We start from the raw sequence: 72,089 nt of genomic DNA on the forward strand, positions 1-72,089 counted from the left end.
ACCCTAGCGTGTGCCGATACACATGCTATGTCCAAGTCAAGTGTTTAGGAGGATGTCAGTGATCCCACCATTGTCGATCTGTCTGAGACGTTTATGGGTCATTCTGATTTCTGTAAACATCCTGAGTTGACCTTTGAAAACCTCAACGATGAGCTAGAAGGAAGAGAGGGTCCCTACAGTTGACACTTCGATGTCTAGGAAGCAGAGGATTGCTGAAAAGAGTAAAGATGTTTTCATTTCCCATCTGAGTCCAGAGGAGGAGTTTGATGAAGTTTGTGTGGATTACTTTGAGAGAAATTATGTTCTGATGAGGAAATGGCGTTCTCACACTACTTCTGGACAAGATGATTGGCCCAGGGTACCTCAAATTGTCTGTTGTGTTTTTGACATGCGCTGTCAACTGGGGGACCTTATATAGACAGGTGTTTGCCTTTCCAAATCATGTCCAATCAATTGAATTTACCACAGGTGGACTCCAATCAAGTTGTAGAAACATTTCAAGGATGCTCAATGGAAACAGGATGCACCTGTTTAGAGTCTCATAGCAAAGGGTCTGAATACTTATGTAAATAAGGTATTTATGTTTTTATTTAGAATAATTTTAGAACAATTCTAAAAACTTGTTTTTGCTTTGTCATTATGGGGTATTGTGATGTCATTATGGGGTATTGTGATGTCATTATGGTGTATTGTGTGTAGATTGATGAGATTTTTTAAAATATATTCCATTTTAGAATAAGGCTGTAACGTAACATAATGTGGAAAATGGTAAGGGGTCTGAATATTTTCCGAATGTACTGTATACCAAGCCTTTTTTTATGTACTCAGAGGACCCTTATTAGCATGTTTTAACCACTCCTATGAAAAACATTCAACAAGAAGGATTTTATTTGTGTTTTACTGAAACATAACCCAGGAGGTATATATTAAGATCCAGTCCATTTAAAACAACTGGAGGCCTGTTACACAGTATTGTGAGGCAAAACATTTTAGCAAAATGCATTGCACATAGAATTAAAAAGGTATTGTGGGATATCATTCATCCTAGTTGGACAGGTTTTTTACATGGACGATACATTGGAGATAAAATAAGTACTTGAAACAATAGAAAAACTATGAAACATCTGGGAAACCAGGCCTGGTATTCATAGCTAACTGCATTTTGATTTTAATAAAAATTTTTCACAGTTTAAATCCTTTAAATATATGTTTTTCTGAACGTTAACGATCCCAAACTCGTTTAAATGCCACACCCCTAGTCGGGATGACTGAATGGTAAATGATATAAAGTTTACAAATTGTTTGTTCTTTTTTTGATCAACGCTTTTCACTGACTCCATAGTCACGATTCGTTTTTCAGACAGACTTTTTAAATTTAAGTCCTTTGTTTGATCTGCTGGGGACAATGAATTCTGCAGCAGGATTAATACGCGCTCTTCTGCTGACTCTGGAGACCTGCTCCGACCAACAACTGTCTGGCAAATATTTGTCTAATACAACTGGTGTAGATTTTACTGTGACAATCTTGCTTAGGAGCACTTCTCAATGATGCAGAGTTTAAAAATATACTTAGTAACTTGAATAATACAATTAAATACACAGGACTAAAGCTATGAAGTGAGAACCAGTAGCAGATCAACGTGGAGCTATATACATGGAGTACCAGATTAATGTGGAGCTATATACAGGAAGTACCAGTACCAGATTAATGTGCAGCTATATACAGGAAGTACCAGTATCAGATTAATGTGGAGCTATTCACAGGAAGTACCAGTACCAGATTAATGTGCAGCTATATACAGGGAGTACCAGTACCAGATTAATGTGGAGCAATATACAGGGAGTATCAGTACCAGATCAATGTGGAGCTATATACAGGGATTATCAGTACCAGATCAATGTGGATTTATATACAGGAAGTACCAGTACCAGATCAATGTGGAGCTATACACATTGAATGATGTTAGGATGGACACAGCTTTGTAGAACCAAAACATACACCCTCTGCTCAACAAACTCGAACTCGAGAACAAATCGTTTGGGGTGTCATGCTGCAGTTAGCGAACAATATTAAGTTCAGAAGTTTTGACAGCAGTCAAGCAAATGGACTCCGCCAAGAGTCATACACAATCTAGTCCAGTTGCGGCCACAACTAGACCTAGTTTCCAATGTACCAATAAAGAATCTTATTTGCATGACCTAGCAATCAACAAATGTACGTCTTCCCAGTTCCAACAAGCCCCTCATGTGAACGAATCACTACTATATATACAGGGTTTTCAGTTCATCGTTCATTAGTAGTGGGTTCAGCGTGCTGTGGGTATTACTGACTCAAACGAACGAAATGAGCCGTAATCAAATCAAATTGTATTTGTCACATACACATGGTTAGCAGATGTTAATGCGAGTGTAGCGAAATGCTTGTGTAAGAAATAACATGTAAAAGTTGAAAGATTTGTTAGTTTTACTGAACAAGTCAGTAAAAAAAAGAGTTGATCATATCCGAGTCAGTAATTTAGACCACTACTCGCTACTACTTCACTACTGAGTAGTCTAAATGAAACCTCCAAACCTCTCCCCTTTCTCCTCTCAACTCAACAGCTATACAGTATGATAGGGACAAGGCTGTGTGAAAAATGGACCCCCCCTCACCAACATCCTCTTCTTCACATTCACTGTCATAGATTTTTCTATTGTGTTATTGACTGTACGTTTGTTTATGTGTAACTCTGTTGTTGTTGTTGTTTGTGTCACACTGCTTTGATTTATCTTGGCAAGGTCGCAATTGTAAATGAGAACTTGTTCTCAACTAACCGACCTGGTTAAATAAAGGTGAAATAAAAATAAAAACTCCCCATCCCTACCACTAACGCTCTTCAAGCTCCCACCCCTCATATCCTCTAGTGTACGGGAGAAGATCGATGGAGATAATTGTGCTCCGTTATTGCTGCCTAAAAGGCTTTAGATGCAGCTAATGCTGAGTGCTAAGCTAATCAGATTGTTCCGCAGCGTAATGCATTTAGTGAGGATAGCTGGGGTTAGTTGGGGGACAACGCACTTACATTATGCTATCCCACAATAGGCTATCACACAGCAGGTTATCACACAGTAGGCTATCCCAGTAGGCTATCCCACAGTAGGCTATCCCACAGTAGGCTATCCCACAGTAGACTATCCCAGTAGGCTATCACACAGTAGACTATCACACAGTAGGCTATCCCACAGTAGGCTATCCCACAATAGGCTAGCACACAGCAGGTTATCACACAGCAGGCTATCCCAGTAGGCTATCCCAGTAGGCTATCCCACAGTAGGCTATCCCACAGTAGGCTATCCCACAGTAGACTATCCCAGTAGGCTATCACACAGTAGGCTATCACACAGTAGGCTATCCCACAGTAGGCTATCCCACTGAAAGAAGAGGGGATCCCTCCTATATAAACCTACACTTGTGGGCAGTCAACAGTTCCTGTACTGGCCTAACAATTGCAGTAATTCATGTGCAACACGGCACACTATTGTCTCCCAACACGGCACACTATTGTCTCCCAACACGGCACACTATTGTCTCCCATCACGGCACACTATTGTCTCCCATCACGGCACACTATTGTCTCCCATCACGGCACACTATTGTCTCCCATCACGGCACACTATTGTCTCCCAACACGGCACACTATTGTCTCCCAACACGGCACACTATTGTCTCCCAACACGGCACACTATTGTCTCCCAACACGGCACACTATTGTCTCCCATCACGGCACACTATTGTCTCCCAACACGGCACACTATTGTCTCCCATCACGGCACACTATTGTCTCCCAACACGGCACACTATTGTCTCCCATCACGGCACACTATTGTCTCCCATCACGGCACACTATTGTCTCCCATCACGGCACACTATTGTCTCCCAACACGGCACACTATTGTCTCCCATCACAGCACACTATTGTCTCCCATCACGGCACACTATTGTCTCCCAACACGGCACACTATTGTCTCCCATCACGGCACACTATTGTCTCCCATCACGGCACACTATTGTCTCCCAACACGGCACACTATTGTCTCCCATCACGGCACACTATTGTCTCCCAACACGGCACACTATTGTCTCCCAACACGGCACACTATTGTCTCCCATCACGGCACACTATTGTCTCCCCAACACGGCACACTATTGTCTCCCATCACGGCACACTATTGTCTCCCATCACGGCACACTATTGTCTCCCAACACGGCATACTATTGTCTCCCATCACGGCACACTATTGTCTCCCATCACGGCACACTATTGTCTCCCATCACGGCACACTATTGTCTCCCAACACGGCATACTATTGTCTCCCATCACGACACACTATTGTCTCCCATCACGGCACACTATTGTCTCCCATCACGGCACACTATTGTCTCCCAACACGGCACACTATTGTCTCCCATCACGGCACACTATTGTCTCCCAACACGGCACACTATTGTCTCCCATCACAGCATACTATTGTCTCCCAACACGGCACACTATTGTCTCCCATCACGGCACACTATTGTCTCCCATCACGGCACACTATTGTCTCCCATCACGGCACACTATTGTCTCCCAACACGGTCTCCCAACACGGCATACTATTGTCTCCCATCACGGCACACTATTGTCTCCCAACACGGCACACTATTGTCTCCCATCACGGCATACTATTGTCTCCCAACACGGCACACTATTGTCTCCCATCACAGCACACTATTGTCTCCCAACACGGCACACTATTGTCTCCCATCACGGCACACTATTGTCTCCCAACACGTCACACTATTGTCTCCCATCACGGCACACTATTGTCTCCCATCACGGCACACTATTGTCTCCCAACACGGCACACTATTGTCTCCCATCACGGCATACTATAGTCTCCCAACACGGCACACTATTGTCTCCCAACACGGCACACTATTGTCTCCCATCACGGCACACTATTGTCTCCCAACACGGCACACTATTGTCTCCCATCACAGCATACTATTGTCTCCCAACACGGCATACTATTGTCTCCCATCACAGCATACTATTGTCTCCCAACACGGCACACTATTGTCTCCCATCACGGCACACTATTGTCTCCCAACACGGCATACTATTGTCTCCCAACACGGGATACTATTGTCTCCCATCACACGCACACCATTGTCTCCCAACACGGCACACTATTGTCTCCCATCACAGCATACTATTGTCTCCCAACACGGCACACTATTGTCTCCCATCACGGCACACTATTGTCTCCCATTACGGCACACTATTGTCTCCCATCACGGCACACTATTGTCTCCCAACACGGCACACTATTGTCTCCCAACACAGCACACTATTGTCTCCCATCACGGCACACTATTGTCTCCCATCACGGCACACTATTGTCTCCCAACACGGCACACTATTGTCTCCCATCACGGCACACTATTGTCTCCCAACACGGCATACTATTGTCTCCCATCACGGCATACTATTGTCTCCCATCACGGCACACTATTGTCTCCCAACACAGCATACTATTGTCTCCCAACACGGCACACTATTGTCTCCCATCACGGCACACTATTGTGTCCCATCACGGCACACTATTGTCTCCCATCACGGCACACTATTGTCTCCCAACACGGCACACTATTGTCTCCCATCACAGCATACTATTGTCTCCCAACACGGCACACTATTGTCTCCCATCACGGCACACTATTGTCTCCCATCACGGCACACTATTGTCTCCCATCACGGCACACTATTGTCTCCCAACACGGCACACTATTGTCTCCCATCACAGCATACTATTGTCTCCCAACACGGCATACTATTGTCTCCCATCACAGCATACTATTGTCTCCCAACACGGCACACTATTGTCTCCCATCACGGCACACTATTGTCTCCCAACACGGCACACTATTGTCTCCCATCGCGGCACACTATTGTCTCCCAGCACAGCACACTATTGTCTCCCAACACGGCACACTATTGTCTCCCATCACGGCACACTATTGTCACCCAACACGGCACACTATTGTCTCCCATCACGGCACACTATTGTCTCCCATCACGGCACACTATTGTCTCCCAACACGGCATACTATTGTCTCCCATCACGGCACACTATTGTCTCCCATCACGGCACACTATTGTCTCCCATCACGGCACACTATTGTCTCCCATCACAGCATACTATTGTCTCCCAACACGGCACACTATTGTCTCCCATCACGGCACACTATTGTCTCCCATCACGGCACACTATTGTCTCCCATCACGGCACACTATTGTCTCCCAACGCGGCACACTATTGTCTCCCATCACGGCACACTATTGTCTCCCAACACGGCACACTATTGTCTCCCATCACGGCATACTATTGTCTCCCAACACGGCACACTATTGTCTCCCATCACGGCACACTATTGTCTCCCATCACGGCACACTATTGTCTCCCATCACGGCACACTATTGTCTCCCAACACGGCATACTATTGTCTCCCATCACGGCACACTATTGTCTCCGAACACGGCACACTATTGTCTCCCATCACGGCATACTATTGTCTCCCAACACGGCATACTATTGTCTCCCATCACAGCATACTATTGTCTCCCAACACGGCACACTATTGTCTCCCATCACGGCACACTATTGTCTCCCAACACGGCATACTATTGTCTCCCATCACGGCACACTATTGTCTCCCATCACGGCACACTATTGTCTTCCATCACGGCACACTATTGTCTCCCAACACGGCACACTATTGTCTCCCATCACGGCACACTATTGTCTCCCAGCACAGCACACTATTATCTCCCAACACGGCACACTATTGTCTCCCATCACGGCACACTATTGTCTCCCAACACGGCACACTATTGTCTCCCATCACGGCACACTATTGTCTCCCAACACGGCACACTATTGTCTCCCAACACGGCACACTATTGTCTCCCATCACGGCACACTATTGTCTCCCATCACGGCACACTATTGTCTCCCATCACGGCATACTATTGTCTCCCAACACGGCACACTATTGTCTCCCAACACAGCACACTATTGTCTCCAAGAGATAACGACACAAAAACCTGTCCAGGAAAGTACCCGTCTTGCCTACTGGCCTACTGGCCTCTAGTGCCTATAGCCTTACCGTCTTCAGTACTCTGTTCTCAACATCAAACACATCAAGAAACGCCTTTCATCGGTGTCACCACACTTCACTTGACCTTTAGAGCAGGGTTTCCATTAATAAAATGTCTGGACATTTGACCTGAAACATTTTAATTTACCGGACATTTGAGAAATGTACCAGACCCATTGTGTGCTTAACCTGATTAGGGCGTCTACCTAATGGTCCTCAGACAAATCACATTTAGAATATGGTGATTCATATTAACAGAACATGCACTTTTTTTGGTATTTTATTTAACTAGGCAAGTCAGATAAGAACAAATTCTTATTTATAACGACAGCCTACCAAAAGGCAAAAGGCCTCCTGCGGGGACGGGGACTGGGATTAAAAATAAACACACACATCACAACAAGAGAGACACCACAACATTACGTAAATGTATTCGAAACTGAACACTAAATAGAAAAATAACAAAAGGAATAACCGAAACAGTTCTGACAGGCGATAAAAACACAAAACAACTACCCACAAAAACCAGGTGGGAAAAGGCTACCTAAGTATGGTTCTCAATCAGAGACAACGATAGACAGCTGCCTCTGAAATCCAATACATAGAAAATGAACATAGAATGCCCACCCTAGTCACACCTTGGCCTAACCAAAATAGAGAATAAACGCCTCTCTATGGCCAGGGCGTGACATTGTAGGAAAGTTGTGGGACGATAGATCCCAAATTCATACATCCAGTAGGTCTAGACCACATAAAATATTTAGCTTAAAATATTGATCAACTCTTATTTCTTCAGATTATATGCGCACATGGCAGTAGGCTACATTTTAGGTTCTCTCAACTTTCTGCTCTCCTTACACAATCCCATTTCTTTGAAACCTCTGGAAGTAATTATGGTCCGTCACATGACAAATTGCTGCATCCCAAATGTTACCCTATTATATATGTTGTGTGCTACCTTTGACCAGAGCAGTAGTGAACAGGGTTCCATTTGACCAGAGCAGTAGTGAACAGGGTTCCATTTGACCAGAGCAGTAGTGAACAGGGTTCCATTTGACCAGAGCAGTAATGAACAGGGTTCCATTTGACCAGAGCAGTAATGAACAGGGTTCCATTTGACCAGGGCAGTAGTGAACATTTGATACACAGACCTTGTTATTCCTGACTGCGATGACAAGCCCTCTTCTCTTCTCTACTATCAGTTACAAAGACATCAGAGAGGATTTGAATGACACTGACTGTAACTCCAATCCAACGGCATCGTCACTGATCATCTGAAATTAGCCCTCTTATCGGTCTTCATTTCACAGTCGCATCAACCATCACCCCACTGTAATAATCCTGCTCTTCTCCCTGTCACCAACCCTCTCTAATGGCAAAGTGTGTGTCTCTCTCTCTCTCTCTCTCTAATGGCTATGAGCCTGTTGCCCTATCATCAGTAGAGGCTCAGTAATGTTTTGATGGGAGGTCACCACAGATGCTAATCTGACACAGTAATCTGACACAGTCTGACACAGTATTTAATGGTATTATTATCTGGGCGACCTGGGTCTGACACTGTTATTAATGGTATTATTATCTGGGCGACCTGGGTCTGACACCGTTATTTATGGTATTATTATCTGGGTGACCTGGGTCTGACTCTGTTATTAATGGTATTAGTTGTGATGTGTTTGATTGAGCCTGGTGCAAAGCAATCCGTGAAGGCTAGAGCAAGCTCAAAAGTATTTAAAAAAAAGTCAAATACTATTTGAACCCACGTCTATTCGCTGGTACAGTATCGGTGTGTAATAGAGAATTCAAAAATTAGATGACCTTCACTCCTCGCAGCAGCAGAAGATAATTGGATTAGTTGACATTCATATTGATGTGACCATTGGTTATGTGTTACCACTCAGTAATACATAGATAGCAGTTACCTCTCTCTCTCTCTCTCTCTCTCTCTCGCTCTCGCTCTCGCTCTCGCTCTCGCTCTCGCTCTCTCTCTCTCTCTCTCTCTCTCTCTCTCTGGAAGGAAGGCCTAAGAGCATTTTCACCTGTCATGAAATACTGCCATTCATAGAAGCTGCACGGAACGCGATAGAAGTCCAGCCAGTCAGGCTGTTGAACGGTGGGACACAGGACATAACGTGGGCTACTGTACACGGCCAATCAGTAGACCACAAGGGCAAGGAAAATATGGGCAGCATATGTTGTGCTATAGCATTATGTTGTGTTATTGCATTATGTAATAACAGGAGGCTGAAGAAATGTGGGTTGTCACCTAAAACCCTCACAAACTTTTACAGATGCACAATTGAGAGCATCCTGTCGGGCTGTATCACCACCTGTTACGGATACTGCACAGCCCACAACCGCAAGGCTTTCCAGAGAGTGGTGCGGTCTGCACAGCGCATCACCGGGGGCAAACTACCTGCCCTCCAGGACACCTACAACACCCAATGTCACAGGAAGTCACATCAACCACCTGAGCCATTGCCTGTTCACCCCGGGACCATCCGAAGGGTAGCAAGTTTTAAGTTCCTCGGCAACTCAACAGACAGCATTAGGAAGGCGCAGCAGCGCCTGTGAAAAATACCAAAAGCACTATCACTAGCCACTTTAAACAATGCTCAACCGTTTCCAGAGGTAGTGAGGTCTGCATCACCGGGGCAAAACTGGCGAGGTCAGTACAGGTACATCAAAACTGGGACCGAGAGACTGAAAAACTGTGTCTATCACTGACACAGAGATTTGATGCTGCCTACATACAGACTTTAAATCATTGGCCACTTTAATAAATGGATCACCATTAAGGACTGTTCAATGTTGATCTGAGAAATCGGAATCTATGCCTCAAGGTTTGTTTTGATCACGCGTACTGGAAAATGTTTTTGGGTTTCTTCTGAGATCAACGTAGACACTGACTCCAGTGGCGGTCGGTGCCGCTCAAGAAGAGGGAGGGCGATTTTTTTTTTTTTTATGATCATGGCCTTATTTCTATTACAGCATATTGGATGACTGTCATTCATATTCCATTCTCCCATTTGACGGATCCCTCCGGGCCCCTATTCCCACTAATTGTATTTGTATATATGTGCCCTTTGGTTTCCATTGTGCCAGCGATTATTGTTACAATGTCTACCTGTGCTGTGTGTTTTGGGCTTTCGTGCCATTGTGGATTGGGAATTTATTCGAGGTACTCCTCGCACTTTTGTTTGGGTTTCAACCCTGTGTTTTTGTTACGTGTTTCTTTGGTCTTCGTCCCCTTGTCTTTACATGGCACGCCGTAATTTGGGTGAAATAAAAACCCATATTACGCATTGCTGTGCCTGTCTCCCGATCCTTCATACCAACATGACAACCCAGTTAAATGTAACATCGATAGGTTTTGGCTTCTACATGACACACATATTTTCCCTATACCCATCATGAGGTTGCTACAACCTAGCCTATGAATGACAGTTTACAACGCACACAATTCAAGAGAAACATTAGAGGTGACAGACAGTGACAGAAAGCCGACCCCCTACTTTTTCGAACATTCTGTTAAAAATCGCGCAACATTTTGGCGTCCTGCTACTCATGCCAGGAATATAGTATATGCATATGATTAGTATGTGTGTATAGAAAACACTCTAACGTTTCTAAAACTGGTTAAATCACGGCTGTGACTATAACAGAACGTCTGTTTCATCGAAAAGCGCAGGAAAATCTGATCACTGGAGATGGAAAAAAATATCCATGCGCCACTTCAACCCATTGTTAAAGGTGAACCGTATTAAATGAGGCCGAGGTTGCAGTACCTACAGCTTCCACAGGATGTATAGAGTCTTCTCATTTGATTCTGATTTGATTCTTGGTAGATCCGACCAAAGGGAACCGATTCCCTCCGACCAACAAACTTGATGCATTGTCTCGGTGTTTTTCCGGACATTTTTTCCAGACGACCAGCTATCGAATTTACATCGCCTCCTGATGATTTTTATAGCTTATTAACGTGTAGTAATACCTAAAGTTGCATTAGAAAGGTATTTCGAAGTGTTTTGTGAAAGTTTATCGTCGACTTTTTAACTTTTAAAAAATGACGTTACGTTATGAAACGCTATTTTTTTCCGTTTATCACACAGTTTTCATAGATCGATATCTAGGCTATATATGGACCGATTTAATCGAAAAAAGACCCAGTATTGATTATGGGACATCAAGGAGTGCCAACAAAGAAGATGGTCAAAGGTAATGAATGTTTTATATTTTATTGTGCGGTTTGTGTAGCGCCGACTATGCTAATTCTTTTGTTTACATCCCCTACGGGTCTTTTGGGGTGTTACATGCTATCAGATAATAGCTTCTCATGCTTTCGCCAAAAAGCATTTTAAAAATCTGACTTGGTGCCTGGATTCACAACGAGTGTAGCTTTAATTCAATACCAAGCATGTGTATTTTAATGAACGTTTGCGTTTTAACTAATACTATTAGCGTTTAGCGTAGCGCATTTGCATTTCCAGAGCTCTAGTTGGGACGTCTGCGTCTCAAGTAGGATGAAGAGGTTAAATACCGCCTTGCACAATCTTGCTTGCGTGTAGCTGATCTAGGGTGTAATCATTAGCAAACGAGAGTCTATATTGGATAAGTTCAGGTATGTTTATGCCCATTTTGTTATTTTTGTTTTCAGTTAACTTCTTTTGGATAGGTGGGACGGTAGCGTCCCACCTCGACAACAGCCAGTGAAATTGCAGAGTGCCAAATTCAAAAACTGAAATACTCATAATAAAAATTATTAAAACATACAAGTGTTATACATCAGCTTAAAGAAAACTTCTTGTTAATCTAACCGCTGTCAGATTTCAAAAAGGCTTTACAGCGAATGAAAACGATTATCTGAGAACAGCGCCCAGCAGACGAATCATTACAAACAGTAACCAGCCAAGCAGAAGAGTAACGAAAGTCAGAAATAGTGATAGAATTTATCACTTACCTTTGATGATCTTCATATGGTTGCACTCACAAGACTCCCATGTTACACAATACATTTTTGTTTGTTTCAATAAAGTCCCTGTTTAGGTCCAAAAACTTCAGTTTTGTTGGTGCGTTTCGTTCAGTAATCCATTGGCACAAAGCACGGTCACAGCAGGCAGACGAAAAATCCCAAAAGTACCATAAAGGTTTGTAGAACCATGTCAAACGATGTTTATAATCAATCCTCAGGTTGTTTTTGTCATAAATAATCAATCATATTTCAGCCGGACAATAGCTTCCTCAATAGAAAAGGAAAAACAAGACAGGCACTCTCTCGGGATCGCGCAGGACACATCTCTGGAAATTTCCACTGGCCCCTCATTGAAAGTGGTGTTTCTCTCTCTCATTTTCAGAGTAAAAGCCTGAAACAATGCCTAAAGACTGGCCACATGTAGTTGAAGCCATAGGGATTGTGAAGTCATAAGTCTTTGTGCGTCATAAGTCTGTGTAAGGTGGATAGGCTTTCAATGGAAAAACAGGCATTTCAAAATAATAGCACTTCCTGGATGGATTTTCCTCAGGTTTTCGCCTGCCATATCAGTTATGTTATACTCAGACATTATCTTAACAGTTCTGGAAACTTTAGAGTGTTCTCTATCCAAATCTACCAATTATATGCATATCCTAGCTTCTAGGCCTGAGTAGCAGGCAGTTTACCTCGGGCACCTCAGTCATCAAAACTTACGAATACTGCCACCTTAAGAAACGTTTTTCAACAGAATCGGCAGAATGAATACACTCCTGATCACACACAAACACAGTTCACTTTCATAGCAGCCACATACAAACAGCATGATCATTGTATAATTCCTTCTCTCATCTACGCGCTCTCCTCCTTCCTCTCACCATTTCCCTTTCCTTGTGGATTTCAGTGCAGAGCACACCAGCGGTCTGTGACCAGGCGTAAAAATCTTTCCAAGCAAAACCTTCATATCTTAAATAGCTTGGAAAATTCCAGAAAATGATGTCATGGCTTTAGAAGCTTCTGATAGGCTAAGTGACATAATTTGAGTCAATTAGATGTGTACCTGTGGATGTTTTTCAGGGCCTACCTTCAAACTCAGTGCCTCTTTGCTTGACATCATGGGAAAATCAAAAGACATCAACCAAGACCTCAGAAAAATAATTGTAGGTCTCCACAAGTCTGGTTCATCCTTGGGAGCAATTTCCAATCGCCTGAATGTACCATGTTCATCTGTACAAACAATACTAAGCAAGTATAAACACCATGGGACCATGCAGCCGTCATACCGCTCAGGAAGGAGACGGGTTCTGAGATGAACGTACTTTGGTGCGAAAAGTGCAAATCAATCCCAGAACAACAGCAAAGGACCTTGTGAAGATGCTGGAGGAAACAGGTACAAAAGTATCTATATCCACAGTAAAACAAGTCCTATTTTGACATAACCTGAAAGGCTGCTCAGCAAGGAAAAAGCCACTGCTCCAAAACTGCCATAAAAAAGCCGGACTACGGTTTGCAACTGCACATGGGGACAAAGATCGTACTTTTTGGAGAAATGTCCTCTGGTCTGATGAACCAAAAATAGAACTGTTTGGCCATAATGACCATCATTATGTTTAGAGGAAAAAGGGGGAGGCTTGCAAGCTGAAAAACACCATCCCAACCGTAAAGCGCAGGGGTGGCATCATAATGTTGTGGGGGTGCTTTGCTGCAGGAGGGACTGGTGCACTTCACAAAATAGATGGCTTCATGAGGAGGGAAAATGATGTGAATATATTGAAGCAAAATCTCAAGACATCAGTCAGGAAGTTAAAGCTTGGTCGCGAATGGGTCTTCCAAATGGACAATGACCCCAAGCATACTTCCACAGTTGAGGCAAAATGGCTTAAGGACAACAAAGTCAAGTTATTGGAGTGGCCATCACAAAGCCCTGACCTCAACACTATAGAAAAGTTGTGGTCAGAACTGAAAAACTGAAAAAGCGTGTGTAGGCAAGGAGGCCTGTAAACCTGACTCAGTTACACCAGCTCTGTAAGGAGGAATGGGACAGAACTCACCCAATTTATTGTGGGAAGCTTGTGGAAGGCTATCTGAAACATTTGACCCAAGTTAAACAATTTAAAGGCAACTCTACTAAACACTAATTGAGTGTATGTAAACTTCTGACCCACTGGAATGTGATGTAAAAAATAAAAGCTGAAATAAATCATTCTCTCTACTATTATTCTGACATTTCACATTCTTAAAAAATAGTGGTGATCCTAACTGACCTAAGACAGGGAAATCTTACTAGGGTTAAATGTCAGGAATTGTGAAAAAAACTGACTTTAAATGTATTTGGCTGAGGTGTATGTAAACTTCTGACTTCAACTGTATGTGGCTCCAGACACTCACGGACAATAAAGGCAAAACCAGCCAAGACTCCTTGCTCATAGATAAACTAAAAACCTTCTTTGCCCTCTTCGAGGAAAACAACATTGAGTCACCGACACGGGCCCCCTCCACTCATGAGAACTGTGTGCTCTCGTTCTCCGTGACCAATGTGATTAAGTCATTTAAGCGTGTTAACCCTTGCAAGGCTGCCGGTCCAGACGGCATCCTAAAATGCGTCCTCAGAGCATGTCCAGACCAGCTGGCTGGAGTATTTATGGACATATTAAATCTCTTAATATCCAAGTATGCTGTCCCCACATCCTACAAGATGTCCACCATTGTTCGTGTACCCAAGAAAGTGAAGGTAACTGAACTAAATGACTATTGGCCCGTAGCACTAACTTCTGTCATCATGAAGTGCTTTGAGAGGCTTTAAGGACCATATCACCTCCACCCAGCAACCTAGACCCACTACGATTCGCAAACCGCCCCAACATGTCCACAGTTGAGGCAATCACCATTTCACTGCACACTGCACTTCATGGACTAAAGCTCAGCCTTCAACACCATAGTGCACTTCCAGCTTTTCACTAAGCTCAGCACCCTGGGTCTGAACTCCTCCCTGTGCAACCATCTTGGTCTCATACGTAACATCTGGAACACTCAAATTAGTATGATACTCTACTTCTACAATATCGGTGGGTCTCCTGTGGGACGGTTGAGCTAACATAGGCTAATGTGATAAGCCTGAGGTTGTAAGTAACAAGAACATTTCCCAGGACATAGACATATCTGATATTGGCAGAATTCTTAAATTCTTGTTAATCTAACTGCACTGTCCAATTTACAGTTGCTATTAGAGTGAAAGGATACCATGCTATTGTTTGAGGAGAGTGCACAGTTATTAACTTGAACATTTGATTAATAAACCAACAAGGCCCATTTGGGCAGTGTTGCATGTTTTTTTTGTATTATCTTTTATCAGATCTATTGTCTTATATTCTCCTACATTAATTTCACAATTCCGTAAACTTCAAAGTGTTTCCTTTCAAATGGTATCAAGAATATGCATATCCTTGCTTCAGGTCCTGAGCTACAGGCAGTTAGATTTGAGTATGTAATTTTAAGTGCAAATTGAAAAAAGGGGCGTATCCTTTTCTACGTTTTGCATGGTTACATAACACAGAAGTTTACTTAAAGGAACACTCCACCCAAATGTCTGAATGTCTAAGAATGGAATTTTATATACAACAGACTATGGCTGAGTTACAGTAACATGATGCAGCCCAGACTCCCAGTGGAGAGTTAACATGATGCAGCCCAGACTCCCAGTGGAGGCTAAGTGGAGACTCCCAGTGGAGAGGATCAGGCCTGTACTAATCAACAACACCACTGAGAGAGAACGTGAAGGAACGCATTCTAACACCAACGTCATCCTTGACTCGACTTACTTACAGCGGCACCTGTGTTGTCGCGAATGATTGAATTACAATCTTCTCAGTAATAGAACATGCTGGGTGATACATTTTTCATTTGTTATTGGCTTTGGTAAGTTAGAATGACACTGACTACTGAGATCGGCAGTCAGGATACGCAGCACATACAAACCTAGGAAACTACACTCTGGCAATGGAGTCCTTATACTACTTCTACTTCCCCAGAGAAAGATGATCTTATGTTTCTGCGTTTAATTTGAAGGAAGTTGCTAACTAATGTTAATTAGTGTTAGCAACTAGCGTTAGCGCAATGACTGGAAGTGTATGGTAACTGCTAGCACAAGTCTGTGTCACAAATGGCACCCAGTTCTCTAAATTGTGCACTACTTTAGACCAGAACCTTATGGGTAGTGCACTACTTTAGACCAGAACCTTATGGGTAGTGCACTACTTTAGACCAGAGCCTTATGGGTAGTGCACAACTTTAGACCAGAGCCCTATGAGTAGTGCACTACTTTAGACCAGAGCCCTATGGGTAGTGCACAACTTTAGACCAGAGCCCTATGAGTAGTGCACTACTTTAGACCAGAGCCCTATGGGTAGTGCACAACTTTAGACCAGAGCCCTATGAGTCATGCACTACTTTAGACCAGAGCCCTATGAGTAGTGCACTACTTTAGACCAGAGCCCTATGGGTAGTGCACTACTTTAGACCAGAGCCCTATGAGTAGTGCACTACTTCAGACCAGAGCCCTATGAGTAGTGCACTACTTTTGACCAGAGCCCTATGAGTAGTCCACTACTTTAGACCAGAGCCCTATGGGTAGTGCACTACTTTAGACCAGAGCCCTATGAGTAGTGCACTACTTTAGGCCAGAGCCCTATGGGTAGTGCACTACTTTAGACCAGAGCCCTATGGGAAGTGCACAACTTTAGACCAGAGCCCTATGAGTAGTGCACTACTTTAGACCAGAGCCCTATGGGTAGTGCACTACTTTAGACCAGAGCCCTATGGGTAGTGCACTACTTTAGACCAGAGCCCTATGAGTAGTGCACTACTTTAGACCAGAGCCCTATGGGTAGTGCACAACTTTAGACCAGAGCCCTACGGGTAGTGCACTACTTTAGACCAGAGCCCTTGTTTAAAAAAAAATATTTAAAAAATGTGAAAACAGGAAAGTGGTGTGTGCATATTTTTTCACCCCCATTGCTATGAAGCCCCTATATAAGATCTGGTGCAACCAATGACCTTCAGAAGTCACATAATTAGTTAAGTAAAGTCCACCTGTGTACAACCTAAATGTCACATGATCTCAGTATACACACACACACACAAAAAACACACACACACAAAACACTCACCTTAGTTTATATTGTTGTTTTTCTCCATGTGCCTATCTATAAATCTTCTTTTGCTCAGTTGTCTGAGAAGAATATGATGAGTTGACAGCTTCAGCAGGTAGACACAAGGACATGATAGTGAGAGTATAGTCAGTCAGTCATTCTTCTCAGTGGACAGGTTTTGCCTACTGAAAAGAAGAACTCTGTCCCCTACTTTTTTGATACATTTTTATTGGGGCTAGAAATACCTGCAATGTGTTGTGTTTCGATCCCTCAAATTCAAATCTGGACCTAGAAGCCAGTTCCACTGCTTTTTTCCCCCCATTCTTCCCCTCTAATCAGGGATGGATTTAGAACTAGGACACCAGGTGGGTGCCATTCATTATCAGATGGTGGTTCAGAGAAGATAGAGAGAGAGACAGATAGACAGACAGAGAGAGAGTGATCGGGTTCAGAAAAGAGAGAGAGAGAGAGATGGGTGTGGATTTTTTTAAGGGTTATTACACCCACACAAAGGTGATGCCACTCGGAAATTCGAGGCATTATGAAGTGCTTGTCAAATTGTGAATGAGAGACTGATGAAGTGTGTACAGTCTGCGCAAAAAAAGAAACACAGCAGAGCTCATGCCATTATACATACAACTTTTTTCAAATCATCATTAGTCTCATCATACAGCCTTACAATTTATTACAAATCAAAACATACAGCCCAATGTTTGCATCACAACTGAAGTTGCATAAATAACTCTAAATGAAGCATTCTTTGTTAACTGCTCAACACAGAATAGGCACGTGCGCAATAGTTTGGAGAAAATGTCCTTTCTATTTTATTCAGTTGTGTTCAATTGTATTCTTCATACTATAAAATAATATACAATTATGCCATGGAATTCTAAGCTAATCTTGTCTGCTAAATGAACTAGCCCACAGCCACATGGTATAGCCAGAACAGGGCCTAACATAAGAACAACTCAGATTATGCTCTTCTGTTCTTCTGAAATAGACCCGTCTAAAATAAACAATGGATTTATTGTAATGGTGTATATTACATGTATTTATGTAGACGTTCCAAAGGTCTGCATCAGTGGCTTGTAGGCTGTGTGGAGAAGGCAGGAGATGCTAAATGTGTTTATGTAAATTAAGGGTCAAGTACAGAGTTATTTGCTTTTGAAGTCACCGTCTGACAAACTTTCATGACCGCCACAACCCCAGTTGTGATAGTAAATCGTATGTTTTCTACCACTTAATGCAAAGAGCACATGATCATCATTCATAGTCAGAAAAAGAGGAATATGTAGATGTTAAATATATTTTATTTATCTGATATATATTCAAGCAATTTCTCCATTTCATCCCATTTATTTATTGCCCATCCCCTGCTCACCCAACCCCATCTTGTCCCAATCTACAGAATCTACAAATATTCTACACTAAAAAATCTGCAAATAATCTACACTAAATTATCTGCAAATAATCTACACTAAATAATCTACACTAAATAATCTACAAATAATTTACACTAAATAATATACAATTCATCTACACTAAATTATCTGCACTAAATGATCTGCAAATAATCTACACTAATAATCTGCAAATAATCTACACTAAATAATCTACAATGAATCTACACTAAATAATCTACAATGAATCTACACTAAATAATCTACAAAAAAGCTGCACTAAATAATCTACAAATAATCTGCACTAAATAATCTACAAATAATCTGCACTAAATAATCTACAAACAATCTGCACTAAATAATCTACAAATAATCTACACTAAATAATCTACAATTAATCTACACTAATAATCTGCAAATAATCTACACTAAATAATCTACAAATAATCTACACTAAATAATCTACAATTAATCTACACTAAATAATCTAAAAACAATCTGCACTAAATAATCTACAAATAATCTACACTAAATAATCTACAATCTGCACTAAATAATCTACAAATAATCTGCACTAAATAATCTGCAAACAATCTACACTAAATAATCTACAAATAATTTTCAGTAAATAATCTACAAATAATTCTGCACTACTATAGGTCAGTCATTCTATATTGTGTTACTCTAGACTACTTTCACTATCTACATATTAATGTTTCAAATGATATTGTCCTCTTCATCACCGTGCTATAGCCTAACAATACTGATATATTTGGCCTCGTGGCTCTGTTAAAAGCATTACAATTCACAGTGATTGAGTGAGATGTGCATAGGAAGTTAGTTGGCTCTTATTTGTGGTGTACGGAGAAACCGCTCTGTGCCTATACAGGAGACAGTGGTCTTTGTTGAAGCTGGTTATAGAAGACTATTCAGTCCTACTTTAGACTAAAGACTTTAGTCTTCTCTCTTTTTTCAGGAAATTGGTTGTTGTTGTTGTGGTTTTTGTGACATCATCTGGAGTCTGCCTCTGTCGGTTGCCCTGCCTTCTGATGTTACCGTGGTGATGGAAGATTGTTCCATGCTCCCAGACGAGGAGTTTGATCGGTGATAGTAAAGGTAGATTCACACATCTGTAGAAAGGGAGGGAGAGAGAGGGGGAGGGAGAGAGAGAGAGGGAGAGGGAGAGAGAGAGGGAGAGAGAGGGAGAGAGAGAGAGAGGAGAGAGAGATGGGGGGGTGCAGAGAAGATAGAGAGCGAGAGAGGGGGATGGTGCAGAGAAGAGACAGTGCGAAACAGAGACAGAGAGGAGAGAGATGTCATACTTGGGTGAGAAATGACTGAGACTCTTTGGTACATTTGAACTATATCAGCAGACAGTTTTGCAAAGATATTATGTTTTTGGCTTAGCAGACACTTGTCAGTAAAGGGTCCCACATGGCTCCCGTTTCCCTATTAGCCCTGGTCTAAAGTAGTGAACTATATAGGGGATAGGGTCCCATAGGGCTCTGTTCTAAAGTAGTGCACTATATAGGGAATAGGGTGCCATTTGGGTGGGATGCAGAGGGTGTTTGGAAAGCTAGTGCTCCTTCAAACCATTCTGCCCACATTGGTTTAACTTTTATTTAACTAGGCAAGTCAGTTCAGAACAAATTCTTATTTACAATGAAGGCCTAACCAAAGAGACCAAAGATAACTCTGAAGGAGCTGCAAAATCAGAGAAATGCCAAAGGGGGTGAATACTTTCGCAAGCAACTGTAAATGTGGAGAAATATTTCTCTTCTGCTCACATTGTGATAGGCCTTTGCCTGGATATTTAATTAGTGGAGTTGCCTGACGACTCACTACGAATTACGTTTCGAAACTGTTTTAATTCGGCTTCAAACTGATTATCCTACATGTCGTTTGTGCTGATGTCAAAATGAGGGGCGTCGTTCAAAGAAACTCTTGGATCGACTCTAACCAATCAGACTTTCAAAAACCAATGACGTGATTGATGATTTGTGTAGGAGGATGTGGGAGTCGGGTTACAAGAGAAGAGCACAGTGCAGGCAGACTGTCCATTAGACCAACACAAACCACCGTTCCTACTGGTAATTCTTGATGGCTATGGTTTTGCCACGGTTTTGATATTTTATTTGTTTAAACATCTAAATGTATTTATCACAGGATACAGGAGCTGTAAAAATGGAACAGTTAAATGCTCTCAACAATTGCAGTACATCAATGATGTGACGGAGAAAAAGAGAGGATTTGTTTTTTCTTTTTTCTGAAAGCATCTCTTCGTGATGAGCGTCTAACTGCTAAATTGAATATAAATATATTCTAATTTGCATCAGGATGAGTATTGTAGACCTGAATCATAATCCACTCAAAAGTATGGGTCTATTGCGCAGTGGCACACGTATGCTGGTACATACTAGTCCCAGAAACCTGTTAGCGGTTTCTAGGTGAATTGACAGGCAAGTCGTGTTACTGTTGGCGTCACGATGGGGGAATTGAACAAATCCGTCTTTTAGATGTTACTTGTTGCTCTGGACGTTCTGCTAACAGACCCCGTGTGTACCCAATGATGGCAAAAGGAAGTAATCCGTTTGTTGGACGTATGAGTTTGAATGGTTAGCATTCTCTAGGTGTACACGATGTATCTTGTTTATAGGATTTAGAGGACAATCTATCGCAGACCGACAGATGTGTCTTGTTTTGATAACGGTCAGAATGAAGAAGATAATAATCAGTCTGTTGGATCATGGATGTATGAATGTAGAGTACATGCTGTTTGTATGATCTGAACATCATGTTTCTAGCCCCCCAGATGCCAGGTTTCAGGTGCCAGGTAAGAGGTGCTAGGTGCTAGGTGCCATGTAACAGGTGCCAGGCAGTGTTTGTTGTTTGGGATTCCCGTGGGGAGAGAACACACAAAGTGTAATTATAGCCCAGGCCAGCTACAGGGACGTCTCCTCTGCCACGTCGTCGTTATTAAGTCAACAGGCAAAGGTGTCATGGGTCCTCTTTGTGTTCTCTAACTCTGTAACAGATTGGATGTTGGTGTGTGTGCTTCCTCAGCGGCCTGCTACATGGAAATCAGACCTTCTGACTCTTAGACACACCCCGTCTAGCTACCCAGCAACGTGCCAGCCACATAGAAATAGTGACAAAAAGCACAAATTTAATGCTAAACCTTTTTTGCTTTTATTTCCTGCTTGTATCCATGGTTACACTCAATACGGCAGTCGGTAACTTTGACTTGAGTAAGAACGTCCGTTCTAGTCATTCTACTTCTATGTACAGCCACAATCAGCCGGTTCCCCCTCACAGGCTTACTGGCTGGCTGGATCTATGTCCAGCCACTATCAGCCGGTTCCCCCTCACAGGCTTACTGACTGGCTGGCTCTATGTCCAGCCACTATCAGCCGGTTCCCCCTCACAGGCTTACTGACTGGCTGGCTCTATGTCCAGCCACTATCAGCCGGTTCCCCCTCACAGGCTTACTGACTGGCTGGCTCTATGTCCAGCCACTATCAGCCGGTTCCCCCTCACAGGCTTACTGGCTGGCTGGATCTATGTCCTGCCACTATCAGCCGGTTCCCCCTCACAGGCTTACTGACCGGCTGGCTCTATGTCCAGCCACTATCAGCCGGTTCCCCCTCACAGGCTTACTGGCTGGCTGGCTCTATGTCCAGCCACTATCAGCCGGTTCCCCCTCACAGGCTTACTGACTGGCTGGCTCTATGTCCAGCCACTGTCAGCCGGTTCCCTCTCACAGGCTTACTGGCTGGCTGGCTCTATGTCAAGCCACAATCAGCCGGTTCCCCCTCACAGGCTTACTGGCTGGCTGGTTGACTGGCTGACTGAATGCCTATCTGACTGCCTGGATGACTACCTGGCTGAATCTCTGGGTACCTGACAAAATGACTGTCTGACTGGCTGGCTTGCTGAATGAGGTTCCAGGTGCCAGGTAAGGCTTACAGACTGAGTTACTTAATGCCTGGCTGACACTCTGGGTACCTGACTGAATGACTTGCTGAGTGACCGGTTGATTAACTGACTGGCTGGCCTATGTTTCATGTTTAGCCTATTTCACTGACTGACTGACTGACTGGGTACCTGGAATTGGTTTAGTATTTATGTTCCAGGCAGACTGGCGTAGTGTGCTGTTTCTTTGACATTGGTTTAGTGTCCCAGGCAGGCTGGGGTAGTGTGCTGTGTCTTTGACATTGGTTTAGTGTCCCAGGCAGGCTGGCGTAGCGTGAAGTGTCTTTGACATTGGTTTAGTGTTTATGTCCCAGGCAGGCTGGGGTAGTGTGTTGTGCCTTTGACATTGGTTTAGTGTTTATGTCCCAGGCAGGCTGTGGTAGTGTGTTGTGCCTTTGACATTGGTTTTGTGTTTATGTCCCAGGCAGGCTGGGGGCTAGTGTGTTGTGCCTTTGACATTGGTTTTGTGTTTATGTCCCAGGCAGGCTGGCGTAGTGTGCTGTCTTTGACATTGGTTTTGTGTTTATGTCCCAGGCAGGCTGGCGTAGTGTGCTGTGTCTTTGACATTGGTTTTGTGTTTATGTCCCAGGCAGACTAGCGTAGTGTGCTGTCTTTGACATTGGTTTTGTGTTTATGTCCCAGGCAGGCTGGGGTAGTGTGCTGTCTTTGACATTGGTTTTGTGTTTATGTCCCAGGCAGGCTGGCGTAGTGTGCTGTCTTTGACATTGGTTTTGTGTTTATGTCCCAGGCAGGCTGGGGTAGTGTGTTGTGCCTTTGACATTGGTTTTGTGTTTATGTCCCAGGCAGGCTGGCGTAGTGTGCTGTCTTTGACTTTGATCTATCTGTTCTAGTTGCGTAAGAAGAAGAAGCTTTTATTTACTGTAGTCTTTCATGAATCTTTAATGGAAAACACTTTAGATGGCAGAGAGAGGAGAGAACATCTTCCTTTTGGATGGAGTTACATTAGTGTTAGTATTGGGGTGGAGAAGAGGAGCTAACTGTGCCTGTGATCTAACATGACTGTCTGCAGTAGAGGTCTACCGATTATGATTTTTCAATACCGATACCGATTATTGGAGGACCAAAAAAGCTGGTACCGATTAATCAGACGATTTTTATTTATTTATTTGTAATAATGACAATTACAACAATACTGAATTAACACTTATTTTAACTTAATATAAAACATCAATCAAATCAATTTAGCCTCAAGTAAATAATGAAACATGTTCAATTTGGTTTAAATAATGCAGCCTCATCTCGGGAGTTGATAGGCTTGAAGTCATAAACAGCGCAATGCTTGACGCACAATGAAGAGCTCCTGGCAAAACGCACAAAAGTGCTGTTTGAATGAATGTTTACGCGCCTGCTTCTGCCTACCACCGCTCAGTCAGATATTTATATGCTTGTATGCTCAGTCAGATTAAATGCAACGCAGGACACGCTAGATAATATCTAGTAATATCATCAACCATGTGTAGTTAACTAGTGATTATGATTGATTGTTTTTTATAAGATAAAAATGACCCCAGTATATAATCTCAATGAGGATGATGACCCCAGTACATAATCTCAATGAGAATGATGACCCAAGTACATAATCTCAAGCCAGTATACCTTGGCTTACTGCATTCGCATAACAGGCAGTCTCCTTGTGGAGTGCAACGAGAGAGAGGCAGGTCGTTATTGCGTTGGACTAGTTAACTGTAAGGTTGCAAGATTGGATCCCCGAGCTGACAAGGTGAAAATCTGTCATTCTGCCCCTGAACGAGGCAGTTAACCCACCGTTCCTATGCCGTCATTGTAAATAAAAATGTGTTTTTAACTAACTTGCCTAGTTAAATAAAGGTATAAAAAAATATATTAAAAAAAATGGCAAATCGCCGCACAAAAAATACAGATTTCCGATTGTTAAGAAAAATTGAAATCGGCCCAAATTAATCAGCCATTCCGACGAATCGGTCGACCTCTAGTCTGCAGATCGATTAAAATAACACAATGCTACACAACACAGACAGACAGGCAGACAGACAGACAGGATAACACAATACTACACAATATAGACAGACAGAAAAACACACTAATACACATACAGACAGAATAACACAATAGTACACAGACAGACAGAATAACACACTACAGACAGACAGAATAACGCACTACAGACAGACAGAATAACGCACTACAGACAGACAGAATAACACTACAGACAGACAGAATAACACTACAGACAGACAGACAGAATAACACAATACAGACAGACAGACATAATGTGACTGTTGTTTTCAGAGTAGTAGGTTAATACTGTTTTCCAAACCTCACTGTGAGACAGACAACCTTCCTATGTAGGATGAGGATGATGACCCCAGTATATAATCTCAATGAGGATGATGACCCCAGTATATAATCTCAATGAGGATGATGACCCCAGTATATAATCTCAATGAGGATGATGACACCAGTACATCATCTCAATGAGGATGATGACACCAGTATATAATTTCAATGAGGATGATGACCCCAGTATATAATCTCAATGAGGATGATGACACCAGTATATAATTTCAATGAGGATGATGACCCCAGTATATAATCTCAATGAGGATGATGACCCCAGTATATAATCTCAATGAGGATGATGACCCCAGTATATAATCTCAATGAGGATGATGACCCCAGTATATAATCTCAATGAGGATGATGACCCCAGTATATAATCTCAATGAGGATGATGACCCCAGTACATAATCTCAATGAGAATGATGACCCAAGTACATAATCTCAATGAGGATGATGACCCCAGTACATAATCTCAATGAGGATGATGACCCCAGTATATAATCTCAATGAGGATGATGACACCAGTACATAATCTCAATGAGGATGATGACACCAGTATATAATCTCAATGAGGATGAAGACCCCAGTATATAATCTCAATGAGGATGATGACACCAGTATATAATCTCAATGAGGATGATGACCCCAGTATATAACCTCAATGAGGATGATGACACCAGTACATAATCTCAATGAGAATGATGACCCCAGTATATAGTATATAATCTCAATGAGGATGATGACCCCAGTATATAATCTCAATGAGGATGATGACCCCAGTATATAATCTCAATGAGAATGATGACCCCAGTATATAACCTCAATGAGGATGATGACCCCAGTATATAACCTCAATGAGGATGATGACACCAGTACATAATCTCAATGAGAATGATGACCCCAGTACATAATCTCAATGAGGATGATGACACCAGTATATAATCTCAATGAGGATGAAGACCCCAGTATATAATCTCAATGAGGATGATGACACCAGTATATAATCTCAATGAGGATGATGACCCCAGTATATAACCTCAATGAGGATGATGACACCAGTACATAATCTCAATGAGAATGATGACCCCAGTATATAGTATATAATCTCAATGAGGATGATGACCCCAGTATATAATCTCAATGAGGATGATGACCCCAGTATATAATCTCAATGAGAATGATGACCCCAGTATATAACCTCAATGAGGATGATCACCCCAGTATATAACCTCAATGAGGATGATGACACCAGTACATAATCTCAATGAGAATGATGACCCCAGTATATAATCTCGATGAGGATGGTCCTCGTGCATAATCTCACAGCTAGGACGATGAAGATGATGACCTTCGTATGTGGTTACAAAGGTAATAAGAAGCTCTGAGGATGGCTATTAGGGTCATAGAATGTGGTAAAGGCCCTGATTTATTTCCTCTTTGCCTAGTGCCTTCCTCTCTCCTACTTCTCTTCAGAGAGTTTTGAACCACACGTTCCTTTGTTCAATGCTGGCTGAAGACCTAACTAGCCAGTAACTAGCTAACACCAGACACAGATGAAAACCTAGCTAGCCAGTAACTAGCTAACACCAGACACAGATGAAGACATAGCAAGCCAGTAACTAGCTAACACCAGACCTCTGGATAACAGCGTCTACTAAATTACTAAAATGTGAAAATGTTTGTGCATGTTTTAAACTGTTTGATCAAAGCTCCATGAGACAACTACTTTCCAGCTTCTGTATATGGCATTGGTCAAAACACACACACACACACACACACACACACACACACACACACACACACACACACACACACACACACACACACACACACACACACACACGCACAGGGAGTTAGTGGTGACAGGCCACTGTAATCAGTCCACTGAGTAGGCAACCAATTAAGTTGACGGAGAATCTAAAGGCTATTTCCTTATTAGTACCGCAATAAAATATACCCCCATAAATCTAGCTGTGTTAAAACACTGTTAGAGCTGGTTAGGCCTAAACACTAAACACACGGGCAGTGCAAAGTGGCAGCGGAGTGTGTATGTGTGTGTATAGACAAATGAGAGCAATGGTCTGGCTTTGATCAAACATTTTAGCAAGCACTTCGACATTTTAGTGTCTGTGTTTGTGTGTGTGTGTGTGTGTGTGTGTGTGTGTGTACCATAAATAGCGGTAATAGTGTTCCACTTCGTGATCTAGTAAAATACCGTTCAGCTATTACTCGGTGACAGTGGGACCATTCAGCCATCACTCTGTGACAGTGGGACCATTCAGCCATCACTCGGTGACAGTGGGACCATTCAGCCATCACTCAGTGACAGTGGAACCATTCAGCCATCACTCTGTGACAGTGGGACCATTCAGCCATCACTCAGTGACAGTGGGACCATTCAGCCATCACTCGGTGACAGTGGGACCATTCAGCCATCACTCTGCGGCAGTGGGACCATTCAGCCATCACTCGGTGACAGTGGGACCATTCAGCCATCACTCAGTGACAGTGGAACCATTCAGCCATCACTCTGTGACAGTGGGACTATTCAGCCATCACTCTGTGACAGTGGGACCATTCAGCCATCACTCAGTGACAGTGGAACCATTCAGCCATCACTCTGTGACATTGGGACTATTCAGCCATCACTCTGTGACAGTGGGACCATTCAGCCATCACTCGGTGACAGTGGGACCATTCAGCCATCACTCTGTGACAGTGGGACCATTCAGCCATCACTCTGTGACAGTGGGACCATTCAGCCATCACTCGGTGACAGTGGGACCATTCAGACATCACTATGTGACAGTGGGACCATTCAGCCATCACTCTGTGACAGTGGGACCATTCAGCCATCACTCGGCGATGGTGGGACCATTCAGCCATCACTCTGTGACAGTGGGACCATTCAGCCATCACTCTGTGACAGTGGGACCATTCAGCCATCACTCGGTGACAGTGGGACCATTCAGCCATCACTCGGTGACAGTGGGACCATTCAGCCATCACTCTGTGAGAGTGGGACCTTTCAGCCATCACTCTGTGACAGTGGGACTCAACGCAAAAGAGGACATAGAAAGGTATACAGGTAGAAAGTGGAAAACTCTATAAAGTGATTGATATTTTTATGAACAATAGTGCTTATCCCAGTCCCTCGCCCAGTACTAGTAATGATGCTAAGGTACATGACAAATGTCCCCGTCTGATAGTGTATCGCTGACCACAGCCCCTTAGTGTAAAATTATTAACACGGTACAACCAGACTATTTCCCAGACACATTACATTTCACCCTTGAAGAGGTAGATCATGTTTTGACTTCCCCAACAAAACAAAAAAAGGCAATTGTTACAGATGGTGTCTTCTACGAGACACTAAAGTGCAGTGTTCTATGAAAGACACAGTGGAGGTAAACGCAGGTACAAGTCTAAAATGAATAAACCCCCAGCAGTTACACTAATGAACAAACCAATCTGAGATTACTGTCATCACGAAACATTGCATTGTCATGCTGGAGGGTCAAGTCAGGATGAGCCTGCAGGAAGGGTACCACATGAGGGAGGAGGATGTCTTCCCTGTAAAGCACAGCGTTGAGATTGCCTGCAATGACAACAAGCTCAGTCCGATGATGCTGTGACACACCGCCCCAGACCATGAAGAACCCTCCACCTCCAAATCGATCCCGCTCTAGAGTACAGGCCTCGGTGTAACGCTCATTCCTTCGACAATAAATGCGAATCCGACCATCACCCATGGTGAGACAAAACTGTGACTCGTCAAGGAAGAGCACTTTTTGCCAGTCCTGTCTGGTCCAGCGATGGTGGGTTTGTGCCCATAGGCAACTTTGCTGGCGGTGATGTCTGGTGAGGACCTGCCTTACAACAGGCCTACAATCCTTCAGTAAAGCCTCTCTCAGCTTATTACGGACAGTCTGGGCACTGATGGAGGGATTGTGCATTCCTGGTGTAACTCGGGCAGTTGTTGTTACCATCCTGTACCTGTCCCGCAGGTGTGATATTCGGATGTACCGATCCTGTGCAGGTATTGTTACATGTGGTCTGCCACTGCGAGGACGATCAGCTGTCCGTCCTGTCTCCCTGTAGCGCTGTCTCACAGTAAGGACATTGCAATTTAATGCCCTGGCCACATCTTCAGTCCTCATGCCTCCCTGCAGCATGCCAAAGGCACGTTCACGCAGATGAGTAGGGACCCTGGGCATCTTTCTTTTGGTGTTTTCAGAGTAAGTATAAAGTGTCTTTAGTGTCCTAAGTTTTCATAACTGTGACCTTAATTGCCTACCGTCTGTAAACTGTTAGTGTTTCAACGAACTTTCCACAGGTGCATGTTCATTAATTGTTTATGGTTCATTGAACAAGCATGGGAAACAGTGTTTAAACCCTTTACAATGAAGATCTGTGAAGTTATTTGGATTTGTACAAATTATCTTTGAAAGACTGGGTCCTGAAAAAAGGGACATTTCTTTTTTTGCTGAGTTTACATTTAATGTTGCTGGCGAGTGTGGGGGGGGGCAAGTTAATTAGGTTCTCTGTGAGTATTCAACGATGCTTGATATGATTAACATTTCCCCTCTGCATGTCATAATGAAGCTAGAAGCTGTGAGAGAGGTGGCCCTAGAAAAGATTCAGCATCTTCTTGCAAATATGACAGAAAGTTCTAACAAAAGTCCATTTAAGTGGTGAAAAAGTGGCTATGCTTAAAGCACTCACACCACACAGGATGTTGTTCTTACTGAGTCAAAGAGATGCTTGTTTAGGTGTCCCGAATATTAAGTAGATGTAACCTGCTACAGAACATGCTCAACAGTGATGTGACAGTTAGGGAACTAACCAGAGCCTCCCTCCTTCTGGACCTACAAGGGAAGGAAAGTTCCACTGGCCAGAATAACTTCAAGAGGAAGGCCAATGGAAAATTGGACAGTCTTGCTGTGGGCTTTGGAGTCCGGTCAGACTGGCTGGACCTCAATGACCTGTGCAACAGGACTGGAGCTCAGGTGGACACGGACTGATATGCAAACTGAGCCAGTGACCTTTCTCTGATGCAGTTGTGGCAGATCGCAGTGTGGTTGTGGAGGCATTATGGAACACCTCATCTTACATCCAGGAAAACACTCTTTGGTATTAGACAGATACAGCTACTATAACACTGGACTGGCCTGAGGCTGCAGGGGAAACTCACTGCTCTGGACTGTATTGATGACTCTGTCTCCCATTCCATGTACCGGAATGCTGCCATTGGTGAGGACGTTCTCACCTTTACCGTTAAAGCGAGGTTGCAAGTTCTACTAACAAAATATAATCAGGTACTCTGGTACCCTTCAAACCGTGAACCATTTTGTATTCTACATCAGTCAAATCTAATGGAGGTCATTGCCCATGTTGTGAATGGCTGCTGTTCATACAAGGATTTGTACATTACTAGACATGTTGACCTGAAAGCCAGCAAGGTGAGACAAGTGGTCTCACCAACAGCACACATGCAGAAACAGTGTTGTGTAAACAGGAATATTATGTGTTTTCCTGTTTGCCAAATAAGCCAAATATTGTTGTTGTGGGAGGGGGCCAGTGGGAGGTGCTCATGTTGTTGTGGGGATTGGCCAGCGGGAGGTGCTCATGTTGTTGTGGGGGAGGCCAATGGGAGGTGCTGATGTTGTTGTGGGGGTTGGCCAGCGGGAGGTGCTGATGTTGTTGTTGTGGGGGAGGCCAGCGGGAGGTGCTGATGCTGTTGTGGGGGGAGGCCAGCGGGAGGTGCTGATGCTGTTGTGGGGGAGGTGCTCATTTGACGGCTGCATGGATCAGGCCTTTGCAGAAAAGCTGCTTAAATACCAGCCCCTCGTGTTACGCTTGGACAGCCTCTGGTGGAGGTGCAAGCTGGCTGGAACAGCCTCTGGTGGAGGTGCAAGCTGGCTGGTACAGCCTCGGGTGGAGGTGCAAGCTGGCTGGAACAGCCTCGGGTGGAGGTGCAAGCTGGTTGGAACAGCCTCTGGTGGAGGTGCAAGCTGGTTGGAACAGCCTTGGGTGGAGGTGCAAGCTGGCTGGAACAACCTCAGGTGGAGGTGCAAGCTGGTTGGAACAGCCTCGGGTGGAGGTGCAAGCTGGCTGGAACAGCCTCGGGTGGAGGTGCAAGCTGGCTGGAACAGCCTCGGGTGGAGGTGCAAGCTGGTGGCTCTGATATTCGGCCACGTACACAGGCTTGAAGAGCATGGCCTCCAGTTTGTGTTCTGACAAAATCTATAGCAAAGCAATTGGCTAGGTACTGCTCTGTTTCATCTGTCGTGGGCAGCCTAATTGTTTGGAGAAGGAGGTGCTTCCTGTACCCTTTAGTTCCATGCAGACAGGGACATTTGAAATGTTTGGATCCTTTTTTTGAACAGTTGATTGGTGGATTTAAATAACTGGTTCAGCCAAGCCATGGTCCTCATTAGTCTACACACACACACACACACACACACACACACACACACACACACACACACACACACAGACACACAAACAAACACACACACAGAAAGACACACAAACACACACACACACACACACACACACACACACACAGAGACACACACACACACACACACAGAGACACACACACACACACACACACAGAGACACACACACACACACACACACACACACACACACAGAGACACACACACACACACACACACACACATACACACACACACACACACACACGGAGACACACAAACAAACACACACACAGAAAGACACACACACACACACACACACACACACACACACACACACACACACACACACACAGAGACACACAAACAAACACACACACAGAAAGACACACAAACACACACACTCCGCTGTCACTTCTCACTGCCTGTGTGTTTAGTGTTTAGGCCTAACTGAGCAGCCCAGTTCTCACAGTGTTTTAACACAGCTAGATTTATGGGGGTATATTTTATTGCGGTACCAATAAGGAAATAGCCTTTCGATTCTCCGTCAACTTAATTGGTTGCCTACTCAGTGGACTGATTACAGTGGTCTGTCACCACTAACTCCCTGTGTGTGTGTGTGTGTGTGTGTGTGTGTCTTTTTTTAAATTTCAGGAACATTTACATCAAAACAATAAACATAATGTCTCCTTCCCCCTGTTACTGACACACACCAACACACACGCCAACACACACAACATCATACTGACACACAAACTAAGACATTAACACACACACACACACACACAGGCTAACACACACACTAACACACGCTAACACACACACTAACACACACACAAACACACTGACACACACACTAACACACTGACACACACACCAACACACACACCAACATACTGACACACCTTCTAAGACACTAACACACACACACAGGCTAACACACACACAAACACACTGACATACACACTAACACACACACACACACAGAGGCTAACACACACACTAACACACAGGCTAACACACACACTAAGACATTAACACACACACACAAACACACACAGACACACTGACACACACACACACACACAAACACAGTGACACACACACAAACACACTGACACACACACAAACACACTGACACACACACTAACATACTAACACACACACAAACACGCACACACACACACACACACACACACACACACACACACACACACACACTGACACACACACAAACACACTGACACACACACAAACACACTGACGCACACACACACAGACAAACACACTAACACACACACTGACACACACACACACACACACACTGACACACACACAAACACACTGACACACACACAAACACACTGACACACACGCTGACACACACACAAACACACTGACACACACACTGACACACACTAACACACTGACACACACACAAACACACTGACACACACGCTGACACACACACAAACACACTGACACACACACAAACACACTGACACACACACAAACACACTGACACACACACAAACACACTGACACACACAAACACTGACACACTGACACACTCACACACACACACAATCACACACACACACACACACACACACACACACACACACACACACACACACACACACACACACACACTGAACACACTAACACACACACAAACACACTGACACACACACAAACACACTAACACACACACAAACACACTGACACACACAAACACACTGACACACACAAACACACTGACACACTGACACACACTGACACACACACAAACACACCGACACACACACTAACACACACACACACAAACACACTGACACACACAAACACACTGACACACACACGGACACACTGACACACACACAAACACACTGACACACACATAAACACACTGACACACACACTAACACACACACACACAAACACACTAACACACACACACAGACAAACACACTAACACACACACTGACACACACAAACACAATGACACACACACTGACACACTGACACACACAAAACACATTGACACACACACTGACACACTGACACACACACTGACACACACACAAACACACTGACACACACACTGACACACTGACATTCTGAGCCAGTGGTAAAACGTATTTGTTTTCCCACTTCATAACAAGTCTGAGCTATGCTAAGATGAGAGAAGGTTTTTTATTGGAAAAAAAGACAGCTCCTGCTTGAATTTTTGAGTCCGAACACTGTCCTCTAGTACACTCCGAACACTCTCCTCTAGTACACTCCGAACACTGTCCTCTAGTACACTCCGAACACTGTCCTCTAGTACACTCCGAACACTGTCCTCTAGTACACTCCAAACACTGTCCTCTAGTACACTCTGAACACTGTCCTCTAGTACACTCTGAACACTGTCCTCTAGTACACTCCAAACACTGTCCTCTAGTACACTCCGAACACTGTCCTCTAGTACACTCCAAACACTGTCCTCTAGTACACTCCGAACACTCTCCTCTAGTACACTCCGAACACTCTCCTCTAGTACACTCTGAACACTGTCCTCTAATACACTCTGAACACTGTCCTCTAGTACACTCTGAACACTGTCCTCTAGTACACTCTGAACACTGTCCTCTAGTACACTCTGAACACTGTCCTCTAGTACACTCTGAACACTGTCCTCTAGTACACTCTGAACACTGTCCTCTAGTACACTCTGAACACTGTCCTCTAGTACACTCCGAACACTGTCCTCTAGTACACTCTGAACACTGTCCTCTAGTACACTCCGAACACTGTCCTCTAGTACACTCTGAACACTGTCCTCTAGTACACTCCGAACACTGTCCTCTAGGCCTACCGGTTTCTGAAATGTTTCAAGTTGGTCTTGTAGACAGTAAGAAAGTATTGTCGAAACCAGTAAGAACAATAGTTAAAGGGAATATATTTCATATTATATGACCACATGAGACAAGCATACCTGTAGGCCTAAGTATAACCAAAATACAGCTTCTAATTGTCCTTTGATGGCTGTTGGGGGCACTGTTTAATCTCTGCAATGCAATACCCCAAAAAATGGGCTACATGTTTTCATTTGAAGTGTGATATCAAGCTCACAGTTAGCATAAATAATCCATAAACACAGATCAGAAGGAAGCCCTCAGTAGTGAGAGGAGAGAAGCCCTCAGTAGTGAGAGGAGGGAAGCCGTCAATAGTGAGAGGTCAGTAGTGAGAGGAGGGAAGCCCTCAGTAGTGAGAGGAGGGAAGCCCTCAGGAGAGAGAAAGGTTGAGGGTGTCAACCTCTAGGTCAGGAGAGAGGAAGGTTCAGGGTGTCACCCTCTAGGTCAGGAGAGAGGGGGCTCAGTGTGTGTGTGTGTGTGTGTGTGTGTGTGTGTGTGTGTGTGTGTGTGTGTGTGTGTGTGTGTGTGTGAGAGCCACAGAGGAAGGAGCATTTCAAGTTTTGGTGTAAATGTACCTGATTTCTAACTGAAATCTTGAAATCTTTAAATATAAACACTTTTGCTCTCAGATAAATCACACACACACACACACACACCACACACACACACACACACAGCAGGGTTTCCATTAGGAAAATGTAGCATTTGACAGTCAGCATTTTAATTTACCAGACATCTGACAAATGTACCTGACCCATATGCATTGGGCGTTGGACTAATAACTGGAAGGTTGCTGATTAGGGCATCCACGCCCAGGCGGTCCTCAGAATGACCAATCACATTTAGAATATGGTCATTCGTATTAACAGAACATGGATGTCGAGAAGGCAACAATGTGTGGCTCTTAAATAAATTCTGATGTGTAATTTGAACATATTCGAATAACAGTCCACATTTACTTTTTCCTCAGCCAACAAGACGAGTAACGGACATCAAAAATCACTAGTCTATGTCAATCTACTACAGTAGAACATTTTTATACTACCTATTCTATTGGTCAGCTTGTGGATATAGACAAGCTTCGTTATGCCGCATTTGTGGCAGATGGTGGCAGATTGTGGTAAATTGCGTCATTCTGTCACTGCACCACAAGGGGGAGTTAGAGCGTTAATCTATATTTTCGTAAATTAATGAAGGTGTGAATGTTTTAGTCCATGAGTCCCTCTTCTATGTAACTGTTACGCACGCCTCTATGAAGAGGGAACGCAACACCCTGCTACAATTAAACTCTCCGTGAAGTGAAAAAGGTATGGACTGTAGGTGCGAGTAAGGATGACAGACAGAATGTAGTACCGTTTACAAGGACTTTATTCCTTTACACGGTAATATGGGGAAAAGGGGCTGGACGGAACCAAAGCAAAGAAAGTAAATCTCAAAGCCCCCCCCCCTCTCCTATCTTACCTGCCTAACCAATACTTACCTAATTTAGCACCACCTGGTGCCCTAACCAAAATACAGGGGGTGGTCCGCCCAGGTCTTACCTATTGTGCCTAGACAGTGAATATGCTACGGGTATATGTATGCCCGCGGGCCTCTTGCCTAAGCACTCCCTAGGTGCCTTCCCCTTCCCCCCTGGGAACAAATGAAACAGGAGAACAAATAATTTCTCAAACAAACTAAGAAACAAAGGACATCAAATAAGCTCTATCTGAGCAAACAAACCCACTGAACATACCAACTGCTACCAACAACTAACATAGTAAATTATCCACAGCCATCAGCCTCCTCTCTCAGCAATGATTCTCTATTACATTCAATCTCTCTGCAATGACCTCCCAGCCATCAACCTCCTGAACAGAACACTGGCTTTTATATAGCTTCAGAATGAATGTGTAACTGGAGACAGCTGTGTCTTGACGAGGGGGCGGGGTCAGCTCTCCAATTAGCCATGGAGTCGACCAATCAGCTGCTTGAGGGATTTCAGGAAGCCATTTCCTGAAATAAACACATGCAAATACACAAACTACAACACATAAACTGGGGAACGTAACAGTAACTAGAGTCCTGAATCAGGCAAAACAAATTTGCTGGCAGGGGGTCCTGGAGTTGAGAAAACTTGTAAATACAATGGCGCAATTACACTTGACATGTGGAATGATGATTTTCAAAAAACAGGAACGGTGTGCCTTTGTTTTCTCACCCTGTAAAAACAGAACGAAATCATTCTAAATAACAAAAACTGTCTTTATGTACCACAGTGTGAGAGTGATAGTCCCTCTATATAAAGTGAGTTTCTGAAACTCTCTACTTCTTTGCTGATGTGAAGAAGAAACTGAATGAAAGAGAGTCCAGCGAGGAGAGGGAGTGGAAAAAGGTCGCTCATATTTTGAAGACCTGAGCTACTTCATTCATTTATGAAATGTACATTCACACCACCATTAATTTACAAACGGATAGTCTAATAGCTCGGCTAGGAGTGAAAAAATCCCCCAATTTGTGCCACAGTTTAGGCGACCGATAGATGCTGATGTCAGTCAAAATTCAGAATCAAATCAAATCCAACTTTATTGGTCACAAACACATGGTTAGCAGATGCTATTGTGAGTGTAGCAAAATGCTTGTGAAATGCTTCAGAGTTGAGTCCTATTGTAAAGCCTAAAGGACAAAACGGGGATTCACTTACAATATATTCGAGGCTTTAGTGCTCTAAAGTTTTACATTTCTGAAATATCACAGACCTGACGAAAAATGCAACAAATAGACAAATGTATTATAATCCAAATAGTAATTGCTAAAGACAATCAGAAAGAATGTATCTTTTACTCAGCATTACAATTTAATATATTAATTTAGGCTTGGCTTATTTAGTAGGCTATTTTGCAGCATAAATCTATAATTGTCTGCGTAAAGCTGACTGACTCACTCATTTGTGGCTTTGGATCAAAATAAATAAGTACCAACATTTGGTTTTAAATAAAGAAAGTTAATCTGCTTATGTTGTGTGTCTGTTAAATTATTTGTGAAATGGTGGTTTACAATGAAGAATTTAGACTAAATAAATACAATAAAATACATAATGAATAATCAATAATCAATAATCAGAATACGTGTCGCAAGCTTTGTTTTTGTACGATTTTATTTTAGATTTTTAGACAATAAAAACATACACTGTTAAGTTCCCCAGTTTCTCTGTTGTTATGGGCTTGTGTGTATTTCAGTAAATGGAATTCTGGATTCTTCAAACAGCTGATTGGTCGGCCCCATCTGATTGGAGCTCTGAACCCTCCCACTCGTCGGGGGAAACAACTGTCTTCAATCACCAACTCCTTCTCCAGCTGGATAAAAACCAGTGTTCCTTTGTCAGGAGAGAGAAAGTTTAATGTCCTGTGTTGGTTGTTAGTCCGTGAACATTTTGTTGGAAGTATTTTGTAGCTGCTACTTCTGAGGTGTGTGAGCCAATAGGACTTAGTGCTTTTGGTTATTGAAATGGTTCACTTTAACTTAGTAATTATTCTGTTTAATTTGTTCCCAGCGGGGCAAGAGGCCTGTAGGCATACATAGACCCGTAGTATGTTCTCTGTCTATGCACACTAGGTAAGAACTGGGGGAGCACCCCCTGTATTTTGGTTAACACGCCAGGAGGTGCTAAAAGATTAGGTAAGTAGTTGGTAGTTAAGGTAGGAGATGGGACTCTTGAACTTTTACTTTCTTTGCCTTGGTTCTGTCCAGCCCCATTTCCCCACAATACCGTGTTAGGAATAATAAATAGTAAACTGTAATTGTCTCTGCCTCTGTCGTCCTCCCCCCACACCTACGATCACATACCTTTTTCACTCCACGGGGAGTTGAGTTGTAGCAGGGTGTTGCGTTCCCTCCGCCAAGAGGCGTATGAAACATACAAACGACAACTACATCACCCCTGTCCAGACGCACCTGCTCACACCCCCATCTCCAGCGCCCGCATCACTCTCCACCACACCCCGATCTCCATCTCCAGTGCATCACTCTCCGCCACACCCCCATCTCCATCTCCAGTGCATCACTCTCCGCCACACCCCCATCTCCATCTCCAGTGCATCACTCTCCACCACACCCCCCATCTCCATCTCCAGTGCATCACTCTCCACCACACCCCCATCTCCATCTCCAGTGCATCACTCTCCACCACACCCCCATCTCCAGCATCACTCTCCGCCACACCCCCATCTCCAGTGCATCACTCTCCACCACACCCCCATCTCCAGTGCATCCTCTCCGCCACACCCCCATCTCCAGTGCATCATTCTCCGCCACACCCCCATCTCCAGTGCATCACTCTCACCACACCCCCATCTCCAGTGCATCACTCTCCGCCACACCCCCATCTCCAGTGCATCACTCTCCGCCACACCCCCATCTCCAGTGCATCACTCTCCGCCACACCCCCATCTCCAGTGCATCACTCTCCACCACACCCCCATCTCCAGTGCATCACTCTCTGCCACACTCCCATCTCCAGTGCATCACTCTCCACCACACCCCCATCTCCAGTGCATCACTCTCCGCCACACCCCCATCTCCAGTGCAGGCATCACTCTCCAGTGCATCACACCCCCCCCATCTCCAGTGCATCACTCTCCACCACACCCCCATCTCCAGTGCATCACTCTCCGCCACACCCCCATCTCCAGTGCATCACTCTCCACCACACCCCCATCTCCAGTGCAGGCATCACTCTCCAGCCACACCCCCACACCCCCATCTCCAGTGCATCACTCTCCACCACACCCCCATCTCCAGTGCATCACTCTCCGCCACACCCCCATCTCCAGTGCAGGCATCACTCTCCACCACACCCCCATCTCCAGTGCATCACTCTCCGCCACACCCCCATCTCCAGTGCAGGCATCACTCTCCAGCCACACCCCCCCCATCTCCAGTGCATCACTCTCCGCCACACTCCCATCTCCAGTGCATCACTCTCCACCACAACCCCATCTCCAGTGCATCACTCTCCGCCACACCCCCATCTCCAGTGCAGGCATCACTCTCCGCCACACCCCCCAGTGCATCTCCAGTGCATCACTCATCACCACACCCCCCCCATCTCCAGTGCATCACTCTCTGCCACACTCCCATCTCCAGTGCATCACTCTCCACCACAACCCCATCTCCAGTGCATCACTCTCCGCCACACCCCCATCTCCAGTGCAGGCATCACTCTCCGCCACACCCCCATCTCCAGTGCATCACTCTCCACCACACCCCCATCTCCAGTGCATCACTCTCCGCCACACTCCCATCTCCAGTGCATCACTCTCCACCACACCCCCATCTCCAGTGCATCACTCTCCGCCACACCCCCATCTCCAGTGCAGGCATCACTCTCCGCCACACCCCGATCTCCAGTGCATCACTCTCCACCACACCCCCATCTCCAGTGCAGTGCATCACTCTCCGCCACACCCCCATCTCCAGTGCAGGCATCACTCTCCGCCACACCCCCATCTCCAGTGTAGGCATCACTCTCCGCCACATGGCCTCAAACTCCACCATTTTCTTTCTCCCCGTTGCACCCACACTCTTTCAATATTTTGAAAATAAAGTATTTAAAGGTGGACTTTGGTTGATTTTTTAAAAATGTCTCACTCCACCTATAACTTTCGGGCTTTTTAACATTCCCAGAAGGCATGGATTATTATAATCTAATGACAAATGAACCTGGTAGTTTAATTTACTGCAAGCCTAAGACCTATGGGTTTAACCTTCTGAATGAATGATTATATTGAAGATAGAAGCTGCCTTTGTAATGAGTTCCGAGAGCCGATCCCAACAAAACAATATAAATGTATTTAGCCTAATTGTTTTGACGACCACAGACTGTAACCTATTATTCCTCTTTCCCTTCCTGCGTTAAGGAATTAGTCTGCATGTCTATTCAACATTTGGAGTGAACCTCTGGGTGTTCATCATTAATACTGTGTCTCAGAAGTTTCTGTCCATGAGTGATGCAACACGAAAAAACATTAAAAACAGAGTTAATGAGTACTTGAGTTCACCGATAAAGTCTGGACATGGCCTGCTCTCCCTTATGTAAGGAATTAGGCACTTTACTATGTTTACTATGTAGACTACAGTAAACATCTCATTGTCCTGATGGTTTTTGTCAGACTGCACAGTAGCCTAATACACATATACATTTTTAAACAGTATATATTTTTTTATTGAATACAGTAATATATTTGTACAACTGTAGATGATGTGTTTTGATTTTTAGAATACAGTTCTCGGTTTACTGTAGTGATGGACAGCTGGAGGCATTTTGAAAACATGTTTACAAACACTTGTTTATGACAAGTGTAGTTAGGTTGTGAACTCTACAAACAACGTTTCCACTCTGAGAAAGAGAACGGTAAATGACTGTAATTAATACATTCATTCAATAGATTGGAATGCAAAAGAAGCCATGCACCATGATTGGCTATTAGCAGAATAATATACTTTCGCCAAGTAGGAGATCAAGGAGGAGTCCAAGGAGGAGTCCAAGGAGGAGTCCAAGGAGGAGATCAAGAAGGAGTCCAAGAAGGAAATCAAGTAGAATGATCAAGGAGGAATCAAAGAAGGAGTCAAAGAAGGAGATCAAGTAGCAGTTCAAGGAGGAGTCCAAGAAGGAGATCAAGGAGGAGTCCAAGAAGGAGATCAAGGAAGAGTCCAAACAGGAGACCAAGTAGGAGAACAAGTAGAAGATCAAAGGAGACCATGAAGGAGTCCAAGGAGGAGTCCAAGAAGGAGATCAAGGAGGAGTCCAAAAAGGAGTACGAGGAGGAGTTTTTTACATTTTTATTTCACCTTTATTTCACCAGGTAGGCTAGTTGAGAACAAGTTCTCATTTGCAACTGCGACCTGGCCAAGATAAAGCGTAGCAATTCGACACATACAACAACACAGAGTTACACATGGAATAAACAAAACATACAGTCAATAATACAGTAGAACAAAATAAAACAAAACATCTATATACAGTGAGTGCAACTGAGGTAAGTTAAGGAAATAAATAGGCCATTTTGGCGAAGTAATTACAATATAGCAATTAAACACTGGAATGGTAGATCGGCAGAAGATGAATGTGCAGGTAGAGATACTGGGGTGCAAAGGAGCAAAATAAATAAATAAATACCAGTTTGGGGATGAGGTAGGTAGATACAGTGCCTTGCGAAAGTATTCGGCCCCCTTGAACTTTGCGACCTTTTGCCACATTTCAGGCTTCAAACATAAAGATATAAAACTGTATTTTTTTGTGAAGAATCAACAACAAGTGGGACACAATCATGAAGTGGAATGACATTTATTGGATATTTCAAACTTTTTTAACAAATCAAAAACTGAAAAATTGGGCGTGCAAAATTATTCAGCCCCCTTAAGTTAATACTTTGTAGCGCCACCTTTTGCTGTGATTACAGCTGTAAGTCGCTTGGGGTATGTCTCTATCAGTTTTGCACATCAAGAGACTGAAATTTTTTCCCATTCCTCCTTGCAAAACAGCTCGAGCTCAGTGAGGTTGGATGGAGAGCATTTGTGAACAGCAGTTTTCAGTTCTTTCCACAGATTCTCGATTGGATTCAGGTCTGGACTTTGACTTGGCCATTCTAACACCTGGATATGTTTATCTTTTAACCATTCCATTGTAGATTTTGCTTTATGTTTTGGATCATTGTCTTGTTGGAAGACAAATCTCCGTCCCAGTCTCAGGTCTTTTGCAGACTCCATCAGGTTTTCTTCCAGAATGGTCCTGTATTTGGCTCTATCCATCTTCCCATCAATTTTAACCATCTTCCCTGTCCCTGCTGAAGAAAAGCAGGCCCAAACCATGATGCTGCCACCACCATGTTTGACAGTGGGGATGGTGTGTTCAGGGTGATGAGCTGTGTTGCTTTTACGCCAAACATAACATTTCGCATTGTTGCCAAGTTCAATTTTGGTTTCATCTGACCAGAGCACCTTCTTCCACATGTTTGGTGTGTCTCCCAGGTGGCTTGTGGCAAACTTTAAACGACACTTTTTATGGATATCTTTAAGAAATGGCTTTCTTCTTGCCACTCTTCCATAAAGGCCAGATTTGTGCAATATACGACTGATTGTTGTCCTATGGACAGAGTCTCCCACCTCAGCTGTAGATCTCTGCAGCTCATCCAGAGTGATCATGGGCCTCTTGGCTGCATCTCTGATCAGTCTTCTCCTTGTATGAGCTGAAAGTTTAGAGGGACGGCCAGGTCTTGGTAGATTTGCAGTGGTCTGATACTCCTTCCATTTCAATATTATCGCTTGCACAGTGCTCCTTGGGATGTTTAAAGCTTGGGAAATCTTTTTGTATCCAAATCCGGCTTTAAACTTCTTCACAATAGTATCTCGGACCTGCCTGGTGTGTTCCTTGTTCTTCATGATGCTCTCTGCGCTTTTAACGGACCTCTGAGACTATCACAGTGCAGGTGCATTTATACGGAGACTTGATTACACACAGGTGGATTGTATTTATCATCATTAGTCATTTAGGTCAACATTGGATCATTCAGAGATCCTCATTGAACTTCTGGAGAGAGTTTGCTGCACTTTAAGTAAAGGGGCTGAATAATTTTGCACGCCCAATTTTTCAGTTTTTGATTTGTTAAAAAAGTTTGAAATATCCAATAAATGTCGTTCCACTTCATGATTGTGTCCCACTTGTTGTTGATTCTTCACAAAAAATACAGTTTTATATCTTTATGTTTGAAGCCTGAAATGTGGCAAAAGGTCGCAAAGTTCAAGGGGGCCGAATACTTTCGCAAGGCACTGTAGATGGGCTGTTTACAGATAGGCTAAGTACAGGTGCAGTGATCTGTAAAATGCTCTGACAGCTGGTGCTTAAAGCTAGTGAGGGAGATGTGAGCCTCCAGCTTTAGAAATTTTTGCAATTCGTTACAGTCATGGGCAGCAGAGAACTGGAAGGAAAGACGACCAAAGGAGGAATTGGCTTTGGGGGTGACCAGTGAGATATACCTGCTGGAGGTCGTGCTACGAGTGGGTGCTGCTATGGTGACCAGTGAGCTGAGATAAGGCGGGGCTTTACCTAGCAGAGACTTGTAGATAACCTGTAGCCAGTGGGTTTGGCGATGAGTATGAAGCGAGGGCCAACCAACGAGAGCGTACAGGTCGCAATGGTGGGTAGTGTATGGGGCTTTGGTGACAAAACGGATGGCACTGTGATAGACTGCATCCAGTTTGTTGAGTAGAGTGTTGGAGGCTATTTTATAGATGACATCACCGAAGTCGAGGATCGGTAGGATGGTCAGTTTTACGAGGGTATGTTTGGCAGCATTAGTGAAGGATGCTTTGTTGCGATATAGGAAGCCAATTCTAGATTTAATTTTAGATTGGAGATGCTTAATGTGAGTCTGGAAGGAGAGTTTACAGCCTAACCAGACACCTAGGTATTTGTAGTTGTCCACGTATTCTAAGTCAGAGCCGTCCAGAGTAGTGATGCTGGACGGGCGAGCAGGTGGGGCAGCGATCGATTGAAAAGCATGCATTTAGTTTTACTTGCGTTTAAGAGCAGTTGGAGGCCACGGAAGGAGACTTGTATGGCATTGAAGCTCGTCTGGAGGTTAGTTAACACAGTGTCCAAGGAGGGGCCAGAAGTATACAGAATGGTGTCGTCTGTGTAGAGGTGGATCAGAGAATCACCAGCAGCAAGAGCAACATCATTGATGTATACAGAAAAGAGAGTCGGCCCGAGAATTTAACCCTGTGGCACACCCATAGAGACTGTCAGAGGTCCAGACAACAGGCCCTCCGATTTGACACACTGAACTCTATCAGAGAAGTAGTTGGTAAACCAGGCGAGGCAATCATTTGAGAAACCAAGGCTGTCGAGTCTGTCAATAAGAATGTTGTGATTGAAAGAGCCGAAAGCTTTGGCGAGGTCGATGAATATGGCTGCACAGTAATGTCTCTTATCGATGGCGGTTATGATGTCATTTAGAACCTTGAGCGTGGCTGAGGTGCACCCATGACCAGCTCTGAAACCAGATTGCATAGCGGAGAAGGTATGGTGGGATTTGAAATGGTCAGTAATCTGTTTGTTAACTTGGCTTTCGAAGACCTTAGAAAGACAGGGTAGGATAGATATAGGTCTGTAGCAGTTTGGGTCTAGAGTGTCACCCTCTTTGAAGAGGGGGATGACCGCGGCAGCTTTCCAATCTTTGGGAATCTCAGACGATATGAAAGAGAGGTTGAACAGGCTAGTAATAGGGGTTGCAACAATTTCGGCAGATCATTTTAGAAAGAGAGGGTCCAGATTGTCTAGCCCGGCTGATTTGTAGGGGTCCAGCTTTTGCAGCTCTTTCAGAACATCGGCTATCTGGATTTGGGTAAAGGAGAAATGGTGGGGGCTTTGGCGGGTTGCTGTGGAGGGTGCCGGGCAGTTGACCGGGGTAGGGGTAGCGATGTGTAAAGCATGGCCAGCCGTAGAGAAATGCTTATTGAAATTCTCAATTATAGCGGATTTATCAGTGGTGACAATGTTTCCTAGCCTGGGAGCAGTGGGCAGCTGGGAGGAGGTGCTCTTATTCTCCATGGACTTTACAGTGTCCCAGAACTTTCTGAGTTAGTACTACAGGATGCAAATTTCTACAGGATGCAAAGTCCAATGAGAAGATCAAGAAGGAGATCAAGGAGGAGTCCAAGAAGGAGTCCAAGAAGGAGAACAAGAAGGAGATCAAGGAGACCATGAAGGAGTCCAAGAAGGAGTCCAAGGAGGAGTCCAAGGAGGCGTCCAAGAAGGAGACCATGAAGGAATCTGAGGAGTCCAAGGAGGAGTCCAAGAAGGAGTCCAAGAAGGAGATCAAATAGGAGTCCAAGTAGAAGTCCAAGGAGGAGTCCAAGGAGGAAATCAAGGAGGAGACCATGAAGGAGTCTGAGGAGTCCAAGGAGGAGTCCAAGGAGGAGTCCAAGAAGGAGTCAAAGAAGGAGTCCAAGGAGGAAATCAAGAAGGAGAACAAGGAGGAGATCGAGGAGGAGTCCAAGTCGGAGATCGAAAAGTTCGAGGAGGAGTCCAAGAAGGAGGCCAAGAAGGATATCAAAGGAGGAGACCATGAAGGAGACCGAGGAGATCAAGGAGAAGTCCAAGAAGGAGAACAAGAAGGAGATCAAGTCGGAGATCAAGGAGGAGTCCAAGGAGGAGTCCAAGAAAGATATCAAGTAGGAGATCAAGTAGGAGAACAAGAAAGATATCAAGTAGCAGACCAAGAAGGATGGTAGGAAAGGAGGCTAGGAGGAGCATTGTATTTAAAGACAAAGTAGCCTAATAAACATATGCATTTAGATATATAATAATAATAATATAATAAAAATAATATAAACCTCAATAACGTATTTCTACCACGGTAGATGCAGTGTTTCTGGTTGATTATTAAAAACAGTCAAATACATTTGTGAACTCATACGCTTTAGACGAGATGTTGCAGTTTATTCACTGTTCAATTATTATTGTGATAATTGCGTTGTTTAATCTATAACCTGTTAGTTCATATGCCTTGACACCGTGATATATAGGCCTAAAGGCCGAGACAATAAGAAGACACAGTGGCAGAATAAATTCAACCACACCTTTTGTTTTATCACAAAACTCGACTGCAACCTCTGTCCAGTGAAGTCCACAAATCATATTGAATGTACAGTAACCTACAGCACGGTCAAGCACGTTAATGTTCCCCCATATCTTCGGACCACTTTCACCACTATTGATTTAGAACCACAGAGAGTTAACCGCAAGTCACAAATAAAACAGGAGCTGCCTCCACTGTTCCAGCACTATTTCAACTTCAACATTTCAACATCATCTAATCACCTCTGCTTAGTCTAATACAGTGACAACTAAAAGATACCAAAAACAATTTAGTCCAATCAATGTAAGCTGGGTTCGTGCAGAACATGTTGACTCACCCTACTTGTAGAGAAACGCCATCCTCCTCTCATGTTGACGAAACAGTCTAACTTCCACTCATGGGCAACGTTAGCTAGTTAACATTAGCCTTCTACATCTAGCTACATATTGAACTTCCATCCTCTCAGACCAGGGACACAACAATGTAGGAATTTTATAATCGCGCCATTATAATCATTGACCAGTATGGAGAATTAAGTAAAAACACAAGTCCAAATCCCTATCTCCATCCATGGCTAATTTAGGGAAAGGCTGGCTAGCTAGCCACCGGGGAACGACAGCACAACGAGATGCAACAATTCAACTTTTTCTTGATGTCCATAACGTTGGCTCTCAATGGAATTTGATTGGAGTGACGTCAAATCCAAGCTGGGATTCCCCTTGACACTTTGTTTTGGTGCGCCAGGACCATTCACAGTTGAGCTCGCTCAGTTTAGCTCGACGCTGATTGGCACATTTTTTATTTATTTATTTTTTGTCAAGGGAGGCCCGATGCTCTCTGATAGGCACAAAGACAATATTTAGCAATGGGATTTTTTTCTTCTTCTCCCGGGACAATTGGCCAGCTGCAATTTTACTTATCAGCTTTTCAACAACAACAACAACAACAAACTGACAAAAGCCGCTAACGGAAACCCTGACACACACATTCTGGGCTAACGCTGATGATAAGATGGATGTCTATGAATAACATAGCACAGGAAGGAGGGAGGAAATTAAAATGGCAGCCTGGTGGAGATAGAAGTTGATTTATCCTCTGTTGTTCTGCTACGATGGCGTTCATACTTTCTGTCTGAATTGCCTATTGGTAATGGATGGAGTGCAGAGACCAGACTACTGGGTCTATTTATCTTTGAGAGTAAATATAGGTAGAATGGCTCTATTTTTATTGTTAACAATGAGAGTGGGGAGGAGGAGGTGCAGGGAGCTGGCTGGCTGCTGGGAGGTTGTATTGAGGGATACTGTCTGTGGGGAGGAGGAGGAGGTGCAGGGGGCTGGCTGGCTGCTGGGGGTTGTATTGAGGGATACTGTCTATGGGGAGGAGGAGGAGGTGCAGGGGGCTGGCTGGCTGCTGGGAGGTTGTATTGAGGGATACTGTCTGTGGGGAGGAGGAGGAGGTGCAGGGGGCTGGCTGGCTGCTGGGGGGTTGTATTGAGGGATACTGTCTGTGGGGTGGAGGAGGAGGTGCTTTGGCTTGCTGGGAGGTTGTTGAATACTGTCTGTGGGGAGTGATGTATCATTTGGCTGCTGGGATTGTCCTTAGCAGTTCTGTCTGTGGGGAGGAGGAACCAGGGGCTGGCTGGCTGCTGGGAGGTTATCATTCTGTCTGTGGGGAAAGGAGGTAAAGGGGGCTGGCTGGCTGCTGGGAGGTTGTAATTAGAGATACTGTCTGTGGGGTGGAGGAGGAGGTCTTTATTTAGTTGTTGAAAGCTATAGTGATGTATCATTTGTTGATTGTCCTCAGCAGTTCTGTGTTGACTAGCAAACCACTTTATCATTATCATTCTGCCAAGGAAAATAAATAGAGCCATTCTACCTATATTTACTCTCATTGTTAACAATATAAATAGACCCATTCTACCTATATTTACTCTCATTGATAAATAGACCCATTCTACCTATATTTACTCTCATTGATAACAATGTAAATAGAGCCATTCTACCTATATTTACTCTCATTGATAAATAGAGCCATTCTACCTATATTTACTCTCATTGATAAATAGACCCATTCTACCTATATTTACTCTCATTGATAAATAGACCCATTCTACCTATATTTACTCTCATTGATAAATATACCCATTCTACCTATATTTACTCTCAAAGATAACAATGTAAATAGAGCCATTCTACCTATATTTACTCTCAAAGATAACAATGTAAATAGAGCCATTCTACCTATATTTACTCTCATTGTTAATGCTGTTTAATGTGACGATGTGCCAACGCAGAGTTCCTTTATTCTTGTTTTGCATTTTTAAGTAGCTTATTCCCTTTTCAATGTTGATTCTTTCCTCCTAAGTATTCCCTCTTTTCGTTTAGTTCTCGTTGGTCATAGATACATTGAGTTAATCGGTTGTGCAATTTCTTAATTCCCTCCAATCACTGTGATGCTAGCCGGAGTATTTCATTTTTCATACCCAATCACGCGGAGCCAGGCAGCCTGTAACACACCATCAGCATCCATCTCTAACACAGCCACTCTGGCGACGTCACACACGATTATATGCACTAGTTGGATCAGGAAAACAAGAATGTTTCTTTACGAATAAGAGAGATGTGAAAAATTAAGCGTTAATTGAAAATATCGGTGTTGAAAATGAATCCAGCACAGAATGTATCTACTTAAAGAGGCAATAGAATACACGTATATATACTCTATCTGGATTCATGGCTGTAGTCTTTATCTTTACCAGGCCACTGAGCAAAAGAGGTTTTCTACTGGAGACCAGAGAATAGGAGATGGAGAGGAGAGAGGGAGAGGAGTGGAAAGAGGGAGGAGACAGAATAGGAAAGAAGGAGAGGAGAGGAGACAGGAGGGAAAGGGGAGAGGGAGAGGAGAAGAAAAAGGGAGGAGACAGGAGGGAGAGGAGAGGATAGAGGGAGGAGACAGGAGTGGGAGGAAAGGAGAGTGAGAGGAGAAAGGAGGGAGAGGAGAGAGGGAGAGGAGAAAGGAGGGAGAGGAGAGAGGGAGAGGAGAAGAAAAGGGGAGGAGACAGGAGGGAGAGGAGAGGATAGAGGGAGGAGACAGGAGGGAGAGGAAAGAGGGTGGAGACAGAAGAGGAAAGAGGGACAGGAGAGGAGAGAGGGAGAGGAGACAGGAGGGAGAGGAGAGGAGGAGAGGAGAGGAGGAGAGGAGAGGAAAAGAGGAGAGGAGAGAGGGAGAGGAGGAGAGGAGAGGAAAAGAGAGGAGAGGAGAGGAGAGGAGAGGAAAAGAGAGGAGAGGAGAGGAGAGAGGAGAGAGGAGAGAGGGGAGAGTAAGAAAAATAGAGAGAAGAGGAGACTGAGATGACTGAGGCACTTAGCTCCAAACCTGAAAGGACGGGAGGAGAGTCTCTCTCTCACTCAACACAGCTCAAATGGTCAATAACCAGATCTCCTCACACACGATCTGTGGCTCAAATTCAAGTCCCGCTGAGACTGTTCAGCCAGCCATGGAACCATCTCACTGGGTTGACAAATGTGTGATCTCGATTGTGTCTCTCTCTTTTAGAAGTAGCAGACAACAATCTACTTTTTAGTGGGCCGTGTGTTGTGTTCATGACTTTACCTCTGTTTGTTTGAGAGGAGGCCAGAGCAGGCCAAGCACTACTGTAAAGCATCCAATAATGTGTGGGTTTAGTACATTTGGGGTTAGTAAATGTGGGTTTAGTAAATGTGGGTTTAGTAAATGTGGGTTTAGTAAATGTGGGTTTAGTAAATGTTGGTTTAGTAAATGTTGGTTTAGTAAATGTGGGTCTAGTAAATGTGGGTTTAGTAAATGTATGTCTAGTAAATGTGGGTCTAGTAAATATGGGTTTAGTAAATGTGGTTCTAGTAAATGTGGGTTTAGCAAATGTGGGTATAGTAAATGTGGGTCTAGTAAATGTGGGTTTAGTAAATGTGGGTTTAGTAAATATGGTTCTAGTAAATGTGGGTTTAGTAAATGTGGGTTTAGTAAATGTGGGTTTAGTAAATGTTGGTTTAGTAAATGTGGTTCTAGCAAATGTGGGTTTAGTAAATGTGGGTTTAGTAAATGTATGTCTAGTAAATGTGGGTCTCGTAAATGTGGGTTTGTAAATGTGGGTTTAGTAAATGTGGGTCTAGTAAATGTGGGTTTAGTAAATATGGTTCTAGTAAATGTGGGTTTAGTAAATGTGGGTCTAGTAAATGTGGGTTTAGTAAATGTATGTCTAGTAAATGTGGGTCTAGTAAATGTGGGTTTAGTAAATGTGGTTCTAGTAAATGTGGGTCTAGTAAATGTGGGTCTAGTAAATGTGGGTTTAGTAAATGTGGTTCTAGTAAATGTGGGTTTAGTAAATGTGGGTTTAGTAAATGTGGGTTTAGTAAATGTGGGTTTAGTAAATGTGGTTTAGTAAATGTGGTTTTAGTAAATGCTACACTACTTGTACTTTCCTTCTTTCCTGTTCTCACCCAGACACTGAAACACACTGAAACACACACACAGTATGGAGCATCATAACCTCTGCCTCAAGTATGGCGACAACATGAGAAAACCAGTATTTAATGTAATATATTGGGCAGAGACAGAAACAGTTAGTTAGGCTATTCTTGCTTCTAGCCAATCCCCAGCACTCCCATCGCCTCTCATTCTTATCCAGAGTAACGTGTGTGAGTGTGTGTGTGTGTGTGTGTGTTTTGTGTGTGTATATGCACTTAAGTACGTGTGTGAGTGGCATAATTGCATGTTTGTGTGTGTGTGTTGGGTGTCATTGTGTGACAGTATATTGACCTGGGTGGTCATTATCTTGTGTGACAGTATATTGACCTGGGTGGTCATTATCTTGTGTGACAGTATATTGACCTGGGTGGTCATTATATTGTGTGACAGTATATTGACCTGGGTGGTCGTTATCTTGTGTGGCAGTATGTTGACCTGGGTGGTCATTATCTTGTGTGACAGTATATTGACCTGGGTGGTCATTATCTTGTGTGGCAGTATATTGACATGGGTGGTCATTATCTTGTGTGGCAGTATATTGACCTGGGTGGTCATTATCTTGTGTGGCAGTATATTGACCTGGGTGGTCATTATCTTGTGTGGCAGTATATTGACCTGGGTGGTCATTATCTTGTGTGGCAGTATATTGACCTGGGTGGTCATTATCTTGTGTGGCAGTATATTGACCTGGGTGGTTGTAGGTTATTAAATGATATCAACCTCAACCGTTTATATTTTCCAGTGATGAAGACATGGATGTCTCATGTTATGGTGGGGTATGCAAAATGGGTCAACTTTGAGCACCTCTTATCTCCGAAAATTTTGGCATTCAGGTCCACAATAACACTTTGAGCACTTGGCAAATATGTATGGAAAGTTTTGTTTAAATCAAAAATGGGTGTGGTCAAAAAGGGATTGAAATCAAATGTAAATTACCGTGTTATCAGCAGTAGAAATCATACAGTCCGTATCGCATCTCAAAAAGACAACCAGCTGACCCGTCTCTGTTTCCGTCTTAGCTAGCATATTATATTATATCTTGTAAAGACTATAGTATAAACACAAGACAACACACACACTCACCCCTAATCTTTGGCCACAGACACGTTATAATAACAAGGCAGAAGACATTTACCTCTGCGGTCCAAGAAGCTTTATTAACTAATATGAATTTATTAAGTAAGATTTATTAACTGATTGAAAAAGAAAGGATGCGAGAGAGAGAGAGAGAGAGAAAGTAGGGAGAGAGAGGAAGTAGGGAGAGAGAGGAAGTAAGGAGAGAGAGGAAGTAGGGAGAGAGAGGAAGTAGGGAGAGAGAGGAAGTAGGGAGAGAGAGAAAGTAGGGAGAGAGAGGAAGTAGGGAGAGAGAGGAAGTAGGGAGAGAGAGGAAGTAGGGAGAGAGAGGAAGTAGGGAGAGAGAGAAAGTAGGGAGAGAGAGGAAGTAGGGAGAGAGAGGAAGTAGGGAGAGAGAGGAAGTAGGGAGAGAGAGGAAGTAGGGAGAGAGAGGAAGTAGGGAGGGGGAGAAGGGTGTTGGGGTACGTGGTGATAGAGGAAGTAAATAATTCCAGTTGGAAAACAACAAGCTGTCTGTTTTGGAAAGTCCTTTTCAATCTAGCGACACGTTTACCATAACTAACTTAACTTTAGTTAGTTGGCACTTCGTCGCTCAATATTCTGTATTTTTCAGTTGTTGCGTAGCAACCAACGTGGCTGAACGTCAATAAAAAACTTGTTCAACAGCAACAATCCCCTCTATCTCCTCTCATCGTAATCACAGCAGGTCTGCTGTTCAACCGTTCTGCACACGTACTGTGTTTTCTGTTTATACTTTTCTTTGTAAATCGCCAGTTCAACAGGGTTTCATATGACATTTTCTCTATCCTATATATTTCTTCTATAAAGTGTAACCTTCATAGATCTGATTCTGATAATAATCTGACTTGCTATAAAAAATAAATAAAAATCAAGATGTACAATTATGGCTGATTGATTTTATGTTTCTAGACAAAGCATCCATAACAGTAGATATGCTTCATTAAAGGGTACAAGCCGTGCTAAGAGGGACAGCTCTATCCTGTTTTGTTTTGTTATAGATATTCCCTCTGTGTTGGGTTACAAAATTCAGGTAACATTCCATGAATTCCCTGAATTTTTTTCTCCAGAAATCCTAGTTGGAGAATTCTCTGATTTCCTGCGTATTCGCCCTCGTAATTCCAGGAATCTTCAAATCTGGATTTCTGAAAAACGGCACTTTGGGAAAGACACCCTAACCTAGTGTCTCTGTTTCTCACTCAGTATGCAGGCTCCATGCAGCTTTACTCCTCTGAAAAGGCAGTCCAGTCAAACCTGTCTGGGCCAGTTGAGTTTATGCTGGGTTTTCATTTCTCTGCTCTCTTTCGCTGTCTTGCTTTCTGTCTCCCTGCCTCTCTTCCTGTCTCTATTTCTGTCTCTCTGCCTTTCTCCCTACTCCCTCTCTTTATCTCTGCTGCCTTACCGCTACAATGAGAGGCAGTGTCTAACTCCTTGCCTGGTGGGTAGCCAAACAAACCTTCTCTGGGAGTGGGGTGGAGTAGAGGAGGAAGGTGTTGGGTAGAGGGAAGGTACAGTAGAAGATGGCTGTCTGTCTGGTGTTATGGCACAATGGGTGAGTCAGAAGACTGAGGTGATGGGGTGCCTCGAAACTAAAAACCGCCCTTAGCCAGCCGTGCTACACCTCTTTGATGGGCTCCAGAAACACCACATGCTTGTTGTTACTGACCTTGCGGCCTGGGCCCTCTGTGGTGCTGGGTGGGGGGGAGGTCAGGATCGAGGACTGGTCGTTGGCGGGGCTGGGTGTACCCGGCGGCAAGGGGTGCTTGCAGCACCAGCAGCGGCAGGGGGTCAGGTAGAGGTACATGAGGACCAGGACGAGGGTCGTCACGCACCCTATGAGGGTCGTAAACCCCGTGTTGAAGGGCTCGGCCTCGTCGTGCCGCATCAACACCGTCACGTTGACCTCCCATGACTCGTTCTTCTTGACTGCGTCGAAGACCTTGCACCAGTACACGCCGGAGTCCTCAGCCTGCGCTGATATGATCTCCAGGCTGCCGTTGGCGTGCATGCGGAGAGTGCCGTTGTTCTCCGGCGGAGCACCGGCTCCATGGTGAGGTGACACCCACAGGTAGGTCAGGTGCTGTCCTCTGAGCGTGGTGTGACAGTCCAGAACCACGCCATCTCCTTCGTACACCAGCAGGCTGCCCTCAGGCTCCTTGACAGCTCCAGCCACCGCCGAACTGCAGTTTAAGTTCAGTTCAAAGAAGCGTCTGTGCTGGAAAAACTTAACGGAGGCCTTGCGTTCCCCGTACACCAGGCAGGTGTATTCCTCACGAAAATCCCTGACGGAGGTGAATCCCTTCTGTTCCCAGCGCCGGAACATATTGTACATTTCGCACTCGCAGATCAGGGTGTTGTTGTGGAGGAAGAGTCCGCTCTGCAAGGCCGCCGGCAGGGTCTCGATGTCCACCAGGGGGAGTTTGGACATGCTGTTGGAGGACAGGTCCATGGTGGCCAGGAAGGGGTGGCTGTCCTCCTGGATGGAGAAGAATGGGAAGTCCGTGAGGTGGTTGTGGCTGACGTAGGCCTTGCGCAAGTTGCCGAGCGCCGCAAGGGCCTTGCTCTCCACCCGAACGATGCGGTTGTTGAAGAGCAGCAGCTCCTCCAATCCTGTCAGCTCCAGAAAGTAGTGCACCTCCACTTTGTCTAGCTGATTGGACGACAGGTCCAGTTGCCGTAGCGATCTGCTGTTCCGGAAGGTTCCGGGCTCGAGGCATTTCAGCCGGTTGTGAGCCAGGCGGAGGGACTCCAGACGGGGCAGCGCAGCAAAGCTTCCCTCCTTCAACTCAGTCAAGTGGTTGTGGTTGAGGTCCAGGGTGGTGATGTACGCATGCAGCTCAGAGGGCAGCGCCTTCAGACCCTGGTCGGCGCAGCTGAGGATGTCGGAGCAACACAGGCATCCCTTGGGACAGCTGCTGACCTCAGCCTCACTAGCCCCGACCTCAGCCCCATCCTCGGCCTCACTAGTCCCGACCCCAGCCAAACAAGCTCCGAAACGGGCCTCAGCCCCAGGTCCGGCCTCAGCCCCAGGTCCGGCCTCAGCCCCAGGTCCGGCCTCAACCCCGACCTCAGTCACAGTCTCAGCCCCAACCCCAGCCCTGACCTCAGCCTTAGCCCTGACCCAAGCACCGACCCCAGAATCAGCCCCGACCTCAGTCCCAACCCCATCCTCAGTCACAGCCTCAGCCCCAACCCCAGCCTCAGCCCTGACCTTAGCCTTAGCCCTGACCCCAGCCTCAGTCACAGCCCCAACCTCAGCCTTAGCCCTGACCCAAGCACCGACCCCAGAATCAGCCCCGACCCCATCCTCAGTCACAGCCTCAGCCCCGACCTCAGCCTTACCCCTGACCCCAGCCTTACCCCTGACCCCAGCCTCACCCCTGACCCCAGCCTCATCCCCGACCTTGGCCTCAGCCCCAACTCCAGCATCAGCCCAGACCCCAACCCCAACCCCGGCCTCTGCTCCGACCCCAGCATCAGCCCCTATCTCGGCCTCAGCCCAGACCTCATCCTCAGCCCAGACCTCAGCCTCAGTTACCTGCTGTTGCAGCAGCAACACTAGGAGGAGAGGGTTCAACACCAGCACCAAAGGGGCAGCTACACCCTGAGACCAGAACATGGCGCCGATTGGACAGGAGAGTGGCCAGAGTGTCACCAGGCGTGGAATCTGTACGTCCGTCCGTGGGGCTTGGTTTGTTGCACGGTCTCTTTTTTGGTGAGTGTAAAGTCTCTCTATGTCTCAATAGGAGTTTGGTTAGTGCTTTCTCTCTCTCTCTGTCTCTCTCTGTCTTCCTCTCTGTTTCCAAATGGGAGTGGAGTTGGGAGTTGCTGTACTGTTTCTGTCTCAACAGGAGCTTGGATTGGTTGGGGAATATAGCAGCTACAGCCGTAGATTGACAACTGCCAGAACGGCCTGCCTTTCCACTTGGCCGGAAAAACAGAGAGGAGAGAATAACTAGTTCAATAGCCTCAAAGGTCACTCAGTCCCTGCCCTGGTTGGGTTTGGGCCTCAAAGGTCACTCAGTCCCTGCCCTGGTTGGGTTTGGGCATCAAAAGTCACTCAGTCCCTGCCCTGGTTGGGTTTGTTAATTTCATGTGACTGAAAGATGAGAGGAATACAATGATCCCTGACGAAAAGCCCATGATCATTATTTGGCTCTGGGGATGTACTGTACATCTGCATCACAGCTCAGTGATAGCTGGAAGTCGATTAGGGTTAATGTACTTCTGCATCACAGCTCAGTGATAGCCGAAAGTGGATTAAGTTTATACTCCTCACCTACTCAAAGTCCATAAATATCATGTCAGTGTCTCATTAAATCCACTCCTGGAACTTTTGCTGTGGCAGTACTCATCAGACACCCTGTTTAAACTGTACGCTGGTCTGACGACTTCCTCACTCTTCAGAGCTATAATAAAAACACGTGGAAAGGCTGCTAGAGTCCTACTGGAGTCCTCTCTCTTAATGGTCCTCTGTAAGCTTTATAGACAAGAAATTCCGTTGTAGTTCTTTCTCCGTTTAGAAGAAGAATACGTTATTGTCCATTTATTATCTTTACGGTCCACGGAAATGGACAGTTGTAGTTTTCTTGTGAGCTGAAGAAATCTGCTTTAAAGAGTCAACTTATTGTCCGATACAGTTCATCTTACCTTTTTTTTCTTTTTCTGAAAAATGTAACACCTGTTTTGATGTCACCACCATGTCTGGGGAAGCCGTAGTCCACTGCTGTCTCCTCTCCTTTTTCTTTACGTTATAATCTAATGTCCTTTTATCCAGTCAGACGAGTCACTAACCCAGCTGTCTGCGACTGATAGTACGGGCACAGAGAGAACGAGGGATGGGTTTGGAAAAAAAAAGTCAGCATTCTGTCCAGCCCACTTAACACATTCATATAGCCAGCTGCACAGTTAGGCAGTTCAGGTTTCACTCACCCCTCTCTCTCTTGGTCAATAGAAAACAATCTTCTCTCTCCTTGAGCTGACGGATGATTTATCGAAACAAAGCCCAATAATTATTTATAGAAACACCCTCCTCGGGATCCCAGTATCCGTTATAGAAAAAAGACTCATTCTCCTTGATAGTAGGCAGGTAACCTCCAACCAAAACCTCCAGAATCTTCCGTCCTCCCGTCTTCTCCTCCGATCACACAGGGAGGAGTCTTTAGAAAATATAAGCCGCACACTCTGTGGGAATAAACTTAATTAATAATCGAGTCCATCGTCAGGGTTTCATCTGAGACACCGGTGTCCAAAAGAAAAGTTGTAAAACTAGTTGAGTATTTTCCTCTGCTCAGGTTGTCTGTAGTATGCTACAGCTTAAGATGATGATATGATGTAGTATCCAGTGAAACATCTATTATAGGACAGGTTGCTGTAGTATCCAGTGAAACATCTATGATAGGACAGGTTGCTGTAGTATCCAGTGAGACATCTATGATAGGACAGGTTGCTGTAGTAGCCAGTGAGAAGAGTGTGATGGAGGGTTGTGACTTCGTCTCTGTGTGGCTGCTCTGCGTTGTGTGTGTGGAGCTTCTTCTGGTCCTATCCCAACGCTACACTACGCATCTGACTCTCTCTCTCTCTCTCTCGCGGTCTTTCTCTCGCGCTGTCTCTCTTGCCGTCTTTCACTCTCTCGCTCTCTCATTTAATCCTCCCTGCGTTTGAGTCTGTCCCTCCCGCTTTCCACCCCATTCACTGTGAAGTTTGACTGCTCTCTCCCTCAGCCTCATATGGCGCCTCCTTCCCTATCACCCGCTCACTCTCTCGCGCGCGCTTTCGCTGCTCTGTCTCTCTCTCTCACTATCTCTCTTGCTCTTTCTCTCACTCTCTCTCTTTCTCTCCCTCTTTCTCTCACTCAATTAAATTCAAAGGGCTTTATTGGCATGGGAAACATATGTTTACATTGCCAAAGCAAGGGAAATAAATAATAAACAAAAGTAAAATAAACAATCAGAAATTAACAATAAACATTACACTGACAGAAGTTCAAAGGTAATAGAGACATTTCAAATGTTATATTATGGACATGTACAGTGTTGTAACAATGTGCAAATATTAAAAAATAAATTAACATAAATATAGGTTGTATTTACAAAGGTGTTTGTTCTTCACTGGTTGCTCTTTTCTTGTGGCAGCAGGTCACAAATCGTGCTGCTGTGATGTCACACTGTGATATTTCACCTAATAGATAATGGAGTTAATCAATGTTTGATTTGATTTCAAATGCTTTGTGGATCTGTGTGATCTGTGGGAAATATGTGCCTCTAATGTGGTCATAAAATTTGTCAGGAGGTTTGGAAGTGCAGCTCAGTTTCCACCTCATTTTCTAGACAGTGGGCATATATCCTGTCTTCTCTTGAGAGCCAGGTCTGCCTATAGCAAGGCTATGCTCACTGAGTCTGTACATAAGTCAAAGACTGTTCTTAATTTTGGGTCAGTCACTGAAGAACGCTGCAAAGCCAATACATCTGTATAATCCCTGATGCAATGAAAATAATGAAAAAGAGAAATTAAGTCTTTCTGCAAAGTCTTTTTCAACCTTTTGTTAGTCTGAATGTGCAGGTTTTACTCCCCATCCAACCTTCTGGGAGAGCTTTATGGTCCCCTATTGGCAGGTTTTACTCCCCATCCAACCTTCTGGGAGAGCTTTATGGTCCCCTATTGGCAGGTTTTACTCCCCATCCAACCTTCTGGGAGAGCTTTATGGTCCCCTATTGGCAGGTTTTACTCCCCATCCAACCTTCTGGGAGAGCTTTATGGTCCCCTATTGGCAGGTTTTACTCCCCATCCAACCTTCTGGGAGAGCTTTATGGTCCCCTATTGGCAGGTTTTACTCCCCATCCAACCTTCTGGGAGAGCTTTATGGTCCCCTATTGGCAGGTTTTACTCCCCATCCAACCTTCTGGGAGAGCTTTATGGTCCCCTATTGGCAGGTTTTACTCCCCATCCAACCTTCTGGGAGAGCTTTATGGTCCCCTATTGGCAGGTTTTACTCCCCATCCAACCTTCTGGGAGAGCTTTATGGTCCCCTATTGGCAGGTTTTACTCCCCATCCAACCTTCTGGGAGAGCTTTATGGTCCCCTATTGGCAGGTTTTACTCCCCATCCAACCTTCTGGGAGAGCTTTATGGTCCCCTATTGGCAGGTTTTACTCCCCATCCAACCTTCTGGGAGAGCTTTATGGTCCCCTATTGGCAGGTTTTACTCCCCATCCAACCTTCTGGGAGAGCTTTATGGTCCCCTATTGGCAGGTATGGTCCCCTATTGGCAGGTTTACTCCCATCCAACCTTCTGGGAGAGCTTTATGGTCCCCTATTGGCAGGTTTTACTCCCCATCCAACCTTCTGGGAGAGCTTTATGGTCCCCTATTGGCAGGTTTTACTCCCCATCCAACCTTCTGGGAGAGCTTTATGGTCCCCTATTGGCAGGTTTTACTCACCATCCAACCTTCTGGGAGAGCTTTATGGTCCCCTATTGGCAGGTTTTACTCCCCATCCAACCTTCTGGGAGAGCTTTATGGTCCCCTATTGGCAGGTTTTACTCCCCATCCAACCTTCTGGGAGAGCTTTATGGTCCCCTATTGGCAGGTTTTACTCCCCATCCAACCTTCTGGGAGAGCTTCATGGTCCCCTATTGGCAGGTTTTACTCCCCAGCCAATCTTATGGGAGAGCTTTATGGTCCCCTATTGGCAGGTTTTACTCCCCAGCCAATCTTATAGCAGAGCTTTATGGTCCCCTATTGGCTGCTTTTACTCACCATACAACCTTTTGGGAGAGCTTCATGGTCCCCTTTTGGCAGGTTTTACTCACCAGCCAATCTTATGGCAGAGCTTTATGGTCCCCTATTGGCTGGTTTTACTCACCATACAACCTTCTGGGAGAGCTTCATGGTCCCCTATTGGCAGGTTTTACTCACCATCCAACCTTCTGGGAGAGCTTCATGGTCCCCTATTGGCTGGTTTTACTCACCAGCCAAGCTTCTGGGAGAGCTTTATGGTCCCCTATTGGCTGGTTTTACTCACCAGCCAAGCTTCTGGCAGAGCTTCATGGTCCCCTATTGGCTGGTTTTACTCACCAGCCAATCTTATGGGAGAGCTTTGTGGTCTGGCTTCATCGGTCAGTCACAGTGGTCAGGTATTCTGACACTATCTACTCTCTTTTTAGGGCAAGATAGCATTCCAATTTGCTCAATTTTTAAGTTGATTATTTCTGGTGTATCAAATAGGGTTATGGGTTATGTGTTCAATTGTATGTGAAAAGATAGTGAATCCTTATTATAGGAACGGTTAATTTATTCTAAATTCATGAATGGACAACTGCTTAGCGACTGAGGTCACTTGGGTCTTTCTAAAAATAAAGGGGCCAATGTGGGGATCAACATCTCTAACTGGTTTGAAACAGATCGTTTTATTCCTGTTACAAAAACTTAGAGGAATAAAAGTAAATATATACAAATTAGACCTGAGACCATCTTTTAAGCTTCATGAAGGCATTGGCAAATGAAATTCAAGGACTTTTCAGGGACTTTTTCAAGCACTTCATTGTAATTTTCAGGGACCTAAATGTTATACAATTGTAGAATTTGTATAATTGTACATATATAGGGCCTAATATATATTTTATATAACCTTTATTTAACGAGGCAAGTCAGTTAAGAACATATTCTATTTTACAATGACAGCCTAGGAACAGTTGGTTAACTGCCTTGTTCAGGGACAGAATGACAGATTTTTACCTTGTCGATCTTGCAACCTTTCGGCAACTAGTCCAACGCTCTAACCACTAGGCTACCTGCTGCCTCTACACTCTAACCACTAGGCTACCTGCTGCCTCTACACTCTAACCACTAGGCTACCTGCCGCCTCTACACTCTAACCACTAGGCTACCTGCCGCCTCTACACTCTAACCACTAACCTGCTGCCCCAATATAGTAACCCTCTCCTCCAAAAACGTTACTGCCACTTTATATAATAATATTAATATTATAATTTTACTTTAATATAATTTTAATTATATATTTTTTTGCCTTGATTTTCAAACTATATATATACAGAAGTATGTGGACACCCCTTCAAATTAGTGGATGTGGCTATTTCAGCCACACCTGTTACTGACAGGTGTATAAAATTGAGAACACCGCCATGCAATCTCCATAGACAAACAATGGCAGTATAATGGCTTTCCTGAAGAGCTCGGTGACTTTCAACATGGCCCACCATCATAGGATGCCGCCTTTCCAACAAGTCAAGTTAGTCAACTTGCTGCCCTGCTAGAGCTGCTTACATTTTTTTTTTACCTTTATTTAACTAGGCAAGTCAGTTAAGAACACATTCTTATTTACAATGACGGCCTAGGAACAGTCATTTCACTGCCTTGTTCAGGGGCAGAACGACAGATTTTTACCTTGTCAGCTCAGGGATTCAATCTTGTAACCTTTACGTTACAAGTCCAACGCTCTAACCACTAGGCTACCTGCCGCCCCAGTTGACAGACACATCTGGGTTTGGAGGATGCCAGGAGAACACTACCTACTCCAATGCATAATGCAAACTGTAAAGTTTGGTGGAGGACGAATGATGGTCTGGGGCTATTCTTCATGGTCCCGGCTAGGCCCCTTAGTTCCATTGAAAGTACATCTTAACGTTACAGCATACAATGACATTCTAGACAATTCTGTGCTTCCGACATTGTGGCAACAGTTTGGGGAAGGCCCTTTCCTGTTTCAGCATAACAATGCCACCGTGCATAAATTGAGGTCCATACAGAAATGGTTTGTTGAGATCGATGTGGATTAACTTGACCGGCCTGCACAGATCGCTGATCTCAACCCTATCACACCTTTGGGATGAATTTGAACAACTGAGCCATGCCTAATCATCCAACATCAGTGCCCAACCTCACTAATGCTCGTGGCTTAATGGAAGCAAGTCCCCGCAGCAATGTTCCAACATCTAGTGGATAGCCTTCCCAGAAGAGTGGAGGCTGTTATAGCAGCAAAGGGGGGCAACTCCATATTATTGACCATAATGGTCATTTTTCTGTAGCCTTTATGGCCGATTCAGGCACACATAATAAAGCCATGCATAGCGGTAGCATTAATCTAAACATGGCTGTTTTTATAATGAGAAAGTGACCAATAACCAGGTTCCTGTTTTCATAGAAAAGCTAAGTTGAAGACAACAAGGATTTCCTCCTCTTCTTCCGAAGAGGAGAGGCGAAAAGGATCGGAGGACCAATATGCGTGGTAAGTGTCCATGGTTCTTTTAATATGTAAACGTACACATGAACAACTGACTACAAAAACAAGAAACGTGTGAAAACCTAAACAGTCCTATCTGGTGCAAAACACAGAGACAGGAACAATCACCCACAAACACACAGTGAAACCCAGGCTACCTAAGTATGATTCTCAATCAGAGACAACTAATGACACCTGCCTCTGATTGAGAACCATACTAGGCCGAAACATAGAAATACCCAAATTATAGAAAAACAAACATAGACTGCCCACCCAACTCACGCCCTGACCATACTAAATAAATACAAAACAAAGGAAATAAAGGTCAGAACGTGACAATTAGCTGTTGTCAGTCCTCATAATAACCGCATGTGATTTTACCACAGCAGAGTAGCGCAAACACCATCCAATTGAAACAGTGGAAAACAAACGAAAGTGGACACATCTCTTACAAGAACAATGTAATCATGGATATTTATAACAGAGCGGGAGAACTTATAAAATGGCTACAATAATTACAGTCTTTTCAAGCACCAAATTGAGTAAATGTACTTGTACTTTTCTGATCTCAAAATTCAAGTTAGTAGGCTACTTCAAGTCCCTGGTATTGTTTACAATTGCAGGTGTAACATGGAAAAACAATGTATTTGTCATGTTATTTTGTGAATTAGCCCACTAGGCTATATCATTTGTTGTGATTATATCTAGAGTAGTTCATAGAAATAGTGTTTGGTGTTGCGCAATTAGTCTATCCTACACAATTGCGCACAGTAGACTCAGTGTCCAATTCGAGGGAAACAAAAACATATGATAACATATACTCATTACCTTCAATGTTTCCTCTGTTAAATCTAACGACACCCTGCTGTAAATCAAGCAGACAACAACAGATGACCAACATAAATTCACTAGGGATATTAGATCCAACGTGGATCCAGGCACAACTGTCTTCGCTGGTGTAACTAACGAGACCAAAATATTCTAGACATTCCTCGCAGCATCCTCGATCACAACAGCTGTTGTCATTCGGGGAAAATTCCTGGATCAGACGATGATGTGTGAAAATATCACAGCGTAATTAAACAGTTCGACACCAAATCCGCATTCAAAAAGTATTATTCATAATTATTGAAGACCCACGTTAACGACATTATCAATTTAGGTTGTAAGTATCGAGGAAGGGTGACTCTTTCGGATAGAAGCATTCCATTTTTTTAATCGCATTTACAGTATAATTGTGGATTTGTGTGAGTGAAAACGGTTTTAACCACGTAGGAGACACAACATGTTGGGTATTTACATCGCATTTCTGAGATCTCTATGCAAAAAAAAAAAAAATGTCCCGACAGCTAGATCCAGGATTCGTACAGGGTTCCAGGTCAATGTCTAATTTAACTGGTTAATGCTTAATATACTTTGTTATATGACAATTTATACTGCCATAAATGCCAGGACAGAAAAGTTATGTTTTAATGCCACATGATTTTGGACTAATCTGTCAAGACAGCAACCATGATAAAGGGTTAAACATACGTTTTAAAATCAACTCGTGAATTGTATTGAATATAGCTACGACCCACCTTATATCGGATTGTAATGACATTACATTTTTTTTGTTTGCAGATTATTATCAATGACTTATCAACAGCTTTTATCAAGATGTCCAGTGTAGGAAATCCTCACCGGTACCCTAGTTTCTGGAAAGACCCACATATGACTAATACAACTAGAATCTCTCTCGCTAAATTGTACATGTTGTCCTCAAAACGTTTCATTTAGTTACATATCAATTCCCATATATTAGTATTAGAAATTAAATTGAGTGAAATATTTACATTATATGTACTGTATAGAAAGAAAATGTTAATTTTAGAGGGGTATTCCCTGCCTCTGTTCTCTATTTATCTCTGCTATGTAAGTGACTATTTAGTGAGATCTGCAGTGGCCTAGCTGGGTTGAGGAGTCAGATCAGGATGACTTGGGCCCTCAGCCTCCCTTCCCCTCCCTCCCTCCCTCCCTCCCAAGATCTCAATATAACAACATGACTTGATCAATCAAAGATCTCAATAACCTGACTTGTTGATCAGTCAAATCTCCCAATATAACAACTACAAGGGCACAAGGCGAGACCCAAATGCAGACACAGGAGGCAGATGCTTGAGCTCCGATATTTATTACACCAAAAAGGGGTAGGCAAAAGGCAGGTCAGGGACAGGCGAGAGTTCATAAACCAGGTCAGAGGCCAAACAGTACCAGGCGATAGGCCGGGGATACTCAGGCTCGAGGTCAGGACAGGCAGAGTGTTCAGGCAGCTGGACTCTGCGTTAGGACAGGCAAGGGTCAAAACCAGGAGGGAAAAAACAGAGACTGGGAAAAATAGGAGCTAGGAGAAACGCTGGTTGACTTGGCAAAACAAGACGAACTGGCACAGAGATACAGGAAACACAGGGATAAATACACTGGCACAGAGAGACAGGAAACACAGGGATAAATACACCGGGGACTAATGGGGAAAACAAGAGGAACTGGCACAGAGAGACAGGAAACACAGGGATAAATACACTGGCACAGAGAGACAGGAAACACAGGGATAAAAACCCCGGGGACAAATGGGGAAAACAAGAGGAACTGGCTCAGAGAGACAGGAAACACAGGGATAAATACACTGGGGACAAATGGGGAAAACAAGAGGAACTGGCTCAGAGAGACAGGAAACACAGGGATAAATACCCTGGCACAGAGAGACAGGAAACACAGGGATAAATACACCGGGGACTAATGGGGAAAACAAGAGGAACTGGCACAGAGAGACAGGAAACACAGGGATAAATACACTGGCACAGAGAGACAGGAAACACAGGGATAAATACACCGGGGACTAATGGGGAAAACAAGAGGAACTGGCACAGAGAGACAGGAAACACAGGGATAAATACACTGGGGACTAATGGGGAAAACAAGAGGAACTGGCTCAGAGAGACAGGAAACACAGGGATAAATACACCGGGGACTAATGCAGAAAACAGGAGACACCTGGAGGTGGGTGGAGACAATCACAAAGACAGGTGAAACAGATCAGGGCGACAACAACCTGCCTTGTCGATCAGACAAACCTCTGAATATAACAACATGAGTTGTTGATCAGTCAAAGACTGCATTGCACACGACTTTGTCACTTCCTGTTGTACGTGGAACGAGGAAGAGCTCGGTTTTGATTGATTGGAAAGTTTGTTGTTTAAAAGTATATTGGAAAGTTCTTGGTAGCTACCTAGCTTCTTATGTTGGATCCTGCGACGCGCAGTTGGCATCAGTTCCTGGGACTGCTTTGTAACCTTCCAGTGATCCTGCCGACCAAGGACGGGTCTGAGGTGCTATTTGTTGTGACAGCTAGGCTAGCTGCTAGCTAGATGGACATCAAGCTAGCAAGGTGTTCTTGAACGCAGCCCGTAACGCAGTTAGCCATTATAGATGGGACCGCGAATTGTCCCTGGTTGTGGCTGTCTCGATCCCTGCTGTTGTTTTACATTTTCGCCATGACCTGCCCTGTCTGGAACTGCAAGGAGTAACAGCCTAATATACGTTGCTAGCTACCATGACAAAGACCAAAGCCGGCAGGAGTACTGTTGAGGACAGTGCCAGTGGTGTCTCTCTATCACACATGAAGGATCTTTTAAACAAACAAAAAGAGACCTATAAATAAGTGTTTTGTCCAAATTCTTGTCGATTCTACTAATGAAAGAATGGACGACCTGACCAGAGAGGTCCAGGACCTGAAGGACAGTTTGCAGTTTTCCCAGGGTCAGCTCGACGAATTCAAACAGGAGAAATGCAAGATTAGATTAATCTCAAAGTCCTTGAGAGATGACATCAATTCTGTGTGTGAATCCATGATAACAATGACAGATAAATCAGACTCGAGGAACAAGGCAAAATGACATGGTTGTGGACGGAAATGCAGAATCTCCACATGAGACCTGGAAGGAGTCTGAGGACAAGTGAGAGAAATTATCTCTGAGAAATTGAAGATGGACCACAGGAAGATTGAGGTGGAGCAGCCCACAGGACTGGAAAACCCACCACCGGTCCAGGTGACAGGCCCAGGCCGACAGTGGTCCAGTTCCTGAGGTTCAAGGACAATGTAGCTGTTCTGGAAAGAGCCAAGAACTTGAGAGGAACGTATATCTTCCTCAATGAGGACTATCCTGAAGCTGTGCGCCAGAAGAGGAAAGAACTGATCCCAGCCATGAAAGCTGCCAGAACGAGTGGGGACATTGTGTACATCCGCTACGACAGACACATTGTCCACCCTCCCTCCCAGAAGCCAGGAAGGGATGAGAGAGCCAAGCCTATGGGTTTGTAGCCTCAACGCCGCAGCACACACACACACACACACAGATTAATGGACTGCTGAATGTATTTTTTTTCTCTTGCTTTGTCTGCTCTTTTAAATACATCTCTCTGATCAGCTACCCAGGAAAGGGCTGAAAATAGCTCATATTAAAATACGTAGCCTTTGAAATAAGGTTCATGAAATCAATAACTTGCTAACATCAGATACCATTCATATATTAGCCATTTCTGAGACTCACTTACATAATTGATTTGATGATACATCAGTAGCAATACAAGGATATAGCATTTATACACAGTAAATTTATCTGAGTAAATTTGACTGAAATGTTGGCCTCTGTTCACTTTAATACATACAGTCGTGGCCAAAAGTTGAGAATGACACAAATATTACTTTTCACAGTCTGCTGCCTCAGTTTGCATGATGGCAAGTTGCATATACTCCAGAATGGTATGAAGAGTGATCAGATTAATTGCAAAGTCCCTCTTTGCCATGCAAATGAACTGATCCCCCCAAAACATTTCCAGTGCATTTCAGCCCTACCACAAAAAGACCAGTTGACGTCATGTCAGGGATTCTCTCGTTAACAGGTGTGAGTGTTGACGAGGACAAGGCTGGAGATCACTCTGTCATGCTGGTTGAGATCACATAACAGACTGGAATCTTCAAAAGGAGGAGGGGGTGCTTGGAATCATTGTTCTTCCTCTGTCAATCATGGTTACCTACAAGGAAACATGTGCCGTCATCATTGCTTTGAACAAAAAGGGTTTCACAGGCAAGGATATTTCTGCCAGTAAGATTGCACCTATCAAGAACTTCAAGGAGAGCGGTTCAACTGTTGTGAAGAAGGCTTGTTGTGGAATAATCAGAATTGGTTGGTAACATAGGTAAGATGTTTTATATTCATCATATGTTTGTAAGTTACTTCTCATCAAGAATGTTATTTTTGTATAATACTGTGGTAGGGTTTCAGTATCTGTTCTATGTCAAGACTAAGTTGCATGGGCTGCAGAGAGGGGAGAGGTCAAAGTATCATCATGTGTAAACATATCTTTTGCTCCACTGTGTCTGTGTGCCAGTCACTCCCTACTTTTCCCATCGGGGAGAGGAGGATGGCAGTGTCTGGAATCATTCTATCCTCTCCGTGAGTTTGTCCAGGATTGGTTGTATTTAGAGTTGGTTGTATTCTAAATGACAATTTGATATATGCCTGTTGATATGGAGGATTGGTTTATGGTTCTGGGGTTTGAGTAAGGAGACAAAGCTGAACGATTTATTATGTCTATGCTGTCTGACTAGGTGTGATCTTTGCTATTGAAGGATCTCAGTTGCATTGTAGGGGGGCTCTCAGAGAAATCATTGAGAGACACTGAATTTATCTGAGAGTCACAGGATGTCACGTTCTGACCTTTATTTCCTGTGTTTTGTGTTTAGTTAGTATGGTCAGGGCGTGAGTTGGGTGGGCAGTCTATGTTTGATTTTCTATGATTTGGGGTTTTCTATGTTTCAGCCTAGTATGGTTCTCAATCAGAGGCAGGTGTCATTAGTTGTCTCTGATTGAGAATCATACTTAGGTAGCCTGGGTTTCACTGTGTGTTTTTGGGTGATTGTTCCTGTCTTTGTGTTTTGCACCAGATGGGACTGTTTTGAGTTTTCACATTTCTTGTTTTTGTTAGTTTGTTCATGTAAAGGGATTTATTAAAACATGAATCAAAACAACCACGCTGCGCTTTGGTCCGCCTCTCGTTCAGATGAAGAAAACCATTACACAGGATTGTGATAGAGCTCATATAATTAAGGATGAACTTTGATAACTAACTCTGACTTGTGTGTGGTTTGCGCTCATGATTTGGTAAATAGAGGAAATTTCCACGACAGGCTTCAGGGCACCCAAGAAAGTCCAGCAAGCGCCAGGACTGTCTCCTAAAGTTGATTCAGCTGCGGAATCGGGGGAACCACCAGTACAGAGCTTGCTCAGGAATGGCAGCAGGCAGGTGTGAGTGCATCTGCACGCACACTGAGGCGAAGACTTTTGGAGGATGGCCTGGTGTCAAGAAGGGCAGCAAAGAAGCTACTTCTCTCCAGGAAAAACATCAGGGCCACACTGATATTCTGCAAAAGGTACAGGGATTGGACTGCTGAGGACTGGGGTTAAGTCATTTTCTCTGATGAATCCCCTTTCTGATTGTTTGGGGCATCTGGAAAAAAGTTTGTCCGGAGAAGACAAGGTGAGCGCTACCATCAGTCCTATGTCATGCCAACAGTAAAGCATCCTGAGACCATCATGTGTGGGGTTGCTTCTCAGCCAAGGGAGTGGGTTCACTCACAATTTTGCCTAAGAACACAGCCATGAATAAAGAATGGTACCAATGCATCCTCCGAGAGCAACTTCTCCCAACCATCCAGGAACAGTTTGCTGACGAACAATGCCTTTTCCAGCATGATGGAGCACCTTGCCATAAGGCAAAAGTGATAACGAAGTGGCTCGGGGAACAAAACATCGATGTTTTTTTGGCCAGGAAACTCCCCAGACCTTAACCCTATTGAGAACTTGTGGTCAATCCTCAAGAGGCGGGTGGACAAACAAAACCCCACAAATTCTGACAAACATATCAAAAACACTGACGATAAAACAGTGGTATCTAAAATGACATTTTGTCCCCGCTTCATTAAAAGCTTTTAAAAACTCTTCACCAAAAACCCAATATATCTTGGTTCTAAAGAGCTTACTGTGCAGGATACAGGAAACAGTATGGGACAATAAACAAACTTGAATCATCACAACTGTAAGACATCTATATATCAAATGTGACGGAAAAGCTCTTTAACATCAACTACGTAAGGTCCCTCTGTTGTTCACCCGACTCTACATGCATTAAAATACTCGTCAAGACATATTGTTTGTAAAAGTAACTTCTCATCTTTAACAACATGGATTTTCTGAAAAACTGGCATCTCACAATGGACTTTAAGACAAACAACTAAACCTGAACGATACATATTTCCATGGTGTTTGGTGTATTTAACATTTAAAACAGTGGTAGCTGAAGAGTCTCAGCCATCTTACAGCCCCAGTCTACCACATTTCAAGAACAAAACATTTTACCTGGCACTATCATGACTCTGTTGGTGTCAAATGTCTGCCAACTGTATGAGAGTATGTACAACCGTATGCTATTTGCTATTTGACTTGTGTTTTTTTTTACCAACGTTTTAGTTACATTTTTGAAACTTTTAAATTGTATTTTAAAGACATTATGCTTGCTTCATAGCACATGCATCAGCTATGCAAAACGGGTCCAATTTGAAGCATTCATGTGGGGTAATGCACCATAAAAGGATGCTTCTTCAGCCTCTTTTTTTGGAAACAATTGCTTTAATAACCTTGAATAACAAAAACAATAACAAAAACAATAACAAAAACAATAACAAAAACAATAACAAAAACAATAACAAAAACAATAACAAAAACAATAACAAAAACAATTGTAATACCCTTTGATATCATTGGAGAAAAAACAATGTTTCCTATCTGAAGCAACAGCAAGAGCGTGTAGAAATCATTTGGTCTAAGTCTCCAGAGATAAGTGGTAGATTGCCAAGTAAACACCAGGACTGGATAGCATTTAACCCCAAGTCATTAGAGCTCTTAGCTCATTAGTCTCCTAACTTAACAGCAGGAGGTTTGTTGTTTTGCTCATAGTTAAAGTTCTTTATCCTCCTGTATTTTTCATTTGATGTTGTCTTGTCAAGTGCAGTATTAGCAGTGTCATTTTATATTGTGCCTCCAAGATATCGACAGAGAAGTTTTCAAGTACTGCAAAGAGTTTAGAACGTTTAACACCCATCACAGAGGGAAGATGGGGATTTGTCTCCTTTTGTTGGTGTTCTGCATGAAGTGCAGAACTCTCTTGGGTGACTCTTCATCAAATTCAGTCTGAAAGTCCTCTTTCTCAGCAAGACAAAAGCGACAACAATATCTGGCACTGAATGGTTCAACAAAACAAAACAAAAGAAACAGTGGAGACCAAGGTTGTCACAATAGTTCCATACACTGGTTGATCATACAAGGGGACCATAATTCCATCCCGCTCAAGTACTTTAATATCCTGCACAATTGGTAGTTTCAAAAAGCCATATGTTGGGCATGAAATAAAGCAAACAAATGAATATTAAGCAGAAATGAGCTGAACTTGAGAAATTCCGTAAGGTGAAATAGATTGCTCCTAATTGATGTAGTCCCCGTTTTGATCCAACCATCATAGAAACGGCTTCTGTTTTGAAAATAGAGCGTGGCTCATGAACAGATCTCCATCACGTCAGTCATAAAGTCTTCTTGAACTGGAATCCGTCTACATCATGTCCTCCTAAACATAGAAAACTGAACATAGAATGCCCACCCAAATCATATTAGGGTGTTTGTAAATAAACTAATGTTTTCAAAATTGGGATATACACAAATTTATCAGTAACAACAATTTGATCATAGTCTCCAGTAGTCCGATTGCGTTGTGTATCAAATCTTGTTCCAAGAACCGTATTCAACTGGATGTCAGGATCGTTGAATAAATAAGTGGACCAAGGCGCAGTAGAGTTCAGTTTATTACAGTGAATCTTCAAAAAACAACAAAGCATTAACTTACTTTCACAATTTAATGAAAAGGATTTGACATTTTCTTCAAAACATATTTTACACTCAATGTCACTTTTAATAGGTTCCTGTATAGACAGACACTTCTTCACAGCTTCTTTAGCTTGAATATGAATATCATCAACTATCTCTTCCATGGAAATGACCAGAGTTAATGGTGGTTTAACCTGCCACTTTAAGTTCAGCTATGGTTGCAGCGCAGCGGTCTACAAGAATCTTATTGACAAGGATTGCGTCAGAAGGGGTAAATGTTGATGGCAAGTCATCAAAATGACTTCCTGCTACATATTCAGCTGTAGAGGAGCCTTCACCATGATCAGAACACAGTTCATGTTCTTATTAAATATGCAAAAGATGATCCCAGAAAAAGTGACAAACTTGTGAACAACCAGCCTGACCGCATTTAAGACCAAGTGTCTTTCCTGGACAAAAGTCAGTGGATGAACGTTAAGTGTTTTGTCAAGGAATTAGCATTTCCCTGGGGGCTTTCGCAAGCAAAACACAACATTATAGATGAATGATATGAAAAAGTTGTGTGAAATGAAAAAAGTTATTTCCTATGCTTAAAAGCTTGTAGTTTTTTTTTTCTCGCATCCAAGACTCTGCAATGCTAGGATTAACCTTAGTGGTATCAACATCAATTTCATGAGTTGTGGTTTGCAAGAAGTTGGACACACTTACCAGATCCTGGTTGTACGAGGTACCAAAGACAAAATGAGCTTCGAAAAGCTCATCAAAACAGGCAAGAGAGTCTGGTGACTTACAAGGTATTGCATGTTTGTCAATCACAATGAAGTACTTGTGAATCCCACTCCTCTGGGACCCCACAGCAAGCAGATAGGGTTTTAGGCTTTCCGTGACGCTCTCCAGATGCCCCTGGATGCTGGTCCCAGTCTGACACAGAAACTTCATTCGTGTGCTATTAAAATGAATCACGGTTCATAAACAGTTTGTGAAAATGTAAATTACAGCTACACGTGATCTTTCCATGATTTGTCCAAATTATTAAAAGTAGTTATTAGATGCCTCCCGGGTGGCGCAGTGGTTAAGGGCGCTGTACTGCAGCGCCAGCTGTGCCACCAGAGACTCTGGGTTTGCGCCCAGGCTCTGTCGTAACCGGCCGCAACCGGGAGGTCCATGGGGCGACGCACAATTGGCCTAGTGTCGTCTGGGTTAGGGAGGGGTTGGCCGGTAGGGATATCCTTGCCTCATCGCGCACCAGCAACTCCTGTGGTGAGCCGGGCGCAGTGTGCCAGGTGCACGGTGTTTCCTTCTACACATTGGTGCG

At 43.9% G+C, this 72,089-nt stretch overlaps 1 protein-coding gene across 1 annotated transcript; it reads right to left on the bottom strand.

Annotated features, from left to right (window-relative positions):
• Nucleotides 1-19,211: 19,211 nt before the first annotated feature.
• On the bottom strand, nt 19,212-55,180 carry LOC112263265 (amphoterin-induced protein 3). The gene is made up of 2 exons (XM_042304886.1): nt 53,228-55,180; nt 19,212-19,823 (listed from the first exon to the last, which is right to left on the bottom strand). Exons 1-2 carry the CDS (start codon nt 55,178-55,180, stop codon nt 19,746-19,748), a joined length of 2,031 nt encoding a protein of 676 aa, XP_042160820.1. The 3' UTR covers nt 19,212-19,745.
• Nucleotides 55,181-72,089: the final 16,909 nt, after the last annotated feature.

Source organism: Oncorhynchus tshawytscha, linkage group LG02 (assembly GCF_018296145.1).
Source record: "Oncorhynchus tshawytscha isolate Ot180627B linkage group LG02, Otsh_v2.0, whole genome shotgun sequence".
Classification (NCBI taxonomy): Eukaryota; Metazoa; Chordata; class Actinopteri; order Salmoniformes; family Salmonidae; genus Oncorhynchus; species Oncorhynchus tshawytscha.

What these genes read in the sequence shown, in the direction of transcription:
- LOC112263265 (XM_042304886.1), bottom strand. Translation starts at nt 55,180, where the DNA reads ATGTTCTGGTCTCAGGGTGTAGCTGCCCCTTTGGTGCTGGTGTTGAAC. An exon ending in CAGAGGGCCCAGGCCGCAAG is followed by an intron (nt 19,824 to 53,227) that starts GTCAGTAACAAC and finishes CCCTTTCTACAG; the next exon opens with ATGTGTGAATCTACCTTTAC.